Raw genomic sequence first — 69,987 nt, 5'->3', positions numbered from 1 at the left:
AGGATTTTTGCATCTATGTTCATCAGGGATATTGGCCGTACACTTCTTTTTTTGTGGGGTCTTTATCTGGTTTTGGTCTCAGGGTAATGGTGACCATCTAGAGATCTTCTCTGGAGAGATGTCTGTACATGACTTCCATTGGAAGCCTTCCTTCCTCTTCTTTTTTTTTGGGGGGGTAGTGGTTGAGAAGAATAGGTGTTAGATTTTCTGTAAATGTTTGGTAGGGGTGCGTGGGTAGCTCAGTGGGTTAAGTGTCTGACTCTTGATTTCGGCTCACGTCATGATCTGAGCGTCCTGGGATGGAGCCCCAAGGCAGGATCTGAGCTCAGCCCAGAATCTCCCTTGAGATTCTCTCTCTCTCTCTCTCCCTCTGCCCCACCTCACCTGCGCACATTCTCTCCCTCTCTAAAATAAACCTTTTTGAAAAAAAGATTTGGTAGAATTCACCAGTGAAGCCATCTGATCCTGGCTGGTTTGTTGGGAGTGTTTTGTTTTTTTTTTTAAATCACTGACTCAGTTTCATTGCTGGTAATTAATCTGTTCTATTCTCTGTTTCTTCCTGATTCGGCTTTGGACAGTTATGTTTCTAGGAATTCATGCATTTCTTCTAGGTTGTCCAATTTGTTGGCGTATAATTCTTCATTGTATTCTCTTATAATCCTTTGTATTTCTGTGGTGGTAAGTGTCAGTTATATTTTTTCTTTCACTTCTTTGTGAGTCCCTCGACTGATTTTTATATATATACTTAATTTTACTGCTTTTTAGCTTCCTCCTTTTCTTATTCTTATGGTTTTTCTTTTCCACTCCCCCTTATCATTTCTGGTAAGGCTGATTTAGTGGTGATGAATTCCTTTAACTTTTTTTTTGTCTCAAACTTTTTATCCCCTTTTATCCTGAATGATAGCCTTTCTGGATAGAATATTGTGGGCTGCAGGGTTTTTTTATTTTAGCATTTGAACATATCTTGCCACTCCCTTTTGGACTACAGTTTCTGTTGAAAAATCAGCTGATAACTTTAGGGGGTTTCTGTTGTGTATACCTGTTTTCCTTCCATTACTTTTAAAATTCTCCTTATCTTGACTTTTGCCTTTTTAATTACTATGTGTCTTGGTGTGGATTCCCTTGGGTTTAAGAGGGTTCCCCTCTCTCTACATCTTCGCCAACACTTGTTTCTCGTTGTTGTTGATTTTAGCCATTCTGAGATGTGAAGCAATACATCACTGTGTTGTTTTTTTTTCTTTAAAGATTTTATTTATTTGACAGAGAGGGGACACACGCAGGGGGAGTGGGAGAGGGAAAAGCAGGCTTCCTACTGAGCAGGGAGCCCGATGTGGGGCTCGATCCCAGGACCCCAGGATCATGACCTGAGCTGAAGGCAGACGCTTAACGACTGAGCCACCCTGGCGCCCCTCACTGTGGTTTTGATTTGTATTTCCCTAATGACGAGTGATATTGAGCATTTTTTCATGTGTCTGTTGACCATCTAGAGATCTTCTCTGAAGAGATGTCTGTACATGTCTTCTGCCCATTTTTTAATTGGAGTATTTCTTTTGTTGGTGTTGAGTTGTATAAGTATAATATTTTGGATACTAACCCTTTATCTGATATGTCATATGCAAATACCTTTTCCCATTCAGTAGGTTGCCTTTTAGTTTTCTTGTTTCCTTCTTTGTACAGAGCTGTTTTGATGTAGTCCCAATAGTTTATTTTTCTTCAATTTCCCTTGCCTCATGAGAATAATGTTACTGAGGCGGCTGGGTGGCTCAGTCGTTGAGTGTCTGCCTTCCGCTCGGGTCATGATCCCAGAGTCCTGGGATCGAGTCCCGCATCGGGCTCCCTGCTCCGGGGGAAGTCTGCTTCTCCCTCTCCTGCTCCCCCTGCTTGTGTTCCCTTTCTCGCTGAGTCGCTCTCTGTCAAATAAAATCTTTAAAATAAAAAAAAAAAAGAATGTTACTACGATCAGTGTCAGAGAAATCACTGCCTCTGTGCTCTTCAAAGATTTTTAGGGTTTCAGATCTCACATTTAGGTCTTTAATCCATTTTGAGTTTATGTTTGTGTATGGTGAAGGAAAGTGTTCTGGGGCACCTGGCCGGCTGTGAATAGAGCATGTGGCTCTTGATCTCAGGGTTGTGAGTTCAAGCCCCACGTTGGGTGTAGACATTACTTAAAAATAAAAGCTTTCAAAAATAATTTTTTAAAAATACAAACTAAGAAGTACAAACTGATCTGTGTGTGTGTGTGTGTGTGTGTGTGTGTGTGTGTGTGTATTTTTTTAAAAGTAATGTCTACACCCAACATGGGGCTTGAACTCACAACCTCCAGATCAAGAGCCCCATGCTCTATTGATTAAGCCAGCCAGATGCCCCCAAAATAAAATCTTTAAAAGAAATTTTAAAAAGCGGTCCAGTTTTCCCAACACCATTTGTTGAAGAGACTATCTTTTTCCCATTGTATATGCATTCCTCCTTTGTCAAAGATTGACTTTAACTGTGGGATGATTTCTGGATTTTCTGTTCCCTTCATAGATCTATGTCTAATTTTATGTAGTACCATACCATTTTAATTACTACCTTTTTTTTAGTTCTGTAAGTTTTTTTAAAATTTGTCGACCTCAGATAGTCGTGGATCTGGGGTGGCGAAGGAACTGAGGAAAAGAGACGACAGTAGAGCGAGGCACAGGGGACCCCAAGCAATCAGCCCGAGGTCCCGAGGTTTATTTTCCATAATCTTATATACCTTCTACAGCGATATAGAGCTATAATGATTTACAGCAGGGGCACATAAGGCACATTCCTCCATGTACATAGGATTAGTCCACCGTGTATGATAAGAATCTTTAAAGCAGAGCAAGGGAACAAAGACGGGAATGCACAGTGTGCTGTTTACAGCTGGCCTCCTATCTACAAAACATCTGCTGTGTACTTTAGAACAGACCACACACATCCCAAGGGCATTTCACTCTGGTCCTTTTGGGTTATTTTTAACCCTGCAATCTCGAGTTTTCTCAGAGACCTCGGAGTCTGAGCGAACATGCACCAGTGGTCATTGTGGTGTTCTGTTTCCCACAAAAATTTTATTTTGTTACGTTAGTCATGGTACAGTACATTAGTTTTTGATGTAGTGTTCCATGATTCGTTGTTTTCGTGTAACAGCCAGTGCTCCATGCAGTACGTGCGCTACTTAATACCCATCACCGGGCTAACCCATCCCCCCCACCCCTCCCCTCTAAAACCCTCAGTTTGTTTCTCGGAGTCCATAGTCTCTCATGGTTCATCTCTCCCTCCGATTTCCCCCCCTTCATCTTTCCCTTCCTTCTCCTGATGTCCTCCATGTTGTTCCTTATGTTAGACAAATAAGTGAAACCATATGATAATTGACTTTCTCTGCTTGACTTATTTCACTGAGCATCATCTCCTCTAGTCCCATCCATGTGGATGTAAAAGTTGGGTATTCATCCTTTCTGATGGCTGAGTAATATCCCATTGTATATATGGACCACATCTTCTTTATCCATTCATCTGTTGAAGGGCATCTCGGCTCTTTCCACAGTTTGGCTATTGTGGACATTGCTGCTATGAACATTGGGGTGCATGTGGCCCTTCTTTTCACTGCCTCTGTGTCTTTGGGGTAAATATCCAGGAATGCAATTGCTGGGTCATAGGGTAGCTCTATTTTTAATTTTTTGAGGCACCTCCGCACTGTTTTCCAAACTGGCTGTACCAACTTGCATTCCCACCAACAGTGTAAGAGGGTTTCCCTTTCTCCACAACCTCTCCAACATTCGTTGTTTCTTGCCTTGTCAATTTTTGCCATTCTAACTGGTGTAAGGTGGTATCTCAATGTGGTTTTGATTTCAATTTCCCTGATGGCTAATGATGATGAACATTTTTTCATGTGTCTGTTAGCAGTTTGTATGTCTTCTTGGAGAAGTCTCTGTTCATGTCTTTTGCCCATTTTTTGACTTGATTATTTTTTGGGTGTTGAAGGTTGTTATAGATCTTGGATATCAGTCCTTTGTAGTGTCATTTGCAAATATCTTCCCCCATTCTGTGGGTTGCCTCTGTGTTTTGTTGACTTCTTCCTTTGCTGTGCAGAAGCTTTTTATCTTGATGAAGTCCCAAAAGTTCATTTTCACTTGCCTTTGGAGATGTATCTTGAAAGAAGTTCCTGTGGCCAATGTCAGAGAGGTTACTGCCTATGTTCTCCTCTAGGATCTTTATGGATTCCTGTCTCTCATTGAGGTCTTTCATCCATTTTGAGCTTATCTTTGTGTATGGCGTTAGAGAATGGTCGAGTTTCATTCTTCTGCATGTGGCTGTCCAATTTTCCCAGCACCATTTATTGAAGAGACTGTCTTTTTTCCATTGCATATTTTTTCCTACTTTGTCGAAGATTATCTGACCATAGAGTTGAGGGTCCATATCTGGGCTCTCTATTCTGTTCCATTGGTCTCTGTGTCTGTTTTTGTGCCAGTACCATGCTGTCTTGGCAATCATGGCTTTGTAATATAGCTTGAAATCAGGCAGCGTGATGCCCCCAGCTTTCGTTTTTTCAACATTTCCTTGGCGATTTGGGGTCTTTTCTGATTCCATACAAATTTGAGGATTGCTTGTTCCAGCACTTTGAAAAATGTCATTGTAATTTTCACCGGGATGGCGTTGAAGGTATACATTGCTCTGGGCAGCACAGACATTTTAACAATGTTTATTCTCCCGCTCCATGAGCATGGAATATTTTTCCATCTTTTTGTGTCTTCTTAATTTCTTTTATGAGGGTCCTGTAGTTCCTAGAGTATAGATCCTTTACCTCTTTGGTTAGGTTTATTCTGAGGTATCTTATGGTTTTTGGTGCTATTGTAAATGGAATCGTTTCTCTAATTTTTCTTTCTACAGTTGCACTGTTAGTGTATAAGAAAGCAACTGATTTCTGTGCATTGATTTTGTATCCTGCCACATTACTGAATTGCTATATGAGTTCTAGTAATTTGGGAGTGGAGTCTTTTGGATTTTCCACATAGAGTATCACGTCATCTGCAAAAAGAGAGTGTTTGACTTCTTTGCCAATTTGAATACGTTTTATTTCTTTTTGTTGTCTGATTGCTGTTGCTAGGACTTCTAGTACTATGTTGAACAATAGTGGCGAGAGTGGGCATTCTTGTCATGTTCCTGATCTTAAGGCTCTCAGCTTTTCCCCATTGAGGATGATATTCGCTGTGGGTTTTTCATAGATGGATTTTATGAAATTGAGGAATGTTCTCTCTATCCCTACACTCTGAAGAGTTTTATTTTTATTTTTTAAAAAGATTTATTTTTTATTTGACACAGAGAGTACAAGCAGGGGGAGCAGCAGGCAGAGGGAGAGGGAGAAGCAGGCTCCCCGCTCAGCAGGGTGTCCGATGTGGGGCTTGATCCCAGGACCCCAGGATCACGACCCAAGCCGAAGGCAGACCCTTAACCGTCTGAGCTGCCCAGGTGCCCCTACTCTGAAGAGTTTTAATCAGGAAAGGATGTTGTATTTTTTAAATGTTTTTCTGCATCAATTGAGAGGACCATATGATTCTTCTCTCTCCTCTTACTGTGTTCTATCACACTGATTGATGTGTGAATGTTGAACCACCCTTGCATCTCAGGGATAAATCCCACGTGATCGTGGTGGATGATCCTTTTAATGTATTGTTGGATCCTATTAGCTAGGATTTTCTTGAGAATTTAGGAATCCATATTTATCAGGGATATTGGTCTGAAATTCTCCTTTTTGATGGAGTCTTTGCCTGGTTTGGGGATTAAGGTAATGCTGACCTCTTAGAATGAGTCTGGAAGCTTCCCTTCTGTTTCTTTTTTTGAAACAGCTTCAGGAGAATAGGTATTATTTTTTTGAATGTTTGATAGAATTCCCCAGGGAGTCCCATCAGGCCCTGGACTCATTTTTTTGGGAGGTTTTTGATCACTGCTTCAATCTCCTTACTGGTTATTGGCCTATTCAGGTTGCCAATTTCTTCCCGTTTCAGTCTTGGGAGATTATAGGTTTCCAGGAAGGCATCCATTTCATCCAGGTTGCTCAGCTTATTGGCATATAGTTACTGATAACAATTTCTAATAATTGTTTCTGTTTCCTTGGTGTTGTGATCTTTCCCCTTTCATTCATAATTTTATTAATTTGGGTCCTCTTCTCTTTTGCATTGTCTGGCCAGTGGTTTATTGATCTTACTAATTCTTTCAAGGAACCAGCTTCTAGTTTCGTTGATCTGATCTACTGTGTTTTTGGTTTCTAATTCATTGATCTCTGCTCTAATCTTAATTATTTCTCTTCTAATGCGTGGCTTAGGCATCATTTGTTGCTTTTTCTCTAGTTCTTTAAGGTGTAGAGTTAGTTGGTGAATTCGGGGTTTTTCTCTTTTTTTGAGTGAGGCTTGGATGGCTATGTATTTCCCCCTTAGGACCGCCTTTGCACTATCCCATAGGTTTTAGACCAATGTGTTTTCGTTCTCATTGTTTTCCATGAATTAAGTTTTTTTTTTTTTTAAAGATTTTATTTATTTGACAGAGAGAGACAGTGAGGGAGGGAACACAAGCAGGGGGAGTAGGAGAGGGAGAAGCAGGCTTCCTGGCAAGCAGGGAGCCCAATGTGGGGCTCGATCCCAGGACCCCGGGATTATGACCTGAGCCAAAGGCAGATGCTTAACGACTCAGCCACCCAGGCACCCCTGTTTTAAGTTCTTTTTTGATTTCCTGGTTGACCCAAACATTCTTGAGCAGAGTGGTCTTTACCTTCAAGTGTTTGAGTTTCTTCCAAATTTTTTCTTGTGATTGAGTTCCAGTTTTAAAGCATTATGGTCTGAGAATATGCAGGAAATAATCTCAATCTTTTGGTATCAGTTGAAACCTGATTTGTGACCCAGTATGTGGTCTATTCTTGAGAAAGTTCCATGTGCACTCGAGAAGAAAGAGTATTCTGTTTTAGGGTGGAATGTTCTGTATATATCTATGAGGTCCATCTGGTCCAGTGTGTCATTCAAAGCTCTTGTTTCCTATTGATTTTCTGCTTAGATGATCTGTCTATTGCTGGGAGTGGCGTATTGAGGTCTCCTACAATTAATGTATTGTTATCGATATGACTCTTTATTTTGGATAACAGATGGCTTATGTAGATGGCTGCTCCCATGTTGGGGGTGTAGATATTTACAATTGTTAGATCTTCTTGTTGGATAGAGTCTTTAAGAATGATATAGTGTCCTTCTGTGTCTCTAGCTACAGTCTTTAGCTTAAAATCTAGTTTGTCTGATACAAAATTGCTACCCCAGCTTTCTTTTGAGGTCTGTTGGCATGGAAGATGGATCTCCATCCCTTCACTTTCAGTCTGGATGTATCTTTAGGTTCAAAATGAGTCTCTTGTACACAGCATATGGATGGATCCTGTCTTTTTATCCAGTCTGCAGCCCTGTGCCATTTTATGGGAGCATTTAGGTCGTTCACATTGAGAGTGATTACTGAAAGATATGAATGAATTTATTGTCTTCATGTTGCCTGTGAAGACGTTTTTATAGATTGTCCCTGTAAATTTCTTTTCTATAACACTCTTGGGGTCTTTCTCCTTTTATAGAACCCCCCCTTAATATTTCTTGCAGGGCCAGCTTAGTGGTCACATATTCTTTCAGTTTCTGCTGCTCTTGGAAGCTCTGCATCTCTCCATCCATTCTAAATGACAGCCTTGCGGGATAGAGTATTCTTGGCTGCATGTTCTTCTCATTTAGTACCCTGCATATGTCTTGCCAGGCCTTTCTGGCTTGCCTGGTCTCTGTGGATAGGTCTGATGTTATTCTGATGTTCCTCCCTCTGTATGTAAGGAATCTCTTTCCCCTAACTGCCCTTAAGATGGTTTCCTTGGTTCTAAGATTTGCGAGTTTTACTATTACATGCCGGGGTGTTGGCCTGTTTTCCTTGATCTTGGGAGGGGTCCTCTCTGCCCCTAGGATATGAGTGTTCGTTTCATTCCCCAGATTAGGGAAGTTCTCAGCTATGATTTGCTCAAATATTTCTTCTAGTCCACTCTCTCTCTCCACCCTCTCGGGGATCCCAGTAATTCTCACATTGGAATGTTTCATGGTGTCACTTATTTCTCTGATTCTATTTTCATGGATTTTCAGTTTCTCCCAGGCCTCTTTTTCCTTCTTTTCTATCAATTGGTCTTCTAGATCACTAATTCCTTCTTCTGCCTCGCTTACCCTAGCTGTTAGATTATCTAGATTAGATTGGATCTCATTGATAGCATTTTTAAGTTCTGCCAGTTCATCTTGCTTTTCTGCCTTTAGAAAGACTCTCTGTTGCCATTAATCGATTTCTCCATTCTAGCTATTGTCTTCACAGTTGCTACCCTGAATTCCATTTCTGACATCTTGGTTATATCTGTATCCATTTGTAAATCTGTGGCAGAAGTCCCAGTCTCTTAGTCTTTCCTATATTGGGGGTGCTGCCTCCTAGTCATTCTGTTGAGGGGTGGTTGAGGGAATGTACAGAGTCCAAATTACTGACCACAACCCAAGCAAGACGCACCTGTTTTATAGGGACCTTAGGGTTGTTGGCCTCTTGTTTTCCCAGCCTGTCTTCTAGGGGAGGGGCCTGCCACACTGTTACTCAGGCAACCCTGTTTGGGCAGAGTTGCCCTGCCGCCTGTTGGGGGGGGAGTGGGCTCACTGAAAACCGGTTCTTTTGGGCTTTTGTTCTCTGGCGGCTTTCCCTGGCGACTTTCCGCATCTCTTCCGAGAGAGCAGAAGAGATCGTTTCCAATCCTCTGCCTCAGAGCATAGATCTCAGTCTGTTCTTCAGTGAGCTCTCCAGGCCACATTATCTCCGTTTCTGTCTGTGCTGCTATAAACTGCAGGGTCCTGGGTTGTGCGCCCCTTAGCAGCGCTCCCAGTCCTCGCCTCCAGATCAGGGCACATCTCTGCCCTTTGTGCTTCTAAAACCGCCAGCCGCCCTGAGTTCACTCTCATGGCCCCGCTGTTCCAGGTTCCAGTCCAGGGGACTGCCCTAAAGTCCTTTCCCCACCGCTACCGGTCTGCGAGCCTGTGCCCCGTTCCCAGCACGGGAGGTTTTCGCACACCCGAGGTGCAGGATCCTGAAGGCTCCCTTCCTCTTCCATTTATCTTCCGATCTGTCCGTGAAATCATGGCTCCCTGCCTCAAACCTCGATACCAACTGCCTGGCATATTGTTTGTAGAGATCCAGATATATCTTCTTACATCTCACGCCGATTTTGTGGGTGTTCAGAGTGGTCTGGAAGACACCTGGCTCAATTCAGGGGACTGCTTAGAATAGGGTCCCCTTAATTACTACTACTTTGTAATATAACTTGATATCTGCAATTATGATATCTCCCATTTTGTTCTTTTTCAAGATTGCTTTGGCTATTTGGGGGTCTTTTGTTTAGGAAATTTTAGGATTTTTTCTAGTTCTGTGAAAAATGCTGTTGGTATTTCGATTAGAAAGGCTCTACATCTGTACGTTGCTTTGCATAGTCTAAACATTTTAATAGTATTTGTTCTTCAAACTCATGAGCATGGAATGCCTTTCATTTTTGTTGTCTTTAGCTCTTTCATCAGTATAATTTTCAGAGTACAGGTCTTTCACCTCCATGGTTAAATTTGTTCCTAGGTATTATTTTTGGTGCAATTGGTGGACTGTTTTCTTAATTTCCCTTTTTGTTAGTTCATTACAACTGTATAGAAATGCAGTGGACTTCTGTATATTGCTTTTGTATCCTGCTTTCCTTATGAATTTATCAGTTATTGAAGTTTTTTGGTGGAGGGGCGCCTGGGTGGCTCAGTCGTTAAGCATCTGCCCTTGGCTTGGGTCACGGTCCCGGGGTCCTGGGATTGAGCCCTGCATCAGGCTCCCTGCTCTGTGGGAGGCCTCCTTCTCCCCTCCCACTACCCCTGCTTGTGTTCCCTCTTTCACTGTGTCTCTGTCAAATAAATAATCTTTAAAAAAAAAAAATTTTTTTTGGTGGAGTCTCTAGGGTTTCCTATATATCGTATCCCGTCATATACAAACAAGGAGAGTTTTATTAACTTCTTAGCAATAAACGTGCCTTTTATTTCTTTATGTTGTTTAATTTCTGTGACTAGGACTTCCAGTACTATGTTGAGTAAAAGTGGTGAGAGTGGACATCCTTGTCTTGTTCCTCATCTGAGGAGAAAAGCTATGTTTTTCACCACTGAGTATTATGTTGGCTGTGGATTTTTCATATCACGCCTTACTTATGTTGCAGTATGTTTCCTCTAGACCTACTTTGCAGAGGGTTTCTATCATGAATGGATGTTGTACTTCGTCAAATATTTTTTCTGTATCTATTGAAATGATCATATGGTTTTTATCCTTTCTCTTATTGATCTGTCACGTTGATTGTTTTGCGTATATCAAACCACCCTTGCATCTGGGAAATTAATCCCACTTGATGGTAGTGTATGATTTTTTTAATATACTGTTGCATTCAGTTTGCTATTATTTTGTTGAGGATTTTTGCATCTGTATTCATCACGACCTACTTATCGTGCACAAAGGAGGCTAGCTAGGGACTTCCCTCTCCTACCAGGTTCCCACAAGATACGGCCCAAGAGCTCATGGGACTTGGGCTGAAATCTCGTGAGATTTGCCCCAAAATTATGTGAGATCTGGCAATGAAAAGAGGTAGCTTGTTTTGGGGGGTGCGAGTCCCATACAGACTGCTCTGAAGTCAACAGCCTGGGAGAGCGCTCAAGCAGTCTGCCTGTATTCTCAGATGAGCCAGCTCTCATGCACGTTGCTCCATCCTGCAATTGCTGCCCTCCTGTTTCTAACACCTCTACTTTAGTGTGAATAAGGGGCTACAAGGCCCAGTCATCCCTGTTTCTGTGCTGTAGCCTCTAGTTCCCTTTTTTTTTTTATGGTGTCTTTATCTAGCTTTGGTATCATAGAATGATTTGTTGGAAGTTTTCCTTCGTCGTCTATTTTTTGGAATATTTTGGGGTAGAATTGGTACTAACTCTTCTTTAAATGTTTGGTAGAATTCCTCTGTGAGGCCACCTGGTCCTGGACTTTTGTTTGTTGGAGAATTTTGATTACTGATTCAATTTCTTTGCTGGCTATGGGTCTGTTCAAGTTTTCTATTTCTTCCAGATTCAGTTTTGGTAGTTTATGTGTTTCTAGGAATTTATCCATTTCAGTTTGTTGGCATACAGGTTTTTCACCATGGGCTTTATGTCAACTTCATCCTACTGTTGACTTTTCCTTTCTTCTCCTGAAGATGCGACTGTTACCCGATTTGCTTCCTATTTCCTCAGTTTTCTTTACTCTTAGCTGCCTCTGCCAACTCCCACAGTCCCAACAGGATACACCTTTTATTTCAGTATTCAGAGGTACTTCTTCACTTCCAATTTCTCCTTTACAGTACTCCTTTCCGGCGCCCCTGCCTGGCCCTTCTCTCCTGCCCACCATCTGATCCAGTTTTATACCAACACTGAGGTCTTCAGCCTCATCACCTAAGGTCTTTCTTAGATCATCCTTATGTCATGGGCTCTGCCTCAGTTTTCAGCTGTAGATTCAGCATCGTCCTATGGTTACTATGACAGTGCTTGCATTTTTAAAAATCTCCACAAAAAATTAAAAAGGCACAATTTCATTCTTCCAGGGCACAAATTAATCACTTTAACAAATGACTTCTCATGTGTCTCACACCAAAAATTAGTCATAGAGAAAGGTGGCACTCAAGTTCAACATTTTTACAGATAATTTTTAAAATTACTTGTTATAATAATGTCTTTGAAATTCTACATAGATGTTTGACTTCTAAAAAATATTACTTAATAATTCCATTATATACATCAGGTTTACTTTGGAAGGGTACAATCTGCTTTGTACCTGTAATTTTTTTGTCTTGTTAATACTAGCATTGTGTTCATTTTATCTGCCTTAATCTGACAGATTAGCATTGTGCTCCAAATAGAAATGTGCGACATATCTCCGAAAATCCAAGAGGTCTAGAGAGGTACTTGCGTTACAGGCTCTGTGTAGCTGCCATGCATTGTTCATGGCTACATCAATTATGTAGCTTACCAAAATGGAGTACCATTTCTTGCTTCTTATTCTCACCCTGTATTTGGAAATGATTTGATCCATTTTAGCTACACCTTCCCTGCATTCATCATACAATTTCACTATAGATGGTTGAGCTATCTGATGGCTGTCGTCCTCATCAGCAGAACAACTTAGCTCACTGGCTGGTTCTATGCCTACAGCATTGGAGCATAGACTGATAATGTCATCACCATGCCAACGACACAAAATTATCTCCTCATTTTCTTCGACTCGGAAATCAAAATAGCCCTTCTTCATTTTTCTCATATGTTCTGTACTCATGAGGGGACATTTTTCAGTCCTGTTCTCACGAATTGTTCCTGTTGCCTTCACTCCTTTTTTCTTCAAGGCTGACACCAATTTTACACTTGTAAAGAAGCTATCAAAACACAGGTGATAGGGATATTGGCCTCTCTCTAAAAGAACATCAGCAAAATGCATCACTAGATTTCCACCTAAACCAAGATCAAGATCCTTATCCACCATCACTGTTGATTCTTCTTGATAGGGCTCAAACCACACCAGATAACCCTGTGTGGTTGTGCCACACCAAATTTTATAGCCAATTCTAATAGGTTTCCCATTCAGGAACTGGTCACTGTCAAAACATTCACACATTGTCTTATCAAAATAATAGTATTCTTCCAAGGGAGCATACAGGAGGAAATTTCTATTCATTTGCTTTATGAGAGGCCTCAATTTTGTAAACTTATCTTTTTGATCTAGGTGGCTATTATCTGCAAAATGTAGGTATGAGAAAATCAATTCAAATCTGTCCCTTCTAATTGCATCTCTAACCAGGTTCTGATCAGCATCAGAGATTTCCCAATACATTCCCCTTCTGGGACGCCTCACAAATCCACTCAAAAGCAAGATACCAAACACACACCTTATTTCCTGAACTGTGACTTCCAAGTTGACATTTTTCTGAGATGCGTAATTATTGGTTTCGTTGACAATCATGTTGAATATTTCATCATCAAAAAATAACTCAAAGAGCTCTACTGGGTTCAACTTCTCACTCTTGAGATTCAAAAGTCCAGAATCCAGTGCCGACCAGCTTGGGAAGCTGGGTTTAATGTCTCTTTTGGCCCAATTCTTCTCTGGCACATTTGACATCTTTAGCTTTTTTTGAGCATGGTGGGTCTCAAGCTTGTTATCTTCTTCCACATCTGAGTCACCAGAAAATGCAAGGCCTTGTAGCAGTTCACTCACTCGAGCTTTGTCCTTTTTTCTCCCTTTTCGGGTCATGTCTCCAGCAGCATATTCCAAGGATGAGATGTGCATTCGGGCCCACAAGTCACCCGGGTGACGGTCCTTCAGAGTGTTCAAATGTGCAACTGTTCTTTCCGTATGGACAGAAGTACAAGGTGGCTGGGGCACACAATTTCTAGGAATGAAAAAAAAAACAGGCTATAAAAATCCTTAGTCTTACTATGACATGAATCTGATGACACCTAAGTAGTCTTGTGTGGAGATGACCTGCTTCTCCCTCCTAGGACTTTGGCTTCTCCCTCCTAGGACCTAACCCTCTGGCCTCTCCCTAGCATGGTCTCACTCCTCAAGACAACTAGCTGTGAAATCTGAAAAGAAGGAACCTGGGCATCTTTGTGCAGCACCTCCCTCCTCCTCAGAAGCAAGTGGCAGACACCCCAAGTTGTATCGGGCAGGGCTGTGTAGGGGGAGGTCTGCTGTGCTGCTCCTTTCCTAGCCAAGCTTCCGTCAGTAATGAAGCCAAGGTTTCCAGAATCATCTGTTTTACTCCTGTATCTCCATCATTTGGTTTTAAACTTGGACAAGGAAAGGGGTTATTTACTGGGCTCCCTCACACCTCTCTCAGAATTTCTGAACATGGAAGGATTAAGTCTTTCCTAGCTCTGCATTCATCTGGTGGACACACTGCTCTGGAGAGAAACTTAAGAGAAACTCAAACTTACTGCTGCTGAACTGGTTTTTATGGGGTTTACAAGGAAGCAAGCTAAAGTTACCAAGATGAAAAGTGTTATACACAAGCTTCTCTTTTTGAGAAATTTGCATTTCACTCACTAATGTCCTATTGGTAAATAGTCTAGTTGCAGAGGACACAAGGGGGGAAAAGCACTGAAAAGAGTACAATTTATACTACATGTATTCAGTTATCTGCTTCAAGCATTTATCCTGGGTGTCTCCAGTGTGCACGATCCCTACCGTTCGTAGAGCTCCCTAATGTTCTCAACTGCAGGGACCCTGTGCAGATGCTGCCGTGGGGGGATGAAGACATGGGGAGGCAGGTTTCTGGGCGCTAAGGTTAAATGTACCTGACGGGCACACCACCAGATTCCTATTGTGCCAGTACAGTGACTTCACAAAACGTTATTTTAGTGGGAGCCTGGCTCAGGCCTCTGGGCTTTATGAAAAATTTCATTTTTCTTAAGCTTCAAGACATTTCCATTTTCACTAAGATTTATCTCCGATTCCCTGCTCTGAACAAATGTCCCCACTGCTGCCTTGCATGCCAGGCTAATTATCCCACACTGTTTCCTTTCTCCTCTTTTTCTTACCTCTGAGGAGTTAACGGCCTCACCCAAACCTAACCCTCTGCCTCTGACCGGGTCCCTCCTGTCCTGCTTTAGGAGTATCTGTGCTCCATGTTCATTCATTCATTCCCACAACCCGCACTTAACTAAGTACCTACTACTATCTTTAATATCTGTGCCATCAGCTACTTCCTAATGCTAGGTCTTTCTTCACTGCCATGATGGCCTCGCTGTCTTGTCTAAATTCTGTGCCTTTTGTGGCTTATCTGTAGCTCCGCAAAGACCTAAGGGCGCTCAGGGAAGGGTGACCAGGCAAGGTAAACAGGATAGGATTTTTGGAGGCACCTGTGCACCAACTGAAGGTTTGGTGTAATGCAGATAATGGTAGGTCACTGGGGCGTGGGGCCTCCTGTGATTACACGAGTGAGAGTTACTTTTCCTACATTATCCCAGGGAAGCAGCTTCGGACCAGCTGGTTACTCTGGTTCCATTCTAATCTGTTCTGACAGCTGCAGGATCTGTTCCACTTACAACCATGGACACTCACCTGTCGGGTATTCCTGGGGCCTCAGCACCGTGCTCCACTTCTTGAGAAGTTTCTTTCTTTGCATTAAATAATCCATCTTTAGTTACAACTTCTTCAGCTAAAATAATACAATCATTTAAATGTCATCTGTTGCCTGAACTGAGAAAGAGGAAAAAAAAATCTCTAGAGCAGGGAATAGGATTTTCTTTTTCAGTGAGCTCTATGCCCAAGGTGGGGCTCAAACTCACAACCCCAAAATCAAGAGTCACCTGCTCTACTGACTGAGCCAGCCAGGCGCCCTGGGAACGGGATTTTCAAATTAACATAAACATCAGCTGTCCCAGAAGTGCTGTCACAGCGGTCCTACAAAGTCTGGCACAGTATGGGAAGATAATACATGAAAGGTCAATTAGCTGGGGAGAGAGTCTACCAAGTTCTAGATTTAAAGGAAATAATATGTGGATAATAGTCTCGGAGTGTGAAGAGAACTTCTCTGATTAGTGACAGAAGAAGATAACGTGATGGGGAGGGATGTGAAATGGTAAGCGCTGAGACAAGTCGCAGGCAGAGGACAGAGAAGGGGAATGTCAGCTCCCAAGGGCCAAGTCAGCGTTAAAGGAAACAGTGCGCCCAGACACGGGACCCGCCAGAGGCTGCCCTCACCCATCAGATGGACTTTTGTAACCTTCCCCTGAGCGGAGTCCCCACAAGGGTCCCCGGAAGCCAGACTCCAAGGAGGGGGCTGCTGCTCTGCCACAAGGGCCTGGGCGGCTTCTTCCTCAGTCTTCACTGATGTCTGCAAAAGCAAAAGACGGCTTCCCTGTGGTAAGGATGGGGGGGGGCGGGTCCCGTTGTGAAGGGCGTGGCCACCCCCCACCCCCTGTAGAGCAGTAGTGCCGCCCCCGCCCCCAGCTGCTGGTGGTTGGCAGGAGTCCATGTCCTCCGGCTTGTAGACGCGTCACTCCAGTCTCTGCCTTCACAAGGCCGCCTCCTGAGGACACCACCCCCCAGGCCCCCCCTCCCCCCCGGATGACCTCATCTTACCTTCGTCACACCTACAGACACGTACCTGCAGTATGTGTTTCAGGGGGACACAGTTCCACCCACATCATCAACTATGTTGATTTAAAAACGTATCGGTGATTTTTTCTATGCAATTATTTTCATAAAGTATTTGTTAAGAATAGAAAGCACTGAGTTTCACAGAATCAAGAACTAATTAGAAGTCACAAAAAAAGGACTAAGACAGGACTCCACAAGGACCATGTTTTGAGAAAACTGATTCAGCAGCACAGGACTTAATGGAAGACTTAATTATTTTTTAACTAAACGACTAGGAAAATGAGTGAACCACTGAGAGATTAAGGGAAAAAAAGGTCCATTTGTGGTGATGTGAAGTTTTGTGCCAGATACACAGAACGAACATTACCATCATAAATGTTAGGTCTGTGCAAGAACGCCAAGAATAGGAAGAATCCTGGAGGCCAGGTAGAGGAGACAAGACAGAAGCCCCCAAAGCTAAGAGTGGAGGCACTTTCTGAATGCAAGGGTCTAACTGCCCCCTCCCTCTCATACTTGAGATGTGGCTGTGCCTCCTGAACACACGGCACAAAATAGGCAACGGTACGTCATCCACACGGGCCCCCTGCAGGAGGCATCCGTGGCCTGACACCTGTTACAAGGTGAAGGCAGAGGGGCGGAGCTGCTGGAAAAGCTCCCCCAGGTGCAGGGCAAGGAGGAGGTGGCCGGGAAGAGGGCTGCCACCCACCACATTCCCATGAGCTGGGCACCCTCCTCACCTGGGACCCGGCTGCGTCCTTGCCTCTGGCTCGTCCCCGGGGGAGCAGGCCCTGTGGGGGGAGAAGACCAGAGTCTGGCATGAGCCACCACAGCCGGGAGCAGCGCCCTCTGGGGGCGAGGGTGGGGACCCAGCCTGCACAGCCTCTGATGTGCACGAAACACTGTCTGAGATAGAACACCACACCTGTCCCCATTCTGTCCAGAATCCTAGTTCTAAAACTGTAGGGTCTCCCACCCTCACGACTGAGTGTTTGCAAACTCTTCAAGTGCTTTATAGTGATGCACTTTCACATAAAGCAAATTTTAAAGTCACCGATGAAAATAAACAGGAGGAAGAAGCTAGTGCTAAAGGGAAACTTGAGAAGAATAGAGGTACCCGGCAAGGGGAGACAGGAAAGCGGAAGAGAACCGAGGGAACGGGAGCAGAAAGTGGCGGCGGCTGTGCGCGGACGCAGTGGGTGGGCGGGGCGCTCTGGGAATTGTACCCCCTCACACGCACAGAACCCACGTTGTGCAGGCGGTAGAGATGCTGGCAATCCACCATGCTGGAAGCTGCTGATTCTAAAAGGACCCACAATAAAACAGGAAGGATGACTGCACAGTGCTGGGTACCGTGCTGCTGCTTAAAAAGATTGTTTCCAACTCAAAATAATCCCAAGTCCAGATCCTCCTTCTCCATTTACCCCTGCAGATTCAGGGGGATCAGGGCTAACTGCAAAAACAGAAGGAAGGCAAGAGCCATCCAGGGAAGATGGTGGAGTGGGTGGACTCTAGCTCACCTGGTCCCATGGATACTAGATAATAACCCCCTTCAGTGTAAAGAACCCAGAAAATGACCCAAAGACTGGCAGAACAGACTCTCCAGAAGCTAAATGTAGAGAAGAGGCCACATCAAAGAAGACAGGAAGCCGGAGGTGCAAGTCAGGAGGCAAACTGAGCCTTGAGACTGTCTGCAGGAAGGAGGGAGAGGGGAGAGAAACAGACCCCACAAACTGGGGAGCCCGAGGGGGCAGGGATGAATCCCATAACCTCACTTTGAAAACCAGAGCAGCCGAATTTCATACAATCAGCAGTGCTTAAGCTGGAACTTGAAAATCAGCCTGCTGGGCTCTGAGGAGGGAGGGCGAGAGGAAAAGGAGTCCCCGCCCTTAAAGAGACCACACCACAAACGGCCCCACTGGGAGAGAGCACACCAGGCAGTCTGAGAACTGCCTGGGGTAAATGGAGGGAGGTTTGTTTACTGCTCTCAGAGCGATGCTAGAGGGACAGGAATCGTTGGGAGACTTCGAGAACAAAAGCGCTGGCTGGCTCCGCTTTCCTCTGCTTCAGCCCAGCCTAGATCCACAGACATACGGGAGCCAGGGTAGTGCAGCACTCCCCACCCAACACGGTAACAGCAAGCCTTACCCCCCCCCCCGCCCCCCTTCTCCTACAGCCACACCCCCTCCATCCCTACGGCCTAAGGAGTTCTGGGCAGCTGCAGTCCCCTCCTGCTGTGGACGTGCACAGCCCTGCCACACCACATGCCACGTCCACACACTCAAGGGACTCCCCTATCCCAGCCTGTTGCAGGAGTTTTTTAAAGGGGGGGCTCTAGACCACCCCCCACAGCCAACCTACCCAAAAGCTGCTAACACCACGACCCTGCCCCCTCCCGCGCACCATTAGCCAGAGCCTATCCAAGCCTGGGCCACACGCCTGGCAGTGTGCAAGCAGCCCCGGCAGGGGCCAGCACCACTCCCAAGTGAATCCTGCCCCCGGGAGACGGTAAGGGAACAACACACACTGGTCTGATGGCAGCTCCACCTGTCAACACAAGCTGCTCGGGGGACAACACAGGGAGATCACCCTGCAATTTGGTGCCACTGCATCTTTGGCAAACACCCGGACTGCCTCAACTCAAGCCCCAGGCAGCCCCAGACTGGCCCACTAACACTGGGACCAAAAGCAGGCTACAACAGGCAAAGAGAGTCACTGCGAAGGACTACGCTGAAGGCAAACGCAGCTCGCCCACAACCTTAGGGCACACACAACATAGAGAGCCCCCCGAAGCACCATGTTCTGATGAACAGGGAACACCGCACTGCAGGCACTCCTGGAACTCTTCATAAGGCCACTACTTACAAGAGCAGGAGATGTAGCTGACCTTCCTAACACAGAAATAGACACAGAGACAAAATGAGGAGACAGAGGAATACGTCCCGAATGAAAGAACAAGACAAAATTGCAAGACGGCTAAATAAAACAGTGAAGTATTATGCCTGATAGAATTTAAAGTAGTGATCATAAACACTGGACTTGAGAACAGAGTGGAGGATCTCAGTGAGACCCTTAAAGAGACAAGGAACCTAAAAAGAACCAGAGATGACCAACAAATTAAAAATACACCAGCGGGAATAAATAGTAGAGGAGGAAGCAGAAAAATGGATCAGTGACCTGTAGGATAGAGGAATGGAAAGTAATCAAGCTGAACAGAAAGAACAAAGATTAATAAATAATGAAGATAGATCAAGCATAATAACACGGACATTGTAGAGGTATCCCAGGATGTGAGGAGAAAGAAAAGAGAGCAGAAAATTTCTTTAAATAAGTAACAGCTGAAAATCTCCCCAATCTGGAGAAGGAAACAGGAATCCAAATCCAGGACGCACAGAGAACCCCCAATAAAATCAACCCAAGGAGGTCCACACCAAGACATGTGGTAATGGGTGGCTCAGTCAGTTAAGTGTCTGCCCTCAGCTCTGGTCATGATCTCAGGGTCCTGGGATTGAATCCCGCATCAGGCTCCCGGCTCAGTGGGGAGTCTGCTTTTCCCTTTACCCTTCCCCCTGGCCCATGCTCTCTCTTGCTCTCATAAATAAATAAAATCTTAAAAAAAAGACACACAGTAATTAAAATGGCAAAAATTCATGATGAAGAGAGAATTTTAAAAGCAGCAAAAGGAAAACCATTACATAGAAAGAAAAACCCCATAAGGCTATCAGCTGATTTTTCAGCAGAAACTATACAAGCCAAAAGGGAGTAGCATGATATATTCAAAATGCTTAAAGAAAAAAACCTGCAACCCAGAATATTCTATCCAGAAATGCTATCATTCAGAATAGGAGGAGAGATAGAGTATCCGAGACAAAAGTTAGAGGAATTCACCACTAAAGCAGCATTACAAGAAATGTTAAAGGGGATTCTTTGAGTGGAAAGGAAAGACCACACTCACGAGTAAGAAAAGCAGGAAGGACATAAGGAGTAAAATTAAGTATATCTATAAAAGTCAACCAAGGAATTCACAAAATAAAAGGATGTAAAGTATGAAACCATAACCAAAAACGTGGAGGGGGCGAGGAGTAAAGAATGGGTTTAAACATAAGCAACCATCAACTTAATATAGACTGCTATATGCAGATGTTATATACAAACCTAAAGGTAACCACAAATCAAAAACCAGTGATATGCAAAAAACAAAGAGGAATTCAAATATCTCACTAAAGAAACTCAACAAACCATGAGAGAAGAAAGCAAGAGAGCAGAAAAGAACTTAAAAAAAAAGAAAAGTACCAAAATAGCTCTAGGTACATACCTATCAATAAACTTTGACTGTAAAAGGAATAAACTCTCCAATCAAAACACAGAGTGATGGGGCGCCTGGGTGGCTCAGTCGTTAAGCATCTGCCTGTGGCTCAGGTCATGATCCCAGGATCCTGGGATCAAGCCCCGCATCGGGCTCCCTGCTCCATGGGAAGCCTGCTTCTCCCTCTCCCACTCCCCCTGCTTGTGTTCCCTCTCTCACTGTGTCTCTCTCAAATAAATAAATAAAATCTTAAAAAAAAAAAAGTGATGGAATGGATAAAAAAGCAAGACCCATCTATATGCTGCCTACAAGAGACTTCAGCCCTAAGTCACATGCAGATGGAAAGTGAAGAGGTGGAAAAGCAGTTATCATGCAAATGGAAGTGAAAAGAAAAGTGGGTAGCAACACTTCTATCAGACAAAATATACTTGAAAACAAAGATTGAAACGAGACAGAAGGATATTACATAATAATAAAAGGAACAATCCAACAATACGACATACTATTTGTAAATATTTATGTGCCCAATATGGGAGCTCCCAGATATTTAAAATAGTTATAACAAACATTAAGAAACTAATTAATAGTAATACAATAATAGTAGGGGACTTTAACACCCCACGTACATCGATGGACAGAACATCAACAAAGAAACAGTGGCTTTGAATGACACACTGGACCAGATGGATCTAACAGATATAATCAGAACATTTCATACTAACACAGCAAATACACATTCTTTTCAAGTGCACACAAAACACTCTCCAGAATGGATCACATATTGGGCCACAAAACAGGTCTTGATGACTGAAGTCATGATCATTTCAATAAATGCAGAAAAAATACTTGACAAAGTACAACATTCATTCACGATACAAACCCTCAAGAAGGTTTAGAGGCGACATACCTCAACCTAATAAAGGCCATATATGAAAAAAATCAAAGCCAGCATCATAGTCAATGATGAAAACCTTAGAGCTTTTCCCCTAAGATCAGGAACAAGACAAGAATTTCTACTCTCACCACTTTTATTCAACATAGTACTGGAAGTACTGGCCACAGCAATCAGAACAGAAAAAGAACTAAAAGGCATCCAAACTGCTATGGAAGAAGGAAAACTATTTGCAGATGACATGACACTATATAGAGGAAACTCTAAAGACCACCAGAAACCTATGAGAACTGATAAATGAATTCATTAGGGTCACAAGATGCAGTGGTCCACTGCATTTCTATACATACACTTAAAATGAAGTAGCAGAAAGAGAAATTAATAAAACAGTCCTATTTACAACTGCACCAAAAATAATGAAATCCTGGGAACAAACTTAACCAAGGAGGTGAAAGACCTGTACTCTGAAAACTATAAAACACGGGTGAAAGAAACTGACACACAATCAGAAAGATACTCATCCTCATGTAGTGGGAGAAGACTTACTGTTAAAATATCCTTACCAGGCAAAGAAATCTACAGATTAATGCAATCCCTATCAAAGTACCAACAGTATTTTTCACAGAACTAGAACAAATAATCCTAAAATTTGTATGGAACCACAAAAGTTCCCAAATAACCAAAGCAATCTTTAAAAAGAAACTGGAGGTGTCACAATCTCAGATTTCAAGCTAGACTCCATAACTGTATTAATTAAAAGAGTAATGGTACTGGCACAAAAATACATAAGTCACCAGAACAGACTAGAGATCCCAGAAATAAACCCACGATTTTATGGTCAATTAATTTTCGACAAAGTAGGTAGACTATGCAGTGGGAAAAAGGCAGTCTCTTCACAAATGGTGCTGGGAGAATTGGATAGCCACATATAGAAGAAGGAAACGCAACACTTTCTGACACCATACACAAAAATCCTAGACAAAAGCATAGGCAGTAATGTCTCCAACATCGTCCGCAACATTTTTTTGTATGTCTCCAGAGGCAAGGGGAAACAAAAGCAAAAATAAACTATTGGGACTTCATCAAAATAAAAAGTTTCTGTGCAGTAAAGGATACAATCAACAAAACTAAAAGAAAACCTACTGAATAGGAGAAGATATTTGCAAATGACATATCCAAAATATGTAAAAAACTTACACAACTCAACCCCAACAAAATAATCCAATAAAAAAATGGGCAGAAGACACAAACTGACATTTCTCCAAAGACGATATACAGATGGCAAACAGATACATGAAGAAATGCTCAACATCACTCATCATCAGGGAAATGCAAATCAAAAGTACGAGATACTACCTCACACCTGTCTGAATGGCTAAAATCCAAAACTCAAAACAAGTACTGGTGAGGATATGAAAAAAAAAGTAACCTTTCTGCACTGTTGGTGGGAATGCAAACTGGTGCAGCCACTGTGGAAAACAGTATGGAGGTTCCTCAAAAAATTAAAAACAGACCTACTCTATAATCCAGGAATCGTGCTACTGCATATTTACCCAAAGAATATGAAAATGCTAATTCAAAAGGATATAGGCACCACTACGTTTAAGCAGCATTATTTATAGTAACCAAGTTATGGAAGCAGTCAAAGTGTCCATCCACAGATGAATGGATAAAGAAGATGTGGTATGTTTCTACAATGGAATATTACTCGGCCATAAAAAAGAATGAACTCTTGCCATCAGCAACAACATGGAAGGATCTCTAGATCAGTATAATGCCAAGTGAAATAATTCAGAGAAAGACAAATGCCATATGATTTCACTCATATGTAGAATTTAAAAAACAAAGGAAAAAAACAAATCAAAAACAGCCTCTTGGGGGCACCTGGGTGGCCCAGTTGGTTAAGCATCTGCCTTTGGCTCAGGTCATGACTCCAAGGTCCTGGGATGGAGCCCTGCATCGGCACCTTGCTCAGTGGGGAGTCTGCTTCTCCCTCTCCCCTTGCCCCTTCCCCCAGCTCGTGCTCCCTCTTGCTCTCTCAAATAAAATCTTATACAAGGCAAAAGATCAACCTAAGGAGGTCCACACCAAGACACACAGTAATTAAAATGGCAAAAAGTCATCATAAAGAGGTTTTTTTTTTAAGATTTATCTATTTGAGAAAGCATGAGCAGGGGGAGGGCAGAGGGAGAGAGAGAAGCAGACTCCCTGCTGAGCAGGGAGCCCGATGTGGGGCTCGATTCCAGGACCCTGAAATCATGACCTGAGCCAAAGGCAGAAACTCAACTGACTGAGCCACCCAGATGCCCCAGCACCCAACTTTTTAATGAGAGTCCAAATTTTAAGAACCCTGCAAGATATTTCCACGTGATCTCCCCATTCTTCCCCACATTCTTGCTAAAGAAACCCTACCTACCCTTTTGCCATGTTGGCCGACTTACTATCCCTTGAAAATACCAGCACAGGAAGAGGGGATGCCAATAGCCTGGGAAACTGGTCTTCAGTTCATGTGGTCTCAGGTAACCTGGAGAAATGTGCTGGGATTATAACTGGTAGGCAGGCCTTTAGCTAGAGTCTCTAGAATATTCAGGAGGAGCTAAAAGGATATATATTTTTAAAAAGCACTTGACACAGGGCGCCTGGGTGGCTCAGTTGGTTAAGCGACTGCCTTCGGCTCGGGTCATGATCCTGGAGTCCCGGGATCGAGTCCCGCATCGGGCTCCCCACTCAGCGGGGAGTCTGCTTCTCCCTCTGACCCTCTCCCCTCTCATGCTCTCTCACTATCTCATTCTCTCTCTCAAATAAATAAATAAAATCTTTAAAAAAAAAAAAAGCACTTGACACAAACAATGAATCATGGAACACTACATCAAAAACTAATGATGTTATGTATGGTGATTAACATAACAATTAAAAAAAAAAAGCACTTGAAAATGACAAGGCATGCTTCCTGAGGGCCCAGAGAACATTGTCATCCCAGTCACACACACACCACAGCGGTGGTGCCTCCCTATGGGGATGCAGGAAACCACAGGAGGCCACCACTCTGCCCAGAGTGCCCCGGGGTCTGGCTCTATGAGCCATCTCAGGCAACTTTTAAGCATTCACTTACATGAAACAATCTCACATCCTACGACCGCTGCTATCTTTTGGTCAATTATCATCACCATTCTGACAACTGCCCATCTCCAGTCAAAATGAAATCGCTTTCAGCAGATGTGAATGTTACATTGTCTTCTAGGTAAGTAGGAATGTCTACCCACTGTGGGGCTCTCTACCACCTCTCAACTTCACATAAACAAACCATTCTGGGGCTTTATGTAATGCTGGTTTTTCATAGCTGAAGAAATATGATAGAGACATCAGCCATGTAAGTAGGGAAATATCAAGGCCTATTTGTGCTACATGATATGGTAAACACCATAAGTTATATGAGCCCTATACATTTCATCTCCCTCTGATGATTTTATTACATGAACCATATATTCTACACTTACTGTCAAAATATCAGTATTCACAGATTACCAACGTGGTGATCGGTAACCACGACTGGGGTAAATCATGAACCCTCTGAAATTGTATGCATACTTTTGCATGTACCCGCAATTTCCAGGGAGGAGAGTCAAGTTTTCAACAACTTCTGGGGAAAAACTAGTAGCACCCCTCACCAGAGGTTAAAAAACACTGCACTGTGGAGTTCTAAGATCTCCTCTTTGAACTTCCTGTGTACTTTTTCTGTTCTCAATCCATCTGCAGACTGTAAACTTTGTATTCTCTGCATGGCTTATCCTATTGCCAGAGGCCTGCACAGAGCTGAACAACAGCCAACAGCTGGGGTGGTTTACCTGGAGGTGAAGCCTGGAGATGGAAAGTGGGGGGGCCCTGCACAGGAGACCGCATTCCAAATGGAAAACAGAGAGAACCTGCTTAAGCCCAAAGCTGCATTTAAAATGACACAAGATTAGAGGCCGGGAGGATACTGAAGAAAATGTTACTATGGGAGAAAGGTAAGTTTGTGGAAAGCTACCACGTAAATACTTAAAACACCCACAAGTATCGATTTAGGTGTAGAGCAGAGGTATATAGCAGAGAGACTCTGGTCAGAAGCTCAGGTGACTTGAATTCCAGATGTTGCTCTGCCTCTGTCGACCCTGCACAAGTCATTAAACAACCTGAATTTTGGTTTTCCCAACTACTGGGAAGGGTATTGGACAAGAAGATCTAAGGATTCCAACATTTTACAATCCCACATGTCCTTAGAAGCTTGCTTAGATACAGAGTGAGACAAAGAAAAAACAAAATATAAAAAGTGGAGGACACAGATACACAAGCACCTGTCAGTGTCTGCTGCCAACGTCCACACTGAACACCCACCGGCACTCACCACTCACTTCTTGGGGGTTCCCTTGGCAGAGCTCTGGAGGTTCACACTTCAAGGTGGTTACCCGGGGCAGGAGCTGGAGGCTCTGACACTCCAAAGAGGCTCCTTGATATTCTGTCACCAGTGGGTACATGTCCTGTCCCTGAGTATAGACAGAAGCCTGAGGACAAAAGATTCACTTTGAAAAGGCATCCTGGTGGGAACCAGACTGAACAGCAGTTAGGGACATCTCCCAGAACACCAGATGGGCCCCGTGTTGTCTTTTAAAGAAGCAACGAGTAAGACAAATGAGCAACACAGAGACATTCATCCATGTGGTAAACAAGGACTGCACATGTACTAAGACTCAGACTTTTGTTCTACATGCTGGGGTGATCGTGGCAAGCAAGAGACAAGGCAGACACAGAATCTCTGCCCTGAAAAAAAACAGAACAAACCCAGATGGATACTTACATTAGTGGATGGAACTTTAATGAGGAACAGGGTATGTATGTGACCTCAAAACCTCTCCTAAGGATTACTTATTAATTACAAGGGGGAAAATGGTAACTGTAATACAGAAATCTGACAGACCCTACCTTAACCTCATCAGTAACGGGACAGCCCGTCACCGTGTGCCTTGTGATGTGATGCACTAAGGAGAACACATAGCTTCTGTGGGATTCTAGCCTAAATGCACAAGCTGCATTCTATCATGAGAAAATAGAAGACAAACCCAAATTTATGGGCATTCTATAAAGTAACTGGTTAGTACTCTTCAAAAATATCAATATGACAGACAAAGAAAGACTCCCAGATTCAAGCAGCTGTTCCAGATTCATGGAGACTAAAGTAAAAGCAACTAAATGCAACATATGATGCTGGACTATATCCTGGATCAGGATAAAATTGCCAAAAAAAACCCCCACTACTGGGATGATACGGCAAAATGTGAACAAGGACTACTGTGTAGGTGATAGTACATAACAATTTTAATTTCCTAAAACTTGATCTTTGTATTCTGGTTATACAAAAGAATGCCCTTGTTCTTCAGAAATACATATTGAACACTGAAGTGTTCCTACATAAAGAAGTATGGTGTCCCCAGATAATTCTCAGATGGTGGAAGGAAACACAAAGCATGAGTGTGTGTGTGTGATACACAGACCTGTGCATATGCGGAGAGGCTGAGGGACAGTGCTCGCACAAGAGGGCGCGTATCAAGAGTACAGTGTTAACTGGTGAATCTGGGTGAAGAGGACACAGGACTTCTCTGTGCTACTTTCCCAGATACTTCTGTCAGTTAAAAATTACTTTAAAATAGAAACTTAAAAATTAACAGACAAATGTTCCCCAACCTGCTGTCCTCCGTCTCCTGTGACTTTCTCCAGATCCTCCAGCACAGCCACCGCCTGCTCCCCGCTCTCGGGGTGCTGCTCCCGCACCCGGGCCTGCAGCTCCTCGGGCAGGATGGTCAGGAACTGCTCCAGCACCAGCAGCTCCACGATCTGCTCCTTGCTGTGCGTCTCGGGCCGCAGCCACCGACGGCAGAGCTCCTGGAGCCGGCTCAGCGCCTCGCGGGGCCCAGTTACCTCCCGGTAGCAGAACTGCCGGAATCGCAGGCGGCAAAGCTCCTGAGCCTGGCGGCTGCTCTCCCATGAGCCCCACGTCTGCTCCCAGGTGGGGTCCTCCTCCTTCACTTTGACAAGGCTGTCTCCATTTTCAGGTGTGCGGCCTGGCAAAGCTTCGTCCATGCTGGCTTAAAGGAAAAGGTTCACTTAGCCCAGGCGTACACTTCAAAAATGGTTTTCCACATCGGAGGCATAAGAATGGATCTGTAACATGTAAGTTACAAGAGCTTCAAAATTCCATGAAACATGTTTTTGTCCCCACTGTAAGTTATGCTCAGAAACTGAGCCTGCTTGCCAACGTTACCAGTGAGATTAATTAGAAATCTATCTTGAATCCAAAGGGGGTTGAGCCAGGAGGTAAGGGATGGAAAGTAAAGCATGTGAGGCAAGCAGGGTTAACAAGGATGCTTGAGCAGCCTCTACTTCAGCTGGAGAGAAGAGAATTTTATCCATGGCAGAGCCAAACATATTCTCATCTGTGTACTTCCCACATAATATTCCACCTCAAATGCAGGGGAGGTAGACCGTTTCCAAAGTCTCCTGTCCCCTAAAATTTCTCAGGATGAGATTTTGTCACTCCTTTCATCAGGAGGAGGTGGAGTCTATTTCTTCCTCCTTCCCTTGAATCTGTGCTGACCTTTGACTTGCTTTGGCCAAGAGAACATGGCAGAAACAGCTTTGCAAGAGGAAGTGCGCAGCAGCCCTTGGCACACTGCCGTGAGCCTGCTACGCTGTGAGAACGCCCAAGCTGGCCACGCACGGGTCATGTGGGTTGGAACCTGCGGGCCCCAACTGAAGTCCAGCAGCACCTAACTCCCAGCTGATCGCAACCACAGTAACTCCACCAGTAGAAATGCCCAGTCAACCCGCAGAATCATGAAAATAAGCTGAGGATGTTTTAAGGCACTAAGTTTGGGGTTTCAACTTATTTTAATATAAGAATAGAAAATTGAAACATACTTCCAAGTTCTTTTTCTCTCTCTCCTTACTCTCTCCTTTTGTGATCTCATTAATCCCAATTTCAGTATACCTCTATTCCAAGAATACGCAAATCTCTGGCTGACTCCAACTCGCCTTTACATTCCTGACTCACATCTTGAAATGCCAGTTGGATGCCTTCCAGCTTCTCCTGGGTCGTAATTTCAACACATCCCAAGCTGAAACCGGAGTCCTGTCAAAACTGTACTCACTGTTCTCCCCGTTTCCCTTGGCATCACCACCATCCCCCATGCGTTCAGGCTCAAAACCTGCTTCTCAGCCGCCTGGGTGGCTCAGTCGTTAAGCGTCTGCCTTCGGCTCAGGTCATGGCCCCGGGGTCCTGGGATCGAGCCCCGCATCGGGCTCCCTGCTCCGCGGGAAGCCTGCTTCTCCCTCTCCCACTCCCCCTGCTTGTGTTTCCTGTCTCTCTGTCAAATAATCTTTAAAAAAACAAAAACCAGCCTCTCTACACAGTCATTCGGAGTCCAGTCAGTCCTTCCTCCAAAACACCTCTGGCAGCCATTCCCTTTCATTCCGTGTTCGCATGGACGTTCACGACAAGAACGTTCTGTGTGACCCCTGCCCCACGGCCACTCCACCATCCCTGCGTATTTCCCAAAGCACCACTCGGACCACGTTCAACACCTCTCCCTCACCAGAAAGACGGTTCCCAGTGCTGCTCCTCGGACTGGATTCAAACCTCCTCTGGGTTTTTACCGGTTTGTCTGTCATTCGATAAACTACCGAGCACGTCCTTCTTTTCCAGGCACAGCCCCTACCCCCTTCGCAAACTCCTCACGTCACTGCCATGCTGACCGGCTTGGCTCTTTCCCACCCACGCTGTCCTTCACGGCCAGGACCGCCCTTCTGGGGGGCTCATGTCCCAAGTCCCAGCGCAGACGCCCCCCGACACCTCACGTCCGCAGGGAGGAAACCCGTCTGTTCTGCAGGCCGTTCGCGGGAGAGCCAGCCCGACCCACTGCGCCCATCCAGTCCCTCCGCGGCTCCCGCCGCCCCCACGCCCCGCCCAGGTCGGAGGCCCGGTCCGCGCAGCCCCAGCGAGCCCGGCTCCCGTCCCCGGAGGTCGGAGGCCCGGTCCGCGCAGCCCCAGCGAGCCCGGCTCCCGTCCCCCGAGGCCGGAGGCCCGGTCCGCGCAGCCCCAGCGAGCCCGGCTCCCGTCCCCGGAGGCCGGAGGCCCGGTCCGCGCAGCCCCAGCGAGCCCGGCTCCCGTCCCCGGAGGCCGGAGGCCCGGTCCGCGCAGCCCCAGCGAGCCCGGCTCCCACCTGCTGTCCGGGCGGCCCGGAGGGCCCCTGCGGCGCACGGAGCACCCCGGAGGCACCAAGCGGGCGCGCGATACGCGCGCGTCCGACGGCTGGTCAGCGGACCAAAAGCTCAAGGAACGGGCTCGGCAAAGACGCTGCGGGCTCGCCACAGGTCCCGGGCGGCGGTGCGCCTGAATCTCCAAAGCGGCTTCCGCCGCTCGGGCAACCGAGTAGCGGCTTTTCTAGGAACGCGGTCCCGGCCTCTCTAGGATCGAGGCCGCACTCCTCTCTAGTGCGCCGGGAGGACCCCTGCCGCCGTCCCGCGCAGGCGCGTCCCGAAGACCCGAGCGGGACCCTCACCTCTGTCAATTGTTTCAGTTAAAGACAAGACAGCAAAGGCAAAGCCGAGACTCTGCTTTTAGTATCCTCTCAGGTTGCGGGTCACATAAATGACCAATTACAATACAGCACAAGTTCTTAAAATTTAAATATGTAGATTATATATGCCCAATAAAAATCAAGTTGCTTAGAAACTATAAAATGAAAAGTACCCCATCCCCAAAGTTAACCATTGTTAATATTTTCTGTGTTTTCCCAGGACACTACCAACCACATAGTAGCACACAATAAACATTTGTTTAGTGAGTATGTAGCTATATATATATTTTTTAAAGTTTTCCCCAACAAATTTATTTATTTTGAAGATTTTATTTATTTATTTGACACAGAGAGACAGTGAGGGAGGGAACACAGGCAGCGGGAGTCGGGGAGGGAGAGGCAGGCTTCCCGCGGAGCAGGTAATCCCAGGACCCTGGGATCATGACCTGAGCCGAAAGCAGACGCTTAACGACTGAGCCACCCAGGTGCCCTGTAGCTATATATTTTTAAACTCACGGGATCACAACATGAATTTGCACCTCAGCCTTTTCTGTTAGGATAGTTTGGAGATCTTTCCATATCAGCTAATTTTTTAACAGCCTAATAGTTTCCATTGTATGGATGCACGCCAATTTACCTAACTATCCCTACTGTTTTATAGTACATGTGTATGTATGCACAGTAAGTAATGCTGCAGAGAACAGTATCTTCACATATTTTTATAATTCCAGCTTAAATACTACACATTAGAATTGATCTGTCAAAGAGCATGTGCATCTAAAATTTTATATACAGCTCCCCTGTTAATTTTTAAGAGCACTGCTGTTTAAAAGAATCTAATAGAAAAATCCAGAAAAATGTGAGGATGGCTGTTCACAAAACCAGAATTATAAATGACCAATTCACATGCAAGTAGATGTTCAACTTTGGCAGCAAAAGTATTCTTTTAAAACCCCTTTAAAAAGATTCATTTCGTATGCACCAGATTATCAGATGTGCAAAAGAGTAATTCCCAGGTTTGATGTGGGTATGTAAAAATGGGTATTTTCACAGACTGCTAACAGAAGGCACAGATTAGCATAACCTTTATGGAGGGCAATCTGGCAAATGAATCAAAAGCCTTAGAAAATGTGCCTACTGCTTTTTTACTATACCCGCCGACATGGGCCGTGTCCGCACCAAAACCGTGAAGGCGGCGGCCCGGGTCATCATTGAAAGGTACTAGGCGCGCCTGGGCAACGACTTCCACACCAACAAGCACGTGTGCGAGGAGATCGCCATCATCCCCAGCAAGAGGCTCCGCAACAAGACCGCAGGCTATGTCACACACCTGATGAAGCGGATTCAGAGGGGCCCGGTGCGAGGCATCTCCATCAAGCTGCAGGAGAGAGAAAGGGAGAATTACGGGCCCGAGGTCTCAGCCCTGGATCAGGAGATCATTGAAGTAGATAGACCCTGACATTAAGGAAATGTCGAACCTCGTGGACTTTGGCAGTCTGTCCAACCTGCAGGTCACCCAGCCTACAGTTGGGATGAATTTCAAAACACCACGTGGAGCCGCTTGAATCTTTCTGCTGTGCTGTAATATCTCCAATAAACCTTAGACAACAACAAAAAATTCTGCCTACCCCTTTGTCTCATTTACATCCTAGTTTCAGGAATTGAATGAAGGAAAAGAATTCTATAAAGTGAGCAAAGTTATGTCCAAGGATGTTTACTGAAATGTTTGTGGTGACAAACTATAAACTAAACGACTAACAATGGGAACATATACTGTAGAATATTGCGCAACCTATATTAAAATTATCTCTGGGACGCTTGGGTGGCTCAGTTGGTTAAGCAGCTGTCTCAGGCTCAGGTCATATCAGGGTCCTGGGTTCAAGTCCTGCATCAGCTCCCTGCTTAGCAGGGAGTCTGCTTTTCCCTCTCCCCCTGCTTGTACTCTTGCTCACTCTCTCAAATAAAATCTCTAAAAAAAATTTTTTTTAAATAAAAATAAATGATCTTCCATGAAGACTTTTAGTTATCCGGGTGTCTTAATCAGGGATTTCTGGGTTTATTTGTTAGCAAGGTTCAGATACCCAACCAAACTGACTTAAAAGAAACCTTTGACAGAAGGAAACAAGGGTATTCCCTGGACTCCCAGGACCAGTTGGGAGTATGGCGGACCTCAGGAGCTGAGGGCCAGAGTCGTTTATGCTGAGTTTCTCTGAGCCTTCATAGGGTCCCAGCTTCAGGACTTGCTTTCATTCTTTTACTTCTCACTAGGCTGGTTTGTTTCTATTTGGTTTTTATGTGACCACAAAAATGGTTCCAGCTCTAGATTCGTTTCTTGTTCAAGTGTCTAACAGAGACCAACCAGAATTTGTGACCCAATATCAAACTTCTGGGGGTATCCAAATGACCAAGCCTGACTTAGGGGTCCCCCACCCAATCCAATCCTCAGTGGTCTGAGAAGGGTCACGTGGCAAGCTGCCCACCCAGGATCATGGCAGAACTGGTCTAGAATGGATGGGGCAGATAGGCAAATGGACTGTCCTTTTCTCTTACAAATCAAAACTGTTCGCAATATGAAATCCAGTAGAAAAGTAAAGTGTTTCTATGCATAAAAAAAGACCAGTATCTCAAAATACTTTATTAAGGGATTGTATCTGGCCCATGGAGCAGGATGATTTGCTTTCTTTACATTTTCAAAGGTTTTTACAAAATATATGAATTTCTATCATAATAAACAAGAGTTAATTTATTAAGAATTTATGAAGATAAACATGGACAATTGGTATTAAAAATTAAGCAGAAATTATTAGTAACAACAAATCACAATTCGAGTATGTGTGTGTATATATGCACATTAAACAGTGATTATTTTTGACAGGTGAAAATTAGGGTGCTTTATTTTTCCCTTTCTTGTTTTTCCATACTACATTTATAATGGCACACTTATTAATAACTTTATCAGTTTTTTAAACAGGAGAGTGAAGAGGAAATGAAGACACACAAGGACCACTCTTTTTTGAACATTATAGGATACTATCCCAACAGAAAAGCTGATCAGGAGAAGATACTTTGCAACAGAGCTCATCCTTTCTGGGTTGCTGCCCTCTGAATCGACTCTGAGCTTTCCTTCTAGAGCCTCTATCATGTGTTGCACTGCAAGCAAAACCTTCATCAAGACCTGTTATAACATTTTGCCCTTTGTTCAATGTTTCTATATTCTTCTAGAAAAGAAAAGCATGTTATTAAAATATACCTGTATCCAGGGGCACCTGGCTCTTGATTTCAGATCAGGTCACGATCTCAGGGTCCTGGGCGTGCGACCTGCTTGAGACAGTCTTGCCCCCACTTCCCCTCCCCGCCCCCATGCTCCTTCAAAAAAATTTAAAAAATAAATAAAATATACCTGTGTCCAACATTTATGTCCAAGTCGTTATGGGTATGCCCCCAGGGTACTGATGAGAACACCATTTCCTTTGGGACTGTGTGAGGGATTAGGTTGGTTAAGGTATCAACAAATTTAGAAAACTTTATAATGTGTGTACTACAGAATCACCACAAAGAAAGCTAAATTTTCCAAATATTTAAGGCTATATCACTCTTCATACTGTAACTCTTGTTGTCATTGCTTTTTCATGAGAATTGTTTTTTCCTTCTTAACAGAGAAGCAAACAGACATTCTCTGTTCTTTCCTTCTAAAATAGAACAGAATCGAACAGATTTAAACTATGACACAGAGCTGAATGCTTAGGCACTGACCTCAGCACAGCCGTCAAAACACTTGGGAGAAAATTCCTGATACCAACTTAATTTTATTCATCGGCAGATTGAAAGACAGACAGCTTTACGACTTCCTAAGGAATGGAACATGACTGTTTCCATGAAATTCTTCAGAGCCACAAAAAGTTGCTGCTTCTCCCACAGATTTGGTCCTCCTCCAGGAAACGGTATTAACGGTGGCACCTGGTCACACCACACGCAGCAGGTGGGAAGTGGGTCAAAGACTGCAAAGTGCCTGTTCCAGCCTTCATGCCCCCCTTTCTTCCTAGTGACAGAAGCTTAGTTTTTGGCTGGGCACTCCGCAAACCAGAATAAGACACACTCTCCCAACTCCCTTTCCCAAGTTTTGGCCTGTAGAGTATGTGTGGAAGTGACTTCTGGGAGGCTGCTCACAGAGGGCTGGCTGAGCTGGGAGGCATCTTTGTCCTTCTGCCTCTGTCTGCATTTTGCATGTGATGGCTGGAGCTTAAGCAGCCACCAAGGATCATGTGACCACCTCAGGACTGATGGTGTGCACTAGGATGTTGGAGCAGAAGCAGGATCCCTAGTGGTGTCAAGGAAACACTGTATCAGTCCTGGACTGCTTGTCTCCAGATTTTTCCACCTGAGAGAAAAACAAGCTTTTGTGAAGTCACTCCTCGTTTGTCTCTAAACTATATGCAGATGCACCAAACCCTCAACAATGCACGAGGGTTCATTCTCACGGCAGACTGAGACACTTATTCCAGACACAATACCCTATGCAGCCACTGACAATCAGCAAGCAATGATGGTTCAGGAGTGGACTCCCCTAAGCTCAATACTCTTCACCATTACCATAACATTTTGGTATTCACAGTATAAAATCATGATCTCCTCCCAGCTGACTTTATTGTTTGACTTCCAAAGAATTCCAGAACAAGCAACATTTTAAAATTATATTATCAGGGGTATCTAGGTGGCTCAGTCGGTTAAGCATCTGACTCTTGATTCTGGATCAGGTCATGATCTCAGGGTCCTGGGATCGAGCCCTGTGTCGGGCTCCGTGCTCAGCAGAGAGTCTGCTTCTCTCCCTCCGCCCTCCCCCCGCTCATGCTCTCTCTCAAATAAATAAAATCTTTAAAAAATAAATAAAAAATAAAATAAAATTGCATTATCAGTATTAAAAGGAAAAAGTCCAATTTCTTTCCCCACTTACTAAACAGTGCCTATGCAGGAGCCAACTACCCTGGCACCGGAGGTATCAAGTAAGACAGCTGCTACCTGAATTCATTCAAATGACTTATGAAATGTCTTCCATACTTTAAGTAAAACCTCGATTTCCAACTTGAATCAGTGAAGTATTGTGGCAAGAATGGGGTGGGAAGTGGTCAAATTAAATTTTCTTTGCTTTCCAAAATGCTTCTGCTGACTGGGGGTGGGGAAAGTGGCGGATGCCAGTAGGGGGTGGTTAGTAAAACCAGTGGGGGAAATGCCCACCATTAACCTGCACTTTAAGAGTGGTGTATTTCCAAACATCTTTAGTTTTATTTTATAGCTGCTGCTGTAGCAGATGCAAAAATACTGACCTGCTCTTGCTCTGGTCAAGACTATAAATCTGTGGATACTTGACTGACTCACTGGTGACTTCAAAGCCCTCGCTCAATCATGAGGCTCTCTACTACTTGGAGGCGTGCAATCATGCATTTACCATGTTAAAGGCTCAGAGAAGTTCTGCAGTGAAGAATGCGGCTTTGCTTTTTTCCCACAGTCCCATCGAGGATCAAATCACTGTGGTCCAAGGCTGAGCACAAGTGAAGGGACAGAGCCTCCCACTTGGCCGCCTGGAGTTCTCTGAGGCTAGAATTGGCTGGAGTGACTCTTCCGAAAGTGCTGTTTGCTTGTCCACATACTGTCCGTCATGTTCCTTGCAGAGAGGATGCCCCATCAAGCCAGACTGTGTTTGTGGTGGTATCTCTGATGCTGAAAAAGACCCGACCTCTGCCTGAAGGCTTCGCCGCATTCATTACACTCATAGGGTTTTTCTTCGTTGTGGATTCTCACGTGCTGAGCCAGGTGGGAGTTCAGTCGGAAGGCTTTCTGGCATATGGCACACTTAAAAGGCTTTTCTCCAGTGTGAATCCTGTGATGGCGAATGAGGTCCGAGGTCAAACTGAAGGCTTTCCCGCACTCGTTACAGCGATGGCTTCTGGAGTGGCTGTGGATTCTCTGGTGGTGGGTGAGGAAAAGGGCCTGACTGAAGGTCTTCCCACACTCCTTGCACTCACAGGGCTCCTCCTGACTGTGAATTCTCTGGTGTCGGTTGAGGTGGGAGCTGCGCCTGAAGTTCTTCCCACAGTGGATGCACAGGTAAGGTTTCTCTCCAGTATGGATTCTAAGGTGTTCCAGAAGGCCCGCATTCTGGCTAAAGACCTTTCCACACTCTTTGCACTGATAAGGCTTCTCTCCAAGATGGATTTTCTGGTGCCTGACGAGGTGAGAACTTCTCTGAAAGGCTTTCCCACACTCATGACACTGATGACCTTTCTCTCTAGAGTGGATTTTCTGATGTGCAGTAGGACGAGGACTCGGACAAGCCTCAGATTCACAGAGCCTCCCTTGTGTGTGTGTCCCTTCGTGTCTAATCAGGTCTGAGCGCTGGGTGAATCCCTCCCCACAGTCTGAGCATTTATATTCAGTCTTCTCCTTGGGCTTGACCTGCTGCCCTTCCAAGTTAGGGTCCTCATGACGAGGTTCTATGGGTTCAGATGTTTTCCCAGATGATTCCACTCCTCCACAAGAATCTGGCTCTACCACCGTCTTCCTATTCTCAATCTTTGTCTCCTCACCTGAAACATTAAATATATACTACCAATTACTTGTTTTTTAATGCTTAGGGAAGGGAATCTGCAATTAGGAGGAATAAATTTAAATCAAGCCATGTGTGCTAAGTGGAAATGCTGTGGATGCTTGCATCTGCACAGAATATACACGCAACGGTACACAAGAAATTGTTAACAGCGGCTGCTCGGGGGGGGGACGGGGACTGCGGTAGAAGGCAGCTGATCTTAAATGGTTTGAACTTGGGGCGCCTGGGTGGCTCAGATGGTTAAACGTCTGCCTTCAGCTCGGGTCATGATCCCAGGGTCCTGGGATTGAGCCCCCATCAGGCTCCCTGCTCAGCAGGGAACCTGCTTCTCCCTCTCCCTTTCCCTGCTTCTTCCCCTGCTTGTACACACTCTGTCAAAAATAAATAAAAAATCTTAAAAAAAAAAATGGTTTGAACTTGATCATGTGACATACACACAGCACACAAAGTTAGCAAGCACGCAAACAGTCTCAAAGGGCATGGCTGTACATTCTTGAAAATGGTTTGTCAGCTGGAGTATAAAAAAGCGTGGTCAACTGAGGGCCCTGGGGCCAATAAGAAAGAGAAAGTACTGGAAATGAAGAAATGCAGACACAGAGCCCATTTTATCACTGATTGGCTGTGTAATCAAAACCCTCTGGGTTCACTGTCCTCACCAACAGATCAAAACCACTGGGTTTTACCCTCAAGGGTAACATGAAGTTCACAAAAATGTCTTGAACTTTCCCGATCTCCTTGGACAGCAGCAGCTGCCTTCCTGTGTGGCTCAACAGATACCGAGTATCTTGATGCTGTAATAATTTGCTCGTATGTCTGGTACGTGAAAAAGCGTAAGCAATGTCTGATGAATAAAACCTAAGCTCAGACATACAGGGACAGGTGGGCCAGTAGAATGGGCCTTCCAAGGCCAGGAACCTGAATGAAGACGCAAAGTTGGAATGAGACAGAAAGCAGGAGAGAGGTCCTCAGCAGCACCAATAACAAGCTAGCACAAGTTCATGAGTGTGAGCCACATAAAGGCAGCAGATCAACTGCAAAGGGAGAGCACACGAGAGCCAAAGGCAACAGTGGACGACTCGCAAGGAGAAGCCAGAGACAGCGAATCCTGTGCGAGGCACCTTCTGCACATCTTCCTGCGGCCACGCACAGGGGAGGGAGGGCTTAAAGGAAGAGAGATCCTTTTCCAGCAATGATCTAATGACATAAACAACTAAAAAGCGGGGGCGGCTCTGAAACTGGAAAACGACCTGAACTTTGAGTGTAAAACAGCATTTCCAACAGACCAGGAAGGCAAGAGACAGTGTCAAGGATCTACTATGAATACATTTACTTGTCATATTTAAAATATAAGCCCATCATGGGGCGCCTGGGTGGCTCAGTCGTTAAGCGTCTGCCTTCGGCTCAGGTCATGGTCCCAGGGTCCTGGGATCGAGCCCCGCATCGGGCTCCCTGCTCCATCAGAAGCCTGCTTCTCCCCCTGCTCCTCACCCTGCTCATGCTCTCGCGTGCTCTCTCTCAAATAAACAAACAAAATCTTTAAAAAAAATGTAAGGGACAGAAAGAAAGAGGAATTTCAGTGACAAAGAAAATACAATATAGTAAAAAAGGAATTTAGGTAACATTTAGAAACAAAAGACAGTAATAATACTACAATAACTTGAAGGAGACAAGAGAAAATGGGCACTGGCCCACGTGGCTGAGGTTCTTTGCCTCGGGTGAGAAACTAGCGAACCTTGTTTGCTCACCCCCATGGTAACTGGAAGAAGGAGGAGATGAAGCGTGACACAGGAAGGGCCTTTGGTTTCTGCTGAACAGAAACACCAAGGAAAGGATGGGGGGAAATGTTTGGGGTGATGGTAATCTTCCAGATCTAGATTGTGGTGGTGATTAGATGACTGAGTTTTGTCACATTTGTGAAAACTCACTGACCCGGACACTTACAGAGTGATTTCTACCGTGTGTAGATTACACCTCAATAAATCTGACTCAAAACAAACACAAAAGCTGGGCCGCCGGAGGGGACACCAAAGCCCAGCTGTCACACATGAGAAGACACAGCTGTTTCTTACCCTTCTCTTCTTCAGGCTTTGGGACGTCACGCTCAGGCTGGACCTGCGGCTCCCGCGCTGCTTCCACAGGGGCTGCCTCCTCTGCGAGCATCTTCTGCTTCTTTGCCTGGTCTGGGCCCTAGGGACGGTTATGTAGGGACAGTTAGGGACATGTGGGCTTAGGAGGAAACTGTTCAGGAAACACTTCTACGTGAGAAAGGAGTCAAGAGAAACCGGGGGTCGGAGAAAAGCGGCTAGGGAATCAGTACGTTCAGTTCATCCCAGCAGACAGCAGGGGAGGCTGACCTACAGCTACGAGCAGCCGGACTGGAAAGAAACTGAACCAAAGCTTAGCAGTTCTCCTGTTACTGAGCTCATGCCCACCTCGCCGGCCCAGGTCTCAGCTCCCGCTTTTCTACAAAAAACGAATCTGCTCCTTACCACATGTTGTCCTGCTTCTCCAAGCTCTGGCTGCAAATCCTCCAGCACAACCACCACCTCGTCCCCGCTCTCCGGGTGCTGCTCCCGCACCCGGGCCTGCAGCTCCTCGGGCAGGATGGTCAGGAACTGCTCCAGCACCAGCAGCTCCAGGATCTGCTCCTTGCTGTGCGTCTCGGGCCGCAGCCACCGACGGCACAGCTCCCGGAGCCGGCTCAGCGCCTCGCGGGGTCCTGTGGTCTCTTCATATCGCAACTGCCTGAACTGTTTGCACAGCGGTTCTTGTCCAAGGCCGGTGCTGTTTCCTGGCAGCTTGAATCCCTGTTCCCAAGTAGAGCAGGGGTCCTCCTTCCCTGTCTGAAGCCCCTCCTTCTTCAGATTCAGCGGAGCTGGGGAATGGGCATTAGCCAGTGCTGTCGCCATCCCCAGCATCAGCCGGCTGGTGCTCTCTGCCCCGGAGAACTTCCTTTTCACGGTCTCCTCCTGAAAGTGTAAAAACAAGAATCACGGAAACAGGTGGCTCGGTTGGTTAAGCGTCTGCCGTCGGCTCAGGTCACGATCCCAGGGTCCTGGGATGGAGCCCCATATCGGGTGCCCTGCTCAGTGCCCCTCCCCTCCCCCCAACCTCAAATAAATAAATAAATCTTTACCCCCCCCCCAGAAAAGAATCACAGAAACAGTAGCAGAGTAGTAACAGTAACCACAGCAGTACACCTGTTGGCTTCATGCAATTCCAATAATTACTATCAATTCCCTTCTCTCCGAAACAACCATTCCTAAAAACAGAACACACATACAAAAGGAGAAAACTCTGTTCTACACAAGACTGCCAGCTGACAGAGCAGGAATAACAAATCTGAAAAGATCACCATTTTGCAGCTTGGTGAAATAAGTAATTGAATCAAAGACCACAAATGGGTAAAGTCACTGGGCAAAAGGAGTGGGGAGAAAGGACATTCTCACAGTCTCCAAGAACCACCATACTGACTGCTTATTAATTACAAAAAAACAATGGAGACATCTGGCAGCCACAAACTTAAATGATCAAGCCCAGCAACACCAACAGTCAGACAACTGAGCTTGTGCCTTATCACTTATGCAGCATTTTTACTAAATGTTTCTTTTTTTTTTAATTTTATTTATTTATTTGAGAGAGAGAGAATGAGAGATAGAGAGCACGAGAAGGAAGAGGGTCAGAGGGAGAAGCAGACTCGCTGCTGAGCAGGGAGCCCGATGCGGGACTCGATCCCGGGACTCCGGGATCATGACCTGAGCCGAAGGCCGTCGCTTAACCAACTGAGCCACCCAGGCGCCCCTTTACTAAATGTTTCATATGAATCTAATAATGAGGAGACTTTCCAATAAATCCTGAATGCAGCTCATCTACAACAGTCAATTTCACAAAAATAAAAAGAGGTATTGTTCTGGATTAAACAGACACCTAAATGAACTGTGAAAATTGGCTCTTGGTTTTAAAAACACTATAAAACCTGGTTGGGCTCCAAATACAGCTTTGCTGTTATGTAGTCCTGGATGTGGAGATGGTAACTCCCACCTGATATATATGTACATATATATCCCAGGACCCTGGGATCATGACCTGAGCTGAATATATATATAGATACACACACACACATACATACATAGGTAAAAAATGGACTTAGAATTTAAAAAGTCAAATCCTACTGTTCTTAATAGAAATGAAAAAGTCAAAGAAAGTGATGGTTATTAGCCAGAAATAAAAGTTTCGTATTGCAACGGTTAATTTTATGTGAAAACTTGATTATGAGGTGCCTAGATATTTGGTCAAACATTATTCTGGGGGTTTCTGTGAGGGTGTTTTGGGATGAGAGTAACATTTACATCAGTGCACTGAGTAAAACAGACGCCCTCTATAATGTAGGTGGGCTTCGTCCAATCAGTTGAAGGTCTCAATAGAACAAAAAGGCTGACTCTCCCCCAAGTAAGAGAATTCTCCCTGCTTGACTGCCTTCACACAGAGACATCAGCTTTTTTCCTGCCTTCAGACTCAAATGGAAACACAGGCTCTTCCTGAATCTCAGGACTGCTGGCCTTCTACTTCTTACTGTCACTGCACCATCGGATCCCCTGGTTCTCAGGCCTTTGGACTCAGAATGGAACTAAACCATCGGCTCTCCTGGGTCTCCAGCTCACTGACTCACCCTGCAGATCTTGGGGACTTGCCAGTCTCTGTAATTCCATGAACCAATTCCTCATAATTAATCTGTCTCTGTGTGTCTATGTCTATGTATTTCCTATTGGTTCTGCTTCTCTGGAGAACTCTAATACAGATACATAGCATAGGTTGCTGAATTAGTGGTGGTCATTTCTATGACATGACTAAATGCATCAAACACAATATATAATAAATAATATGATAAACGGACACTTCCAGCCTACTTTCACATCTTGTGCATCAGATCAATCAAGATCTATTGATTCTGCCTAAATAGCTCTCAAATCTACCCTCCCTTCTTCATCCCCCTTGCCACCATCTCCTCCTACCCAGACTACTGTGACTGGTCTTCTGACTCACCAATCTATTTCCCACACTGCAAACAGTGATATTTCTAAAGAGAAGATAGGATTGTATCTCTGCTGTGCATTTACTGCATTTAGTGACTCATCACTTACCTTAGCATCAAGTTAAAGACATCTAATATGGCTTAAAATTTTTTATGATCTAATGAACTTTCAGGTCCTCAAATTTATGATACTCTTTCCTGTTCCTGGGTCCTTCCACATCGAACACTCAACTCCCCAATTTTTTTTCTCCTTAGTGCCCATATACCCTTCATGTCTCAGAATAAAACAATAAGCCAACACAACTGTTTTATGTACTTTGAGTGTCAGTGCATTTAATCTTCACACAACTGTATCAAGACACAGTTGCCAACTTCACTGCACAGAGAAGGATACTGAGACATGGAGAGTTTAATAACTTACACAAGATCCCAAAGCTCAACCTCAGATCTTTCCTCCAAGAGCTCTTAAACCCTTGGACTTAACTTTGCCTTCTCTCTCTCTCATAATCCACATGTGATCCAACAGCAAAGCCTGCTGGCTCCGCCTTCCACGTAGATCACTAATCTGACCAGGACTAACCACTTCTACAATAATACAAGTTCAAGATAGCCTCATCTCCTACCTGAATTACTTGCAATAGTTCCCCTGATTCCATTCTTGCGGCCTTACGGTCTTATCTCATCGTGAGTTCCCAGCTACAGATGCTTTAAAACATGAATCGGATCATGTTTTCCCGCTGCTTAAAATCCTCCAAAAATTCTTCACACCAAGAAACGACCAAATTACTTCCACAATAAAACGCCCACTTCCACACACCTCCTCCCGCTCCCCAACCTCTCAATACGGTCCTCTACAAACCCCGCCCCCCGCTCCTGACGGTCGGGTCTACATGCCCGGTCTCCTTGCTATTGCTCGAGAATGCCCAGCACCTCGGAGGCCTTTGCACTTGCTGTTCCCTCTGAAAGCGCGTGCCCCCAAAGGCCACACAGGTCTTTCCAGGTTCTTCAGGTTTCTGCTCAAGCACTGCCTTCTAAGGCTTACCTTCCAACACGTGTTTCAAATTGCGCTCAATGGATGAAACAAGTGCAGCCTGAGTTGGGCCCAGGTCAGCAGATCCGCAGCTTCAGGACGCCCCCGGCCCCAGCCCCGGCCTGCGGGCCCTCTGTCGCAGCACCTAGGGCACCAGCTGCTCCCCAGCCCGGGTCTGCGGGGCCTTCCCAGGCGGAGCGCACACACCACGCACCCAGCGCCGACCCTCAGCGGTGGCCAGGCGCGCTCCAGCACGGTCCGCGACCCTCGCCCAGCCCCAGACGCCCGCCTCCCAGCGCACCGTCGCCTCCGCTCTAGGCACGCGGGAGGACCGCGGCTCGATGGTGTCCGGCTTCCGGCGCGCGGCTGGGGGCGGAGCTCCGCCCCCCGGCGGCGTGCAGGTGCGAGCGCGGGCGGTCCTCGTCTGCGCGCCGAAGTTGGTTTTAGTAGCGCGAGAACGGGCCAGCTCGGTTTACTGTTAGCGTGAAGAACCGGCATCTCTACTTTGCTCACTCACAAATTAAACACAGACGCGTACCTTTCCATTTCTCCCCAATTTAAAAAGTCGTCAAACACAGCGGCAAAAATAAATGACACCGTTTTGGCGTTTTGTGTGGGTTTTTTTTTTTTTTTGTAGTATCAAAGAATTGAAGATTAAATTGAACAATGAAAATATATTTGTATTGAAATACTTAAGGTAGGGCGCCTGGGTGGCTCAGATGGTTAAGCGTCTGCCTTCGGCTCAGGTCATGATCCCAGAGTCTTGGGATCGAGTCCCGCATCGGGCTCCCCGGGAGCCTGCTTCTCCCTCTGCTTCTCTCTCTCTCTCTCTCCTCCTCTGTCTCTCATGAATAAATAAATAAAATCTTAAAAAAAATACTTAAGGTAATGAAAAATTAAGTAGATTACTATAAAAGTATAATCAGCAATACTTTGCAGAGAATGTAGGTTTCAAGGGGAAAAAAACATATCACTTTACCAAAATAATTCTACAGAAGAAAAGAGAAATATTCCTTCTTATTCACCTTACCAAAAACTTTTTTATAGTCTTTGAATAAAATAAATCCTTTTAAAAATCTAAACAACTTGTTTAATTAGTTGATAGTTTTGAAATATCATTAAATATACTAATCATTGTTTTATGACAGGTAATTTATTTGGTGTTTTCAGCACTGAAATTATCACAGCAAAAGAAAAAAACACGTTTCATTACAACAACAAGGAGAGTTAACATTTCCTCCTTGGGTACCAGAAGCTTGGAAGTATCTTTTAGAAATAGCAATTAAATATATTCACCCTAAAACTTCCTTAGGCAAACAAATGCAGTCAATGCAAATACTTTACTAATTAGAAGTTAACATTTTTTTTATAGAAAACTCATATGTCTGGTTTTCTTTCTTTCAAAAGAAGGGCTTATATATTTTTCAAAAATTATGTAAGAGATAAACAAAATTTAATTTAAAAAGGAAGTAAATATATCTTAATTGACTGCCCCTTTCAAACTCCCTACCATGGCTGGCTTCTTAAACATCACTCATAGTATCAAGGCTTAGATTATTGGCATTGTATTGAATAACCCATGAAATTCAAAAGGTAGGGGCACCTTGGTAGCTCAGTCATTAAGCTTCTGCCTTCTGCTCAGGTCATGATCCCAGGGTCCTGGGATCAAGCCCTGCATCGGGCTCCCTGCTCGGCGGAGAGCCTGCTTCTCCCTCTCCCACTCCCCCTGCTTGTGTTCCCTCTCTCACTGTCTCTCTCTCTGTCAAATAAATAAAATCTTTAAAAAAAAAAAGAAAAGAAACGTCAAAATGTAGTTTAACACACAGAGTTAAAAAAAATTCAAGATCTGCATTTTTAAGTAGTCTGTACTTTTGGAAGGGGTAGAGGTAGATAAGAATTAATAAAGATGCTATCTTACAGGACAGACTACATGTTGCTAATTTTTAAAAATCAATTTTCAAATTTGAGATTATCATTTTACAGGATTATCTTTATTTTTGTAAACAAAATGGTGGTCCGTATGTTTTCATCAGGTCCATTCTTAAGATATTCAAAATGAAAGCTTCTTTTTCTATAGGATCTGTAGAGGCACTATTGCATTACAAGTCATGCTACCATGCTATAGCATAAGATAGCCATTCTTATCTTTTTGTAATGATGCTTTCTGCTTTTCTCTCTGCTTCCACACATTCAGCAAAATATTATTCATTATTCTGAATTTTAAATAGAAAATTATGTGACCAGTGATTGTTCTAAACAATAAAAAACCTACAAATGAGTCCAATAAACTTAACTCATAGTTTTATATGAGGAAATCTATAACTTTAAACCATCATATGAATAAACAAAGAAAAATCCTAGGGGCGCCTGGTTGGCTCAGTTGGTTAAGCATCTGACTCTTGATTTCAGCTCAGGTCCTGATCTCAGGGTTGTGAGATTGAGCCCCGTGTTGGGCCCTGCACCCAGCGGGGAGTCTGCTTAAGACTGTCTCTCCCTCTCCCTCTACCCCTCCCCCAGACCCGCTCATGCTCTCTCTAAAAAAAAAAGAAAGAAAAAATGAAATGCCATTTTTCACCTATTAGATTGGCAAAGATCAAAAGGTTTAGAAGTACAATGTTGTTGGTGATGTAGGTGTGTAAACTGGTACATCTTATTTACAAAGCAGTACCAGTGTGTAAACTGGTACTGCTTATTTAGAAAGCAATGTTGCAAAATCTATTAAAATGTAAAAGCACATAGAACATGTGACATTCTTAGATTTTTCCTGACCACCCTATCAAAAACCTCCCCCTATTATTGTCTCTAGTCCCTTATTTTCTTCATAGCATGCCGCAGTTAATACATACTTGTCTGGTAGTTTTTTAAAGGTCTATCTCCTCCAGTAGAATGTAAAATTCTGTTGTGATGGCAAGGATCAAACTTAACTTGCTCTCTGGTTTATACCCAGTACCTGCCATAGTGCCTAGCATATAAAAAGCACCTAATAAATATTTTCCACTTAATCCAAGAATTCCACTTATAGGTGGTCATTTTTAGATGATCCAAAGAATTCTTTTTGACCCAATAATTCTATTTCTAGATGACAATGCTACAGATAATATTCTCACATATCCACAAAGATTTTCACTTCAGTACTGTGTAATTGCAAAATATAGGAAACATCTTAAACATCCAATAAAATATGGTCCTTTCATTCAGTAGAACATTATAAAGTCATTAAAAAGAATAAGATTTATATGCATCGATTAAAACATCTCCAAGATGTACTAAGTGAAAAAGGCAAGGTGTAAGTTCATGGGTGAAATGTGGTATGGTTTGTTTCTAAAGATAGAAATATACATATGGGGCGCCTGGGTGGCTCAGTCGTTAAGCGCCTGCCTTCGGCTCAGGTCATGATCCCAGGGTCCTGGGATCGAGCCCCGCCTCGGGCTCCCTGCTCGGCGGGAAGCCTGCTTCTCCCTCTCCCTCTGCCTGCCGCTCTGCCTACTTATGCTCTCTCTCTCTCTCTCTCTCTCTGCTCTCGCTTTCTCTGTGTCAAATAAATAAATATAATTAAAAAAAAAAGAAATATACATATGTAATATTGGCTTTTACCAGTGCTCCCCAATACTCTGGGGAAATTCTCAAGGTAGTGTGGTCCAGTGCCAATCAAGTCATCTACTAGGATGAAGGTGCCCTTCCACCTCATACTGCCCTGTGAGATTCTAGAACCCCACCCCTTCACCCTCAGCTCTGTGGGGCTCCGTAGGGTCTTAAGCCTTGAAAAGGGGCTCCCTTTTTCAAATGAGATAGTTTGCTTAGCGATGAAATGAAGTCTTAGGATTCAGGCAGATGTCACTGGATGACAATGAAGGCTTTGTCACGGACCATGAACGGAGCTCACTCTAAAGCCCTAACGACGGAGCCGGAGCCGGGCTTTCAATGCTTAACTTTGTTGTCCATGGGGTCCCTCCTGATCTGACCTTTTCGGGAACTCCACCAACTCCATCCTTTATACCTTCTCATTTTTTTCTGTCTCTTCTTAGTCTAAGGTGGCACCTAGTCTACTCTTTGGAAGACCCAAGCACAGTGGACCTTCGTCTTTACTTTTTAGATCTATTTTTATGGATCAACCCTATGTCCCCTTCAGCCAGATATTCCCCGATAGTCAAAAGCAAGCTTCAGGAAAATTTTGGCTTTCAGCACATGAACTGTGTTTTTTAGAAATCCTTCAAAACTATAGTGGGCATTTGTCGGTCGACTATACACCTTCCCAGCATTACCCTGATTTTCATTCAGGTATCCACTTCCTCCCCATGTAGCCTATAAATTGACTATACTCACAGCTCCAGGAGGAGGCCTATCTCCGCGACAACAGTACCTTTTTTGAGAGTGGGCATGTGACCTAAGCTAATCCAATTTGGGTCAATCTCAGGATGCTTGTTTGGAATGCCAAGACAGAAATGTTTTTGCTCCTCAGAGGTGGACCAGGAAGTATATAACCAAACTCAGGACCTTTGGCAACCCTTTTGGAAACCAGGCTACGGAGGAAAATGACCCATGGAGAAGAAAAAAGTCAAGGTCCCATAAAGCCATGCGGGAAACCCATTTTCCTGCAGGGCTTTTCAGTTACACGAACCAATAAACTTCCTTTATTTTTTAACTCAATCTGTTAACTGCAACCAGAAGTATACACTCATTTGAATCCTTTGTTCCTTCTGGGATTCTTCTGGTCCTCCTGGGGGCATGTGAAGGGCTCCATGAGGCCCCTCGAGAGAGAGAGGTCAGGGTCAACAGGGAAGATAATCTTCAGGTTAGTAACTCCAACCTTTATCCTGCAATGTGCTTGTATGTACACAGAACTTACGTGTATAAAAGACATCAAACAGAGATCTCTTTGGGGAGAAGAATCAGGGACTACGATGAAAGACCTTTTATTAACTCTCCGACTGCAGTATTTGAGTATTTAAGCCATGTGCACATATTAAATTAAAAATAACAAAATAAATCGGTAACGAGATCTCAAACGGCAGCTTTTTCTCGACGGACTTTCTAACATAGTCGATACAGTAGCACCATGAGGTCTTTTCACACTACTTTGGTCATGTAAAATTGTCGTCAAAAGTCCTGCTGGACAACAGAAAGTCCTTACTTGTCATCTTTCCCTTTCGTCTTTCTGTACACCATGTCCCGGAAGCTGGCTAGAATCTTGTTCTCTCTCTTCCGTCTCTCTTCCTGGTTAAAGGATGCAAGGGCTCTCTTCTCATCGGCGCTGTAGATCTGGTTCTCTTTCCGCAGCCGTACAGCCTCCATCCTGCGATGCCTGCTACCACTCATAACATAACCTGAGCATTCAAATGAAGCAATCTCTTCGCTCGTCAGCCCAATTTCACCTCTTCGTGGGATTCGCTTTCCAGCTTTTACGTACTCAGCCATCGCCGCGCCTTCCCCTGGGAGCAGAGCGTGGCCATAGTTCAGAGGCTTCTCATCCTGGGCGCTGTGTGTTACAGGTGCTTCTGGACCCACCAGATCCGTGGGACCGGCCGTCTCCGCCCGCTTCAGCCGGGCGTCTTCCGGCAACTCCCCTTCTGAACCTCTGAAGCTCGAGTCACTGGATTCTTTTTTAGTCTTCTTAGTCTTCCTTTTCCTGTTTTTTTTCCCCCTGTGTTTCTTTTTCTTCTGCTTCTTCTTGGCTTTTTTGGCTCTCTTTTTATCATCATCAGAGCTAGAATCCGTGTCGGAGTCTGAATTCCTATCACTATTATCAGAATATTTCCTATGCTTCCTTTTGGACTTTTTATTTCTTTTTTTCTTGCTTTTTGAACGACTGCTCTTCCTTTTTTCTTCGGAGCTGGAGTCTGAACTGCTGGTCTTCTGAGTCTTTACCTCATCGTCCTCCACGGGGGTGTGCTCATCGGAATCCGGCTCAGGAAACTTTGGGGACAGCCCCCACACCTCCGGCGCTCCCAACTCCCCAACCCTCTGTCTCTCTCCCAGCCTCCTCCGCCGGTCGCCCACACAGTGGTGGTGGTGGTAGCGGTACCCGCCGCAGGAGACGGAAGAGGAGGAGAAGGCGTCGGTGCGGGACGCCGGGGCCTGCTCTCGAGGGCGGCCGGGCGGGCAAGGGGCGCCAGCGCCCGACCCTCCCCGCGGAGGCCGGAGGCCCTCAAGGCCGCGGGAGTGCGAGCGGGCACGGCCGCCCAACGGGGAGCGTCTGGCCTGCGCGGACGGCGGGCTCCCCGACGAGCCGCGTCGCCACCCCCGAGAGCCCGCGGCGTCCTCGGGGTAGCGGGCCCGGGACACCGGGGCCATGACGCACGCCCCCACCGGCGACCAAAGGACCAACGCGGGCCGCTCCCGCAGACGCAGCGGCGGCCCGCCTGGCCGCCCCCCGCTCCGGCGCGTCAGCACCGCCGCTGCCGCGACTTCCGCTTCCGGCGGATTTGCTCGGCGAGGCCGCCGCGCGGGCGGGGACGGGAGACGCCGGCGTTGGAGGCGGCGCTGGGGCCGGGGGCGGGCGGCGAGGCGGCGCTCGCGCCTCGGGTCTGCGTCTGTGCCCTGCGCCGCGGTCACAGAAGAGGGGCTTGTACCGGTGACTCCGCTGCTGCTCCGACGTCGTCGTCGCCGCTTGGATAGTCGCCTTCAACCGTCTTGGTGTCCTTCGCTCCTCCTTGCTGCCCTCGGCGCTCTTTATCATTGCCCCTTGGTGGAGGGTTCCTACTTCCCACGCTCCTCTGTTGGTCCTCGGAAAGGAACCTGTGCACCGTCTTCGTGGAGGAACTACTTCGAGGGAATTGCAAACCCCACTTGGGCCTCCTGGAGGCAAGAACCAGAACTTCTTCTGGAATCGAAGTTTAAGCTCAGCCTCTGAGCCAAGCGAAGGCCAGAGTTAACGATTTTAATCGCTTCTCGGCCTTTTGGCTAAGATCAAGTGTGGCTTTAATTCTTAAATTCACAGACTTTTCTACCCCTGAAATGCAGGGAGGCATCCAACCCAGTCTTGTAGATGTCTCCTAACCTGGTTAATTTCTCCAGAAACTTTGTGATTGGGAACCACTTTCTGCACACACTTTGTTCACTCTCTGAAATGTGACCATTTGCGTTTCGTGCAAGATCATTTTTCTTTGATCTTAAAATGTATGTAGGCATATACCATCGTCTTGGTTCTCTGTAGTTAAGTTGAATATCCAGTAGAGGGGGCCTCCAAGCTAGCTGCTGACTCCTTCCTCCTGACCCTCTGCTGAAAAAGTTCAGACACTGGGCTCCTACCCTGGAGTATTACAGCGGCTACAAGACCTCTGATCTTCACCCCTTGGGCAAGCAGTTGAACATCCTGCTGATTTTGCTTCTTTGTAATAGGCTCAAGACTGTGCATTCCAAGTATTGTCACCAGGTCTTCTTTGAAGTCACCAAAATCTCTCCCTGGGACATGTTGAAGCTGGAGGAGATTTTGAACTATTACTTATTCTGAGGCTTAGAACCAGCACTCTGGCAGCAGCCACCAGGGCCAGGCAGGCATTTAATTAAATAGGCTGCATTTATTCTGTCTCTGAATTTGTCTTTTGATCACTTTGCTCCATTTTTACTCTTTGTCTTCCCAAACTGATAATGTTGTAAATATTTAAGTCTTTTAATGAAAGGAAATAAATTATTATAGTATTTGATTAGAAACTTAATAAAAATTACACAGGAAAGTAATAATTAATACACTTTTTGTAAGACAGGTTTTCTAACGGGAAGAATAAAAAAATTGAGGAATAACATTTTGCTTAATTGGGGCGCTACCATTATAGGACAAACACAGCCATAGATAATATGTAAATGAACATGAATGTGTTATAATAAAACTGTAGTCACTGAAATTTGAATTTCTGCAATTTTCACATAGTCTTCTGATTTTTCCTCAACAATATGAAAATATAAAATAATTTCTTGCTCACGCCATATAAAAACAGGCAGTGGGCCAATTTTGGTCTGTAGACAGTAGTTTGTTGACCCCTGATTTAGTAGAGAAAGCAGTGGGACAAAAAATATGCTGATAGGAATAAAAATAAATGCCTACCATACCTTTTTGGGGGGAGGGGCTTTTATTTTCTTAATTTTATTTATAGATGAGCAAATATAGAGCACAAAAATGTATTTGAAGATATTTTTTTAAAAAATGGTAGTTTGGGGGGCACCTGGGTGGCTCAGTCGGTTAGGTGGCCAACTCTTGATTTCAGCTCAGGTCAGGATCTCAGGGTCCTTGGATCAAGCCCTGCGTTGGGTTCCATGCTCAGTGGGGAGTCTACTTGAAGATTCTCTCTCCCTCTCCCTCTGCCCCTAGGCTTGCTTGTACATGTGGCTGCTCTCTCTCTCAAATAAATAAATCTTAAAAAAAAGAAAATAGGTAGTTTTTGAAATAGCAATACATTCTAATCATTAAGAAAAGCACCAGATGTTGAAAGCTCAGCTAAAATGAAATTGTTCTCACAGGTAATATTTTACGATCTTTCTCAAAATTGTTTTCCATAAATTTTCCTGGTGTGGCGGCTGCTGAGCCCAAGCCTCCAGGAAGGGGAAAACCACCTGGGAAGAGTGCTGCCCACAGTCTGGGTTTTTTTGTTTGTTTGTTTATTTTTACAATAAATGCACACGCAGTATTGTAAATGTATTTTCTTTCTTATGATTTTGTGAAGGGTGGACTACGCCTGGGCCGGCGCTCCTAACCACCGTGCTGTTGAAGGGGCGATCCTACAGCCGTTTTAAAGCTGTATTCAGGGCGCCTGGGTGGCTCAGTTGGTTAAGCGACTGCCTTCGGCTCAGGTCATGATCCCAGGGTCCTGGGATCGAGTCCCATATCGGGCTCCCTGCTCAGCAGGGAGTCTGCTTCTCCCTCCGACCCTCTTCCCTCTCATGCTCTCTATCTCTCATTCTCTCTCTCTCAAATAAATAAATAAAATCTTTAAAAAAAAAAAAGCTGTATTCAACCTCTTCTCTGCACATTATCATTTTGTAGTGTTACTTTCTGTATTTTTAGGTTTTGCCTTTTACTTTCTCCCTGATACGTTTCTAGGCATCGCAAAGTCAAGAATCACACTTTTCATTTCTTTTGTGATTTCTCCCAAACTCCACTTTGTATCTGGGGTGAAATAAAATAAACACGCCTGGATGAATGAATTAATCAGGGACCCTCTCACTGTAGAAACAAGACTCTTGCTTAAACGTGCAGTTTCTAGGAAAGAGACTGGTAGTGGAAGTTAGGAATAGAGTGTGAAGAGACATGAGGGAGACTCCTAGCAGTGCCACTTCCTCACCAATGGAAGTCGGAGGAGATAAATATAAAAATGCTTAATGGATTCTAATGTTGTGTCTATACAGAGCCAGGAGTAGGGTGAGGTGAGAGAGGCACTGAGGGCCCAAATCTAAGGACACATTCACTCTCTTAAATTCTGTGACCTAAGTGCCTCTCTCACCTCACCCTACTCCCAGCTCTATAAACAATAGGTGTAGACAAAGGAGCATCCTATTTTTCCTGATGCAACATATAAAAGAAACTCTGTTGAATTATCTATAGTCTCACACAGAGGATACAGAATTAGGAAAAATACTGCATAATTTTGGAACTAGTACAGTTCATGTTGTAACAGTTTTGTAAGAATCTATACGGTTGATTCCCTTAATACAAAGGATGGCAAAATACCTAACACGTAGGCATTTTTAAGGTTTCTGTGCAGGTTGGAGAATTGTTTCTTCTCCATTGTTCTGAAGGTTTCTATATACTGATGCCTAGAAGGGTCAGACCTGCCTCTAACAGTTAAAGCAACATCTCAACTGTTACTTGGACACTTAATTTGATCTTAATATTACCATTAAGGTGTGTCAGGATTAAGTTTTTATGTCTGTAAGCAATAAACAAGAAGAAATATACCATCTGAGGGACTTTTGGAGACCTCAGAATTAAATCAAAGATACCTACTTATAGTTTTCAACATAATGAATATAATGGGGAAATATAAGCACTTGGTGTAATGTACTTCTTTCCCATGTTCTCAAATTCTATTTTCTACTCCCCTGAATCTGCTTCTTCAGGTATGACTGAAATTCCAGTCTTATTCATGGGACTCTAAATTCCCCAAGCTGAGAGAGTAACCCTTGTTACCTGGACAGTGACTGATGAATAGTATAGGTGAGGGGCACTGTTCATGAGTTCATGAGAAACAATAATGGGTAAAAATTTCACTGGGTAACTGAAGCTCTGAATAACAAAGCTTCTAGTCCTAACTTTGCTACCAATTAGGTGAGGAACTTGACCAGCCCCTAAATTTCTCTGTGCTCAGCATAGAAGTGAGTCTTTTAGTTTCTAGGGAGCTTTAAAAGCTGATCATATTGGGGTCCTTGGCTGGCTCAGTCAGCAAGCACGGGACTCATGGTCTCGGGGTTGTGAGTCTGAGCCCCATGTTGGGTGTAGAGATTACTTAAAAAATAAAATCTTAAAAAAAAAAGTTGATCATATCTTTAAAAGGTCATATAGCCATACTATCATTTTTTAATCTTCTCTGGCAGCAAGGTGACTGCTCCTCAACAGGTAAAAGCAGTGTAGCGGTTAAAATATGTCTACAGTGAGGCACCTGGGTAGCTCAGTCGGTTAAAGTTAAGCATCTGCCTTCGGCTCAGGTCATGATCCCAGCGTCCTGGCACCACTTAAAGGCTTTTGGACTGAGTTATTCAAGAAAGAAGTAGGACTTCGTATACTTAAAAGGTAAATTTCTGTGGAAAACTTCAAATATGTACAAGTGTAAAGAGAATATTACAATGAACCCCTATGCCTCTCGCTCAACTTCAACAGCTATCGTGGTACATTTCTTTGTGTGTTTTCTCTAGTTCTGAGTATTTTATGTATTTATTTTAGGTAGGCTCCATGCCCAGTGTGGAGCCCAACGTGGGGCCCAAACTCAGAGCTTAAGACCTGAGCTGAGATCAAGAGTCTGAGGCTAAACTGAGCCACCCAGGTGCCCCTAGTTCTGATTATTTTAAAGCAAATCCAGACATTATATCAGTACACCCACAAGTACCTCAGTATAAATTTCTATCAAATGAGGACTTTTTTCCTTAACATAACCCCAATATCATTATGACAACTAAATTGATAGTAACTTCTTAATATCATCGTGTTTTAGTTTTCCCAGTTGTCCCAAATGTGTTTTTTACACCTGTTTTGCTCTGATCAGGTTCCAAATAAGGTTTGCATTTGGCTGATACATCTATTCAGTCTCCTTTAATCTAAAACAGTTCCCGTTTCTCTGCTGCCTTTTCAAAAAATGCCATTTATTTGTTGAGGATCCAGGTTTTTCTGTCCTATGGAATATCCCACATTCTGAATTTTATTTATTGCTTCTTTTAAGTACCATTGAGCTCATTAATTCTCAAACGTACCTGCATATCACAACTACCCATGAAAATTTTATAGTTATGCACACCTAAGTTCCATCCTTCAACCTTCTGATTGAATTGATCTTGGTTGCAACCAAGATATCAAGCTGTTTTAATGCTCCCCAATAATTCTAACGTGCCATGCAGTGTGAAAAATGCTAACCTGCTTCTGAATCTCACCGATATGCAACTATTAGGATCTAGAAATCTAATTTGATTCAGGTTCACTTATTTTGCCAACAATACTTCATAGCAATGCCTTGTACCTCTTGTGGCAGCTCATCAAGAGAAAAGTATTTTCTAGTAGTTTTCATTTGTAACAGCCTTTGGGACCTCTCCTTTTCTTAAGTCCTATCCCTTCCTTACCCTTTGAACGGCAGAGGGATAGACTGAGGAATAAAAACTCAGGAAGGTACCAGCATGGTATTTTTCCACTTTATAAACTTCTATACCAAACTTGCATTCCACTGAGTAGAAAGGGGACTCCGGACATCTCAGTCCAGCAAAATAACTGCTGTCACTTCTGGCTTAAATCTCGTCCCCTCTGGCTCAAAGGAATCTCAGGGTTTCCTTCCATTTTAGTGAAGGCCTAGCTTACTATAGGTCAGCCATTCATTATTCTAAGAACTTTACATACACAAAAAACTCATTTACTGCTCACAACATCCCTACCTACTATTACTACCCCCAGTTCAGATTGGAAAAGTCAGGCACAAAGAGGTTATGTAGTTAACGGAGGTCACCCACCTCGTAAGTGTAAATAAAGCCAGGATTAGGAGCCCAGGGATCTTGACTTCAGTCCGTGGATCTACTCACTGAGCCAGACTCTGAATGGGAACTGGGAAGAAACAAAAAGCAAGCAAGCAGGAGGGAATCGGGTCCCGAAAGCAGGGACAGCAGAGCTCCCCGACGGAGGGCGCCGCACAAGCCTGGCTGCTGAAAGGAGGCCCTGGAAAACGGAAAGTGGTAACTGGTGGGGGAGGGCGCGGACTTCTCGTCAGGTCGGCTGGAGGGGTCGCAATGGCTTCGCGGGCGGCTTGCTGCCTTCAGCGTGGGAAGGATGAATGGAAGCCGCCTGGACGGGGATAGGGAGGGCGTTCCTCCAAGCCTTTGACCTTACAGGGCAGGATAGTGACAGCCGGAGGCCGGCAGGGACCCGGGGCAGCCACTGCTCTCTCCCGAGCAGGCGCCCGGTGATGGCTCCGGCTGCTTGTGCAGGCCCTCCTGCCAGGGCGCTCAGCTCGCCGAGGAAGCGGACCTCCTTCTGGACGTTAGTGTCCGATGCACACGCCAGCTCCTTAGCCAAGCTTCCATCAGAGCCCCGGGATTTAAAGCTCAGGTCTTACTGCCTCCACAGAGCCGGCCTCGGTCCGCGGCGGGCCCGGCAGCTGAAGGGTTAACTCGGCGCCGCCACCGAGAGGCGCGTCCTAGAGGAGCCGCGGGCAGGGCGCGCGCCCCCGGCTTCCGGTGCGGAGCGTCCCCGGCCTGGGCTCCGGGCCCTCCCGCGCTCAGGGCGCCCGCCTGTGCCGGTCCGCCGCGGGCACCCTGGCGGCGGGCCTCGGGGCGGCGGCGGAGGACGGCGCGGCCGGCCTGTGGCCGCGGGAAAGCCGTGCCCCGTGCAGCCCGCCGTCGTGCCGGCCGGCAGCGACTCCACGCTCGAGGATCCGCCCGGAAAGTAGGGGCGCTCGCCGGCGCGAGGCCCGCGATGGCCAGAGAGTCGACGGCCAGCGCGGCCTTGGACGCCCACTCTGCGGAGGAGCGGCCGCGGCTCCTGACCGGGCTCCTGACCGTGAAGGTGGAGGAGGAGGAGGACGCGCCCGCGCCCGCGGCAGAGGCGGGTGCGCCCGGCGGCAGCCCGGCCCCCGGCCCCGAGCGCTCGCGCCGGCGCTTCCGGGGCTTCCGCTACCCCGAGGCCGACGGGCCCCGCGAGGCGCTGAGCCGGCTCCGGGAGCTGTGCCGTCAGTGGCTGCGGCCCGAGACGCACAGCAAGGAGCAGATCGTGGAGCTGCTGGTGCTGGAGCAGTTCCTGACCATCCTGCCCGAGGAGCTGCAGGCCCGGGTGCGGGAGCAGCACCCCGAGACCGGGGAGCAGGCGGTGGTGCTCCTGGAGTATTTGCAGAGGCAGCTGGAGGAGCCAGGGCCGCAGGTAGAGGCAAAGGGCTTAGTACCTGAGAGCCGAGCTCTGTCTCTTCCTGAAGCCTCAAGATCGGGGTGAGGGGCGTTTCTGTAAGATCCAGAAGTTCTCAATCTCTTTTTGTATCATGAACCTCTTTGCCCCTCCGGAGAAGTCCCTGGACCCCTCCTCATACTAGCATTTTTAAGAACATGAAGGATTACCAAAGAACTCAATTATATGGAAACACGGTTAACAGCATGAAACAAATTAGTGATAAAATTATCTATATGTTCTTTAAAATTAATGCACCAAATAGTAAGACCTAGGGACAGGCCCAGTAACTGGTGGAGTTTCAAAGTGGTGCTGAATGACTTTGATAGTGTTTGCCTGGTTGTGCCTACTTAGGATTATAACACTTTGGTTTGTTGCTTCCGCTCATAATTGAAGGAATTGCTAAATTTTGCTTAGACGCCAAAAAAAATAGAAATATGTTTCCTACTTAAATTCATGGAACACTTGGAAGGGAGTCCGTGAACCACAGGTTAAGAACTCCTGGGTTCATTTTTATCTGCATCTTCTTGCTTTTTGTAGACCACTTTTTAAAAGATACTATTTATTTTTAAAAAATATTTATTTGACAGAGAGAGACATAGTGAGAGAGGGAACACAAGCAGGGGGAGAGGGAGAAGCATGCTGCCTGCAGAGCAGGGGGCCCAATGTGGGGCTCAGTCCCAGGACCCTGGGATCATGACCTGAGCCAAAGGCAGACGCTTAACGACCGAGCCACCCAGGTGCCCTGTAGACCATTTTCCCTGTGCATTATCCTGTATTTTTGTGCGTTCCTTTCAGGGAACACATAACCAGAGTAACTGGTGACTAGGAGACCATACTACTTGCATTGGCAGTAGTGCCTCCGAGCCCTATAACAGTGAAAACTTCAAGGATCTTAATATCAGGTTGTGCGTTTATATATAGAGGATTTGGGAATTCTAAGCTGCATATAAGCTAATGATCATGAAAGTGGATTCAGAACTAATTACAAATGCCTGGAAAGAAACATGCACTTAATGAGGATGAACCATGTACCAAGCCATGTGTTAGGTTATTTCACATCTTATTTACTAGTCCTCCAGACCTTGTAAGCTAGAAAGTATTATTTCTATTTTCAGTAATAAAAATTATGAATATTCTGAGAACTTAACACTAGTTCCCAAAGAGCACAATGTATATAATGAAGGAGCATGCGGTAGTGGTTAAGAGCATGGACTCTGGGTTCCCTCTGCCTGACCCCCCATCCTAGCATCACCACTTATTAGCTGGATGACCTTGGGCAAGTTGCTTCAGCTCTGGGCCTCCATTTCCTCATTACAAAAATACAGATAATAATAGTCCCTAGCTCATAGTATTGTTATCTGCATTCAGTGAATATTCATAAGGCTCTTAGAAATAGTGCCTGGAAAATAGAAAGTTACTAGCACATAGAAAACATAATAGAAGTTTTGATGAATCAATACGTGAATGACTTCCAGGTCCCAGGTGGTGACCAGAGGCAGCTACTCCGTTGCAAGATGGCGGTGTTGACACCAGCTCAGAGGCCATGGAGTACCCAGTTCCAGCCAGTGAAGCCTCTGCTCAAGCACGAATCTCTGGGATCCCAGGCCTCCGCAGATAGAGGTGAGTGTTATCTTCTGGGCAGTAAGAATTCTACAGACTTCATCCAGCTTCATTTAAAAGACAGATCTGTTGACAGGTGCTTTATATGCCCGTCACAGATCTACTTTACTTTTAGACTGAGATGATAGGGAAATTTCAAACAATGGTGGGAAGCTTTTCTAACCAAACCTGGACCTAGTAAATATAAGACTATTAAAACTGGTGTTTGGAAAGAATTGATTTTTTAATAACAGAGTGACCTCCATTCATTTAACATGAATTTATGGAAGACCCTCCCCCCGCCCAGGGTGGTAGCCAGTGTTCTGGCACCAGGGATAGAGCTGTCAGTAAGACAGATTTCTTGCTTCGCTGGAGCTTACATTCTAAAAGGGAAGATGGCAAAGAATGTAAAGATGAAATTTTAGTTATTGGTAAGTGCTATGAAGAATATAAGGCAAGAAATGTAAATCCCAGACATTGTAGGACTGCTGCAAATCAAAGAGTATAAATCTTCTAAACCCTTGGTCTGTAACTAGAACAGGGTGAGAATCACTCCATGGGAAAGCAACATATGTCCCCTGTATGCTGTGCACATTTGGGTGTATTCCCAAGACACACAGCCCTGGGACACACCAGCCAACACGCAGTCTTTATTTCTCCACACAGGTTCTGACCTAAACTATTTTGTTCTCTGCCCCTTGCAAAGTTCAGCTCTTCCAGGAAAACTGGAAGTGACCCTTTATTTCTCTCAAATCTAAGCAAGTTCCATGTAAGCGTTATTCATTTTCTTCTTTCTAGGCCTAACCCCCATCTGACTCTTAGTTTTTTAAAACTAAAGCAGAAACACCCTAAGAGCTAGTAGAGTTGTTTTAACATCAAAAATCTTCTTATCCATTCTCTCAGCAAAATTCAAGACTGAAGATCTTCAAATGGAAAGCTTTGTTTTCTTTCTTTCTTTTTTTTTTTTAAAGATTTTTTTATTTATTTGAGAGAGAGAGAATGAGAGATAGAGAGCATGAGAGGGAAGAGGGTCAGAGGGAGAAGCAGACTCCCCGCTGAGCAGGGAGCCCGATGCGGGACTCGATCCCGGGCCTCCACGATCACGACCTGAGCCGAAGGCAGTCGCTTAACCAACTGAGCCACCCAGGTGTCCCAAGCTTTGTTTTCTTTCGCTGTTGCTTTCATGTCATGCATATCTGCAGGAGCACACCACGCCTCTCTAGGCCCTAGGGTTGGAGCTGGTAGGGACCAGGCACTGGGGAACGGAGCACATTCTGTATGAACTTCCTGACAGGAATTTACTAGCCCAGTTTTTGAACTTGGAATCCACAGGCCAGGGAGGCTGGGTGCCAGGGTCCATCTCATCCAGAGCATCTTTCCTTCTTAGTTCTCCAGGTTCCTGGGCTGGCCCCGGGAGGGCACTGCCGACGGGATGCAGTGGTGGCTGCCAGGCTGCCCTCAGAGGCCCAGGTGAGCTGGAGCCCCCTCCCCAGCACTCCTCACTGCTGTTGGGCTTCCCGTTAGGCCCCTTTCTCCCACCCCCCTCCCTCATCCTACATCCACATGGACTTGGAGTTTTCTCATCAATCCCGAGGTTGCCTACTATTATCTGCCTTTATTTTACAAGAATTTTTTTGCTTTACTCCTAGCGCGGGGTGCTATCTGATTCCCCAGTCTTCATGCCCCATCTGTTTGGTCAGCTTCTTTATCAGTGGGATTTTCTTCTTCCACAAGGCGATTTAGCAAATACAAACCGAACACTTTGTTGTAATGAAGATTTAGCTTTGTTTGTTAAAGATTCATAAATTGTGCTCTTAGTGCGAGTTATAAGCACATGGCCTCTGCCCTCTAGGAACTTAAACTTGAAGGAACAGATGAGACATACTCTTTAGTCTAAGGTTTAATATTGCAATCTCAGCACTCTTTACTTAACCTCTTCACTTTAATACCTTACCCTGTCTTTCATGTCCTGCTTGAAGATTTCAGTGTTTGAGGCCCTATAATATCTATGTTTTCCCTGTTTTTTCTTTTTCCACTTTAGACCTAGATTTCATTGTATATTTAAAATCGTTAATATAAATAAGCCCCCAGGCCACTTTGCCAAAGCACAGCACAAATATTTTGAAAGGTTTGGGTATGTTTCTCTTCCTTGCCCTGTACTGTCCCTTGTTTTCCAAACCCTTTTACGTTCTGAACTATTTAGATATTTATATGAAAGTATTTTTCAAATGTGTGTGATATTTCTTCCTTAATGGTTATATATATTTTTTTGAAAAAAATGTTATTAGAGATAGGGGTAAATAGGTATAGTGCACCACACTTGGTCTTTTTAAAGAGCCCCTTTAGGGGCACGTTCACTCTCCTGTGCCCCGCTGTGGGCGTGACACTGGGGAAGAGGCGCTAGGTGGGATCGTGTGCCGTTTCAGGGCCTGCTGAAAACGGAAGATGTGGCCCTGGCTTTCTCCCCTGCATGGACACAGCTGGATTCACCTCGGGGGAGCTTCCACAGAGATGAGAGGCAGGAGAACTGTGGCGGCCTGACCCCCCTGGGTAAGACGGAGGGGTGCTGGTTTCTCCTAGGCTTTCGGGGCTTCCTTTATCAGTCAGAACCTACCGGGCTGTGAGAACCTGTTTGAAGTGTTTGCATTCAGAGCCACCATTTCTGAACCCCAGCTCCTACCCACACGTGTGACCAGCTCCTTAACCCCCCTGTGACCTTGCCTCCTTCCCCGTCGGCCAGTGTTCTGGTGAAGTGGGATGCAGCCCATGCAACCCCCAGCACAGGCCTCGCTCCCGGGAGGTGCGCAGTGTTGATCCCCTCCCCGTTGCCAGCCTTGACAGAGGAGAGCTGGGTCCTCTTCAGGAAATGGGCCATGGGCCCACACAGCAGGAGAGCAAGAAGCGGCCTGGAATGGATAGCAGAGCTGACCTAGAGATCAGGGGACAGGGCACAGGGCAACAGCTTGACGCGTCTGGGCTCACGCCGCCCCGTCCGGTACAGTGGGAGCCCCAGCTCACATCTGTCAGCACCGAGGCCAGTCCTTGTCTGGGATCAGAGTGACTGCTCGTATCCCTGATTAGGGGTCACTTTCTGAGTTCCCACTTGCCCCGTTTCTTACAGAACGTTTTGCAAGTCCTTACACTTGCCTGCTTCCTGCTGCCTTCTGCCCAGCCCTCCTAGCGTCCAGCCCCAGGGCAGGGCCCTGCCTTCGTCCCGAGGACTTAGAGCCCCTGTGTCCCCAGCACAGTCCTCACCACCTTCCTCCGCTCCCCGTGTGCGCCCTGCTCCCGATGGCCCCATGCCTGTTCTCCGGTCTCCTTCCTCCCCAGCACCCGTGGTCCCCCATTATTCCACCCTTAACCTTTCACGGAAAGCCTCATCCCAGCGTCTGTGGAACCCTGTGGCAGGGCGTAAGTGACCATGTCTGGCCACTTGTTATTTCAGGTGGTAACATGCAGGCCGAGATCACGGACCTGCCCCCAGATGAGCAACATCCAAGACAAGAGCCTGGGGAAGTACCGTGCCACTTGCGTGAAGACGTTGCCCAGACTCCTGCCTGTCTAGAAGCTGGTGAACAGGAGGGCAGGTTACCAAGAAAGCAGAAAAATGCCACAGGAAGTAGGCGGCACTATTGTCATGAATGTGGAAAGAGTTTTGCTCAGAGTTCGGGCCTGACTAAACACAGGAGAATCCACACTGGTGAGAAACCCTATGAATGTGAAGACTGTGGCAAGACCTTCATCGGGAGCTCTGCCCTTGTCATCCATCAGAGAGTCCACACTGGGGAGAAACCCTATGAGTGTGAAGAATGTGGCAAGGTCTTCAGTCACAGCTCAAACCTTATCAAACACCAGAGAACCCACACTGGGGAGAAGCCCTATGAGTGTGAGGACTGTGGGAAGACCTTCAGCCAGAGCTGCAGCCTCCTAGAACATCACAAAATCCACACGGGGGAGAAACCGTACCAGTGCAGCATGTGTGGTAAAGCTTTCAGGCGGAATTCACACCTCCTGAGACACCAGAGGATCCATGGCGATAGAAACGTGCAGGATCCCGAACGGGGAGAGCTCTGGGAGAGCCAGGGGAGGGCGGAAGGCCAGTGGGGAAACGTCGAGGCTCCCGTGTCTTACAAATGTAACGAGTGTGAGAGAAGTTTCACTCGGAACAGAAGCCTTATCGAACACCAAAAAATCCACACTGGTGAGAAACCCTATCAGTGCGAAACCTGTGGAAAAGGCTTCACCCGGACTTCATACCTTGTTCAACATCAGAGAAGCCACGTCGGAAAAAAAGTCCTATCGCAGTGACCCACGTCCTGTGTGGCAGAGTTCGTGCTCGTTCCTCATTGAACCGAAGCCACCCGCAGCCCTTCCTGACCACAGAAACTGGGCTGGGCTTTACTGACCATTCCCATCACCTTGTGTTAGAAGACGCGGAGTCTGGCTGAGATGGATTCTCTTCTACGTTCTGGAGGGTGGCTGAGGAACAGCTTATTTGATAGGAGGTTACAGGAGAGTTGTCTGGAAGGGGTAGGACCTGAAATGTTTACTCTCACCTACTGGACTGAAACGGGCTTCCAGACTGGCTCACCACCGCCGGCCAGCACTTTATGATGTCTCGTGGGCAGAAGGCTGGGGGCTGCTGCTCTGACCATTTTGCCTATAAAGAATCCTCCATCAGTTGGTCTGATCCATGACATCCTACACTCCCCACTGTGCCTTTCATATAGGTGCTTATAAACATTAAATATACCAGTGAAGTGACCTCCATAGCTCTGAAAATCTAGTGTGGTCTAGATTTCTGAGGCCTTTCTAACTAAGGCCACTTGTTTTTGTGTATAATTCTTGGAGATTGTGGGTCAGTTGTGTACTTATTGCCACGTACATAAGATCGTCAGAGTTGGGGTGGGGGAATCCGTATTTCTTCATCAGCATAGTACTTGTAGAAGAATGCCTTAAGCCGCTGGTCATTCAGATGTGGTGAGACCTCTCCATCCAGAGAACTCCATTCTTCAATGTTAATTATATATTTGTTCACATTAATTTTGCTACTTTTTAGTGGGAAACCTTTCACATTCAGGTAATAAAAAGTGAATTGATCAAGTCAGATCCAACTGGTTATGAATTTTAATGTAAATTCTTTGATGTTCAACAGCTTGTTTCTCACCTTTTAGTTATCTTGGGCCCAACAAATTGCCAAGACACCATCTGTATCCCTCCCTCCCAACTTCGAGCCACTTTGAATCACAGCTTATGATTTCCTCCGGGTGAGAGGATTCACACCAGATATTTATAACAAGCTTCATTCATGTTTTCAGAACTGCTCCTTGGATGTGTCAGGATAGGAAGATAAAGTCAGAGGCAGCCAATGAGGATGGGAACCCAAGTATGGGCAGTAGGAGAAAATGTATCTGTTCAGAATTACACTGGAATCGTACTTGACAATGTCCAAAGTATCAACATGTGAAGCCACAATAAGAATTTTGTGATGTCTTGTTTTCACCCAAATCACCTTCTACTGAGTTCTTCAAAGGCTGACATCTTCCTGGTATCACCAGCTTCCAACTTTACCAGGCTGTGCCAAGAATGGATTCCATTTCTCATGGATCTCAGGGCCATGTTTTGTTCAGTCACCAGCATAGTGTTTCCTGTGCTCTCAAGTACCCTTCCTGGGTTCCTACTCTGAAGCAACACAGGCTAACAAGAGACTTTGCAGGTTCTGGGGCTTTCCCTCATCACTTTCCTGCAGTCTTTCATTGCCTTCATTTCCCCTCATTGCAGTCTAATTTAAAACTTTATAGCTTTCCAAACTTTTACAGGTTTTCTCCACTTAATCTTTTTTAGCCTTTTAACATTTCCTTAAATTAATTTTTTGTTAACTTCCACAAAGCTAGCAATTTCCTTTTCTCTATTTTTCCTAAATATCGGCTCATAGCCTTGATCTTAAACATTGTTCATTTTTCTTCGGTATTTTTTTTTATGTCATGGGGAGAAAATCATGTGAAAGCTTTTTACAAACCAGAAAGCATTATACACGTGTAACTTAACTAGGATTAACGGGACCGCTGTGCCTCCTTCACTCTTTCTGCTCTTTCCCAGCCTTAAAGCCTTCTCTGTAGAGGAGGAAATATTGTAGAAAAATACTTCCAAGTGCTTATTGTGTCTGATAATGAAATATAAAACATATGCACACATACATACTTGGGCTTAGGGTTGCAGTATACTAAAGTTGGTAAGACGTGCACATAAATTGGACAGTGCCATGAGAAATGCCTTGGGAATGGTGAGCTGAAAGACAAGGAATCTCAGGAAAAGGTTATTTCTGGCTGTGAGCTGTTAGCACGTGGATAGGGTGATGTGTGAAAGAGCTGGGATTACTAAAGGAGTTTGTCAGATTTAAGAACTAAGGCAAGTTTGAAATAGGTACATTGTAGGCGTCTTCAGTGCCAGAGCAAGGAGTTTAAATTGTATTCAGTAAGTACCAGGGAGCCACTGACACGATCAAAGTATTATCCATCTGGCAGTATTGTGTAATTTCAACTTAAAAAATTACTTTGCTTGTAGTCTTGGACACCTTGCTTTTGTATAAAGCAAATGTATGTTTATGAAGTAAATTATAAAATGGCTTCAACCCTAGCCTATTTAATAGTGTGGTCAAAAAATTATTTCCAGATGAAATTAAATCCAGGAAAATAAGCTGCTTAGTTAAGATATGGCCAGTATTTAAAGTAGAATAAAATGCCACTTTTGTGCTGTTTTAAAAATTGTTTTTATGAATTTTAGTGTTGATTAGTCAGCCATCTACTTCATTTTTCCAACTGCTGCAATGCAGAAAAGCTCCATTTTATTTTTTCTCCCTTTGCATGAGTAAGTAGCTGGTTATAACATTTTTTCCATTTGGGTAGAATGAAGAGTTATTAGGAAAGGAGCTTTTGATGAATAGCCCTCCTAGATGTGTTCTTAATTTTGGTGAAGTATATAACCCTATGAAACACTGTTTTCTCCTTCAGAAGGAAAAAAAAAGGGACAGATTACCCACAGGGTTGTGAGGACCACTTATACAAACAAGTGCTGGGAAGTTCTGGTTCAAAGTGGCACCATAGGAGACCTTGAACTTGCTTCCACCCAGAGACACATTGAGTCCAGCTAGAATGGAACAATTTCCTCTTAAAAAACAAAGGTTGGCTGAGTGACAACTACACACCTGGCAAACAAGAAGAAAACCACATCGAGGCATGTAAAAGAGTTGGAACACAATTTCACAATAAAGCCCACCCCTGGCACAGTGACCCACAAGTGGGAAGGAACTCAAAACCTGGAGCTTCTCCCTGAGGAGCAATGTGTTCAAACCCACGTCAGGTATACCAACTTTTAAGACATACACTTGAGAGACAACTCCTCAAAACATACACCTGAAGACCAACGGGGGCCTGCGTCCCAAGACCCAAAAGACTGATGTGATCTGAGAAACTGCTCTTACAGGGCTCAGAGGCAGCTGATAGCACTCAGATCAAAGGTGAAGGAGGCTCACCTGCTTCTATTAAAACATTGGCCTGAGGAGCAAGCATCTAACTGAATATATACCTAGGAGCCTGCTGGAACATTCCAGAGAGGAAACTGGCAGGTGCCATCTTTGCAGTCTCCCTTTACCATGCTCTAGAGCACCAGTATCTCTCATAAACAAGCTTTTACATGCCTCTGGTGTTTCCATTTTTGTGGCTGCCACCTAGGGGATGCTTCTGGATCATCTGGCTCTGGAGGCCAGGGAAGCTTATGTTCCTGGTCTCATGGGACTGTAGTATTTGGTGTCACCTCCAAAAGGAGCTCATACCCAGTCTGGTGCCCCAATTTTTGTGACTGCAAGAAAAGAAGAGAGGAACTACAAAAACAAAACTATTAACAAAATGTCGATAAGCACTTACCTATCAATTACCTTAAATGTAAATGGACTAAATTCTCCAATCAAAAGACATAGGGTGGCTGAATGGATGAATGGATACAAAGACAAGACCCACCTATATGCTGCCTACAAGACAGTCACTGTAGATGTGAGGACACACAAGACTGAAAGTTAAGGGATGAAAAAAGATATTCCATGCAAATGGAAACCAAAAGAAAGCTGGAGTAGCTATACTTATATCAGATAAAATAAACTTTAAAACAAAGACTAATAAAAGACAAGGACATGACATAATGATAAAGGGGTCAATCCAACAAGAGGATATAACATTTGGGGGCACCTGGGTGGCTCCAGTCAGTTAAGCGTCTGCCTTCAGCTCAGTTCATGATCCCAGGGTCCTGGGATCGAGCCCCGCATCGGGCTCCCTGCTCAGCAGGGAGTCTGCTTCTCCTTCTCCCTCTGCCTGCCGCTCTGCCTACTTGTGCTCTCCATCTCTCTGTCAAATAAATAAATAAAATCTTAACATTTGTAAATATTTATGCACCCAACTTAGGAGTGCCTAAGTATGTAAAGCAAATACTAAACAGGCACGAAGGGAGAAATAACTCCAGAAACCAATATTACACTGTATGTTAAATATTTTAAAAAGTAATAAAGGGAGAAATAGACAGCAGTGCAACAACAGTAGGGCCTTCCATTGATGGATAGGTCATCCAGACAGAAAATAAGGGAACATTGGCCTTACAGGATATGTTAGACCAGATAGACTTAACAGATATTTACAGAACATTCCAGCCTAAGGCAACAGAATACACATTCTCAGGAGCACATGGAACATTTTCCAAGATACATTATATGTTATGCTACAAAACAACTCTTTTTTTAAATTAAATTAGCCAACAATGTATAGTACATCTTTAGTTTTTGATATAATGTTCAATGATTCATTACTTGTGTATAACACCCAGTGCTCATCACATCATGTCACAAAACTAGTCTTAATAAATTCAAAATGATTGAATCATGTAAGTATCTTCCAACCACAATGGTATGAAATTAATTACACAAGGAAAACTTAAAAACTCACAAATATGTAGAGATTAAACAACATGCTACTGAACAACTAACAGGTCAAAGATATCAAAAAAATACCTTGAGACAAATGAAAATGGAAATGTAACATACTATATGGGATGCAGCAAAAGCAGTTCTAAGAAGTTCATAGTGATAAATGCCTATCTCGAAAAATAAGTCTCAATCTAACTTTATACATTAAGAAACTAGAAAAAGAAGAACAAAGGAAGCCCAAAGTTAGTAGAAGGAAGAAAATAATAAAGATTACAGCAGAAATAAATGAAATGGAGACTAAAAAGACAGTAGAAAAAAAATCAATGAAACTAAAAGCTGGTTCTTTGAAAAGATAAAATTAACAAACCTCTAGGTAGACTCACCAAAATAAAAAACAAGAGGACTGGAATAAAAATCAGAAAGGAAAGAGATGTTACAACCGATACCAAAGAAATACAAAGGGTCATAAGAGACTACTATGAACATTACAGGCCAATAGCTTGAACAACCTAGAAGAAATGGGTAAATTCCTAGAAACATACAACCTAACAAGACTGAATCATGATGAAATAGAAAATCTGAACAAAACAGTTACTAATGAGATTGAATCAGTAATCAAAAAGGTCCTAACAAAAAAAAAAGTTCAAGACCAGATAGCTTCACTGGTGAATTCTACCAAATATTCAAAGAAGAATAATGATTTTCTTAAATTCTTACACAAAAAGAGAAGAGGAAGGAATTTCACACTCCTTTTATGAGGCCTGCATTACCCTGATATCAAAACCAGACAAGGATGGCACAAGAAAAGAAAATTACAGGCCAATATCCCTACTGAATATAGATGCAAAAACCCTCGAAATATTAGCAAACCACATTCAATAATACATTAAAAGAATCACACATATGATCAAGTGGCATTTATTCTAGGGATGCAAGGATGGTTTGCAAATCAGTCAATATGATACACCACATTAACAAAATGAAGGAGAAAGATTGTATGATCATCTCAATAGATGGAGAAAAAGCATTTGACAAAATTTAACATCATTTATGATAAAAACTCTCAACAAGGTGGGTATAGAGAGAATATAACATAATGAAGGACATATATGACAAGCCCACAGCTAACATCATAATCAAAAGTGAAAAGCTGAAAACTTTCCCTCTAAGATCAGGAACAAGATATGGCTGCCCACTCACCACTTTTATTCAACATAGTATTGAAAGACCTAGCCAGAGCTATTAGGCAAGAAAAAGAAATAAAAAGGTATCCAAATTGGAAAGGAAGAAATGAAATTGTCATTATTTGCAGATGACATGGTATTATATATAGAAAATGCAGGATGCCAAAAACAAACCAAAACAAAACAAAACAAAAAAAAGAAAATGCAGGACGCCTGGGTGGCTTAGTCAGTTAAGCATCTGCCTTCAGCTCAGGTCATGATCCCAGGGTCCTGGGATTGAGTTCTGCATCAGGCTCCTTGCTCGGCAGGGAGCCTGTTTCTCCTTCTGCCTGCCACTCCCCCTGCTTGTGTGCTTGTGCTCTCTCTCTGACAAATAAATAAAATGTTAAAAAAGAAAAGAAAAAAAAATGCTAGACATACACACACAGTTAGAACCACTAAATGAATTCAGTAAAGTTATAGGATACAAAATCAATACACAAAAATTTGTTGTTTCTATACACTAATAATGAACTATCAGAGAAATTAAGAAAATAATCCCATTTATAATTATACCAAAAAGATTTACATACCCAGAAGTAAATTTAACTAAGGAGGTAAAAGATCTATATATTGAAAACTATAAGACATTAATGAAAGAAATGGAAGACAAATTAATGGAGAGATATTCAATGTTCATGAATTGGAAGGATTAATATTGTTAAAATGTCCATACTACCTGAAGGAATCTACAGATTCAATGAAATCCCTATTAAAATTCCAATGATTTGGGAAGCTTTTGCCTTGGATGGGAAATGGAATCATGGATTCAGCATGCCATGGTGGCACACTTGCCCTTTGCTCTTCCCTCTGGATCAGTACCTGTTGTTTCTCCTTTCAAAGACAGGAATTTTTTTCATCTGAAAGAATTCTCCTTATTTAAATAAAAAAAATTTTAGTTCCAATGGCATTTTTCAAAGAAATAGAACAAACAATTTTAAAATTTGTATGGAACCATAAAAGACCCTGAATAGCCAAAGCGATCTTGAAAAAGAACAAAGCTGGAGTCATCATGCTCCCTGATTTCAAACTATACTATAAAATTATAGTAATTAAGAGTATGGCATTGGCATAACAACAGACACATAGATCAATGAAACAAAATAGAGAGCCCAGAAATAAGCCCACCCATATATGATCAATTAATTTATGACAAAGGAGCCAAGAATATACAATGGGAAAAGGACAGACAGTCTCTTAGATGAATGGTGTTGGGAAAATTGGACAGTCACATGCAAAATAATGAATCTGAACCACTATGTTATACCATATACAAAAATTAAAATGGATTAGACTTGAATGGGAGACCTAAAACATAAAACTCCTAAAAGAAAACACAGGCAGTAAGCTCTTTGATGTAGGTCTTGACAGTGATTTTTTGAATCTGACACCAAAAACAAAAGCAATAGCAACAAAAGCAAAAGTAAACAAGTGGGTCTGCATCAAACTAAAAATCTTCTGCACAAAAAAGGAAACCACCAACAAAATGAAAAGGCAACCTATGGAATGGGAAAAGATATTTGCAAATCACATTATCTGATAAATGTCTAATATCCAAAATACATAAAGAATTCATACTACTCAATAGCAAAACAAAACAAACAAAAAAACAAAAATCCAACTACTAAAAAATGGGCAAAAGATCCGAATAGACATTTTTCCAAAGAAGACATACAGATGGCCAACAGACACAGGAAAAGATGCCCTACGTCATTAATCATCAGGGAAATGCAAATCAAAACCATAATGAGACATCCCCTCACACCTGTTAGAATGGCTATCATCAAAAAAGACAAAGAAATAACAAATGTTGGCAAAAATGCAGAGAAAAGGGAATCCTCATGCACAGTTTGTGGGAATGTAAATTTGGTGCAGCCACGGAAACAGTATGGAGGTTCCTCAAAAAATTAAAAATTGAACTACCCTATTATCCAGAATTCCACTTCTGAGTATT

The 69,987-nt window shown here is 44.6% G+C and overlaps 4 protein-coding genes and 1 pseudogene across 9 annotated transcripts; 2 read left to right on the top strand and 3 right to left on the bottom strand.

Moving 5' to 3' along the window:
• Nucleotides 1-9,970: 9,970 nt before the first annotated feature.
• PGBD1 (piggyBac transposable element derived 1) lies at nt 9,971-29,843 on the bottom strand. 2 transcript variants are annotated; one of them, XM_028091768.2, is made up of 7 exons: nt 29,663-29,843; nt 27,129-27,605; nt 25,802-25,951; nt 16,953-17,003; nt 15,817-15,949; nt 15,175-15,271; nt 9,971-13,501 (listed from the first exon to the last, which is right to left on the bottom strand). In XM_028091768.2, the coding sequence occupies exons 2-7, from the start codon at nt 27,522-27,524 to the stop codon at nt 11,947-11,949; spliced, it is 2,382 nt and encodes a 793-aa protein (XP_027947569.1). In that variant the 5' UTR covers nt 27,525-27,605; nt 29,663-29,843; the 3' UTR covers nt 9,971-11,946. The 2 variants fall into 2 exon arrangements, with proteins under 2 accessions (XP_027947569.1, XP_027947570.1); XM_028091769.2 differs by having other exon boundaries at nt 27,129-27,529.
• Nucleotides 29,844-31,181: 1,338 nt separating this feature from the next.
• Nucleotides 31,182-31,607, top strand: LOC114199795 (small ribosomal subunit protein eS17 pseudogene; annotated as a pseudogene).
• Nucleotides 31,608-33,367: 1,760 nt separating this feature from the next.
• ZSCAN26 (zinc finger and SCAN domain containing 26) lies at nt 33,368-55,348 on the bottom strand. 4 transcript variants are annotated; one of them, XR_015768416.1, is made up of 5 exons: nt 42,695-42,964; nt 39,110-39,589; nt 38,690-38,807; nt 35,341-36,600; nt 33,368-34,397 (listed from the first exon to the last, which is right to left on the bottom strand). XR_015768416.1 is itself a non-coding variant. In XM_088024177.1 (4 exons), the coding sequence occupies exons 2-4, from the start codon at nt 39,536-39,538 to the stop codon at nt 35,699-35,701; spliced, it is 1,449 nt and encodes a 482-aa protein (XP_087880303.1). In that variant the 5' UTR covers nt 39,539-39,589; nt 54,821-55,348; the 3' UTR covers nt 33,368-35,698. The 4 variants fall into 4 exon arrangements, 2 of the variants coding, with proteins under 2 accessions (XP_087880303.1, XP_087880302.1); XR_015768417.1 differs by having other exon boundaries at nt 35,463-36,600; XM_088024177.1 differs by lacking the exon at nt 42,695-42,964 and adding an exon at nt 54,821-55,348 and having other exon boundaries at nt 33,368-36,600.
• Nucleotides 47,244-48,973, bottom strand: NKAPL (NFKB activating protein like). Its single transcript, XM_028091793.2, has one exon. The coding sequence runs from the start codon at nt 48,971-48,973 to the stop codon at nt 47,810-47,812; it is 1,164 nt and encodes a 387-aa protein (XP_027947594.1). The 3' UTR covers nt 47,244-47,809.
• Nucleotides 55,349-55,573: 225 nt separating the features above from the next.
• Nucleotides 55,574-62,949, top strand: LOC114199779 (zinc finger protein with KRAB and SCAN domains 4-like). Of its 2 annotated transcripts, none has more exons than XM_028091778.2 (5): nt 55,574-56,219; nt 57,719-57,863; nt 59,230-59,312; nt 60,269-60,392; nt 61,288-62,949. In XM_028091778.2, the coding sequence occupies exons 1-5, from the start codon at nt 55,779-55,781 to the stop codon at nt 62,148-62,150; spliced, it is 1,656 nt and encodes a 551-aa protein (XP_027947579.2). In that variant the 5' UTR covers nt 55,574-55,778; the 3' UTR covers nt 62,151-62,949. The 2 variants fall into 2 exon arrangements, with proteins under 2 accessions (XP_027947579.2, XP_027947582.2); XM_028091781.2 differs by having other exon boundaries at nt 56,205-56,284.
• The last annotated feature ends 7,038 nt before the right edge of the window (nt 62,950-69,987 follow it).

Source organism: Eumetopias jubatus, unplaced genomic scaffold, assembly GCF_037043125.1.
Source record: "Eumetopias jubatus isolate StellerSeaLion01/CBP00866 unplaced genomic scaffold, mEumJub1_p1.0 scaffold_6, whole genome shotgun sequence".
NCBI classification, from domain to species: domain Eukaryota; kingdom Metazoa; phylum Chordata; class Mammalia; order Carnivora; family Otariidae; genus Eumetopias; species Eumetopias jubatus.
The sequence above is the reverse complement of the archived record's forward strand: the minus strand, read 5'-3'. Positions and strand labels throughout refer to the sequence as shown.

What these genes read in the sequence shown, in the direction of transcription:
- PGBD1 (XM_028091768.2), bottom strand. Translation starts at nt 27,524, where the DNA reads ATGGACGAAGCTTTGCCAGGCCGCACACCTGAAAATGGAGACAGCCTT. An exon ending in AGGACGCAGCCGGGTCCCAG is followed by an intron (nt 15,950 to 16,952) that starts GTGAGGAGGGTG and finishes TTGCTTTTGCAG; the next exon opens with ACATCAGTGAAGACTGAGGA. An exon ending in TACAAAAGTCCATCTGATGG is followed by an intron (nt 15,272 to 15,816) that starts GTGAGGGCAGCC and finishes GTATTATTTTAG; the next exon opens with CTGAAGAAGTTGTAACTAAA.
- ZSCAN26 (XM_088024177.1), bottom strand. Translation starts at nt 39,538, where the DNA reads ATGCTGGGGATGGCGACAGCACTGGCTAATGCCCATTCCCCAGCTCCG. An exon ending in GAGAAGCAGGACAACATGTG is followed by an intron (nt 38,808 to 39,109) that starts GTAAGGAGCAGA and finishes AACCGTCCCTAG; the next exon opens with GGCCCAGACCAGGCAAAGAA. An exon ending in AAAGCCTGAAGAAGAGAAGG is followed by an intron (nt 36,601 to 38,689) that starts GTAAGAAACAGC and finishes TTAATGTTTCAG; the next exon opens with GTGAGGAGACAAAGATTGAG.
- NKAPL (XM_028091793.2), bottom strand. Translation starts at nt 48,973, where the DNA reads ATGGCCCCGGTGTCCCGGGCCCGCTACCCCGAGGACGCCGCGGGCTCT.
- LOC114199779 (XM_028091778.2), top strand. Translation starts at nt 55,779, where the DNA reads ATGGCCAGAGAGTCGACGGCCAGCGCGGCCTTGGACGCCCACTCTGCG. An exon ending in CCAGGCCTCCGCAGATAGAG is followed by an intron (nt 57,864 to 59,229) that starts GTGAGTGTTATC and finishes TTTCCTTCTTAG; the next exon opens with TTCTCCAGGTTCCTGGGCTG. An exon ending in GGCTGCCCTCAGAGGCCCAG is followed by an intron (nt 59,313 to 60,268) that starts GTGAGCTGGAGC and finishes GTGCCGTTTCAG; the next exon opens with GGCCTGCTGAAAACGGAAGA.